Source organism: Rutidosis leptorrhynchoides, chromosome 7 (assembly GCF_046630445.1).
Source record: "Rutidosis leptorrhynchoides isolate AG116_Rl617_1_P2 chromosome 7, CSIRO_AGI_Rlap_v1, whole genome shotgun sequence".
Lineage (NCBI taxonomy): Eukaryota > Viridiplantae > Streptophyta > Magnoliopsida > Asterales > Asteraceae > Rutidosis > Rutidosis leptorrhynchoides.
The window spans coordinates 222898084-222970172 of NC_092339.1; positions in this window are offsets into that span (position 1 = coordinate 222898084).

Sequence of the window (72089 nt, forward strand, 5' to 3'; positions counted from 1 at the left end):
GAAATCAAGTGGCAAATTTGAAGAATTGTTTAGTTTCATATGTTATAGTCAATATTTTAATTCATTTTAATTGTCCAATGTTATTAGTCCACAGTTGATAGTCCACAGTTGATAGTCCAATAATTCATATATAGTTTAATATATAATATTCGAATTAATTAATACATATCGTGACCCGTGTACATGTCTCAGACTCGATCACAACTCAAAGTATATATATTATTGTAGAATCAACCTCAACCCTGTATAGAGAACTCTATCATTACTGCATATAGAGTGTCTATGGTTATTCCAAATAATATATATATATATATGCGTCGATATGATATGTCAAAACCTTGTATACGTGTCCCGATATTTAATGTGCGTAAAATAAATACAGAAATTAAATGACAATAAATAAAATGCGTAAAGTAAATAACAGAAATTAAATGACGATAAATAAAATTGGGAGAATGTAAATTGCGATAATTAAATTGCAATAAATAAAGTGTAATCAGTTAGCTAGGAACAATTAGCTAGGAACAGTTAGCGTGGATTCTTAACAAAATTCCTCATAGTTAATTTGTTTGTTTCTAACAAATTTTATTTTGTCAAATATTTTCTTCATTATGCCACTTGTTGGATTCTGATAAATCAAAATCCAAATATGAAATTGAATGAATATGGTTATTCTGTGGTGAACGGATTCGTATATCTTGTGGATGTAAGTAGGATGGTAATTGACCGTTGAATCAGATTCGAAGAATGTACAGTGTAACTTATTAATGTGAAATCTAAATATTTATCGGGTATTACCTACCCGTTAAAATATTTTCACCATTAACAGTTTGTACCAAAGAATTTTTGATTACAATCTTTATGAAAACATATATACATATATATTTTCTTCAGATATAATCGTGTATTTAATGAGTTAATATGATATTAATCTCATTTGATTTATGTTAGAACAAGAATATATAATCTCTAAAACATTAGAGATTACATAATCGCCATGTCGAACGAAGATAAAATAGATAGAACGATACGTAGAACGATGATTATGCTCGTGGTACAAAATGTGATATTGAGGCAAGGATTGTTGATGATACAGGTGCTGTTACTGATGGTACTGTTGGTGTCGGTGATATTGCTGAAGCTGGTAAGTTTTGCACCATGTTCTCCAAATTGATTACTCGAGCGCGAAGCTCGTTGACTTCTTCGATTACTCCGGGATGATTGTCGGTCGGAACGAGCGGATGAATAAGGTTTAGAATCTGAGTTATGATATAGTCGTGCTGAGATATTTGGGAAATGAGGGTGAAAATGGAGTTACGAATAAGTTCGCCTGTAAGTGCTTCAGGTTCTTCGCCAAAAGGTAAATTCGGTTAGTAGAAGAGATCGCCTTCTGCGCATCTCCATTGATTAAGTTGACTACAAACACATCCTCAATTTATCCAGAACAGATGATGGCTAATTGGTTGATCCATTCCGATCATACTGCTTTCGGAGTTCGAGTGAAAATCCATGTCGGAATAGCTGTCGGAATAACTATCGGAATAGCTATCAGAATCTGAGAGACTCGAACTAGGGGTGTTCATCGGTTCGGTTTTCGGTTTGTTCGGTTTATTCGGTTCGGTGTATTCGGTTTTGAAAATATTTTAGGCAAAACCGAAAACCGAACCGAAAACCGAATTCAAAGTTAAAACCGAACCAAACCGAAAACCGAATTCAAATTCGGATTCAGTTCGGTTTTCGGTTAAAACCGAATTCTATGAAAAAACTGAGAACGTTGGTAGTTTAATTGTGGCGTTACTGATGTCTTAGTTATTTATATCCTAAAACAATGACGTATTATTAAATTATCAAGAATTCGATGATTTATTAATATTTATAGCTTAATTATGACGTTTACTGCTTCTGTTATTGAGAAGAAGAACATAATAATTTAAGTAACATAATTATAATGTGAGCTACCAAAACTTCATATAGGTGAGAATATATTTTATTGATTAGATTAGGGGTGTTCATCGGTTCGGTTTTCGGTTTGTTCGGTTTATTCGGTTCGGTGTATTCGGTTTTGAAAATATTTTAGGCAAAACCGAAAACCGAACCGAAAACCGAATTCAAAGTTAAAACCGAACCAAACCGAAAACCGAATTCAAATTCAGATTCAGTTCGGTTTTCGGTTAAAACCGAATTCTATGAAAAAACTGAGAACGTTGGTAGTTTAATTGTGGCGTTACTGATGTCTTAGTTATTTATATCCTAAAACAATGACGTATTATTAAATTATCAAGAATTCGATGATTTATTAATATTTATAGCTTAATTATGACGTTTACTGCTTCTGTTATTGAGAAGAAGAACATAATAATTTAAGTAACATAATTATAATGTGAGCTACCAAAACTTCATATAGGTGAGAATATATTTTATTGATTAGATCCCAAATTATAATGACACTAAAACATAATTATACAAATTAAATATATAAAAATTTTGAATTCGGTTTTGAAATCGGTTTTCGGTTAAACCGAATTCAGAATTTTCAAAACCGAAAACCGAACCGAAAACCGAATTCAAATTCGGTTTCGGTTTGACATGATCCGAAAACCGATTATCAAATTCGGTTTGGTTTTTTCCCGGTTTGGTTTCGGTTTGGTTTTCGGGTTCCACGGTTTCAAACCAAATAGTGACCACCCCTAACTCGAACTGGTTGAGGGATTCATCTTGCATGGTTAGATAAAGGATTTTTGATGTGAAATGATTTTCGAATATCGGATGATATTCTAATTACATAGAATACCTAATACTTATATATAGTACAGAAGATTCCGTAGACTAAGGAGGAAATTAAGGAGATGTGTCAGACAAGGTTTAATGTGATGGGATATGAATTTGTCTGTACACCATCTATGCAATAATTGCAATAAGACGCGTCGAGACTGAAAATGATAGGTAGATATTTTTCTACATGGAATGATATGCAAAACCTTTGACATGTAGAACAGGTTCAAGTCCAGACTCATTAATATAACCTAACAACTACTAGGTCGAAGTCCAGACTTCACTAATGCATCCTAACAACTAACTATTAGACACACTAATGCAGACTCATTAATGCATCCTAACAACTACCTGTTAGACACACTAATGCAGACTCACTAATGTGTCCTAACAACTACCTGTTAGACACACTAATGCAGACCAGGTTCGCTAAGACCACCGCTCTGATACCACATGTCATACCTCGTCCAAAATCTTCCGAACGAATACAATAACATATGGTACCATCGCGATGAACGGACCTCTATATGCCTTGAACGAATCCATGTAATGTCTCTAAAATGAGTAAATGCACAGCGGAAGATTTCTTTCATACCTGAGAATAAACATGCTTTAAAGTGTCAACTAAAAGGTTGGTGAGTTCCTAAGTTTATCATAAAATAGTAAAATTCATCATTTTGATAGACCACAAGATTTAAATCCTGCATGGTACAAATGGGCCTGAATCCTACACACACCTGTAATGTACATGCGATATCTTTTAAATACAGTACACATTTCTCGTGTATGAGATCATCTTTCATAAATCTTAGTAACCGTACACATATCTCGTGCACAAAAATAACATACACATAACCTGTGTATAAAATCATTCTCTCGATACATAACATTCACTTTTCATTACTTTCATAGCTTGGCTTGGTAACCGACCTTAACAATATAATGCGCATAATAATATCCCCAAAACAGAACATCTCGTCTGTATAATAATCATATAAACTTCGAAGTACTAAACACCACGCCCACTAGCCCTTCCGTCTAGTGAACATTCTGGATGGGGGTGTTAAACCCGATAGCTACCTTTAGGATTCGCGTGAATTAGGGCCATACCCAAATTCTAATTCTTAGGTTACCAAGCATAATAATCAGGGGAAATATTCACAACAATTAGTGGCAATCATAACGTCTAACTAATTCAGTAGTGGCAATTCACATCCACATAATTCATTCGAGGAATGTTTTGTTTGTGTCTATCTCATAAAACATTTATAAAGGCATTTCATGCATTCGCAGTTCAAAATATATTTCAAAAGCATTTAATAAAGCAGTTATAAAAACAGTGCATGTATTCTCAGTCCCAAAAATATAAAGAGTAAAAGGGATTCAAATGAACTCACCTAATGTATTTTGTAGTCAAAATACATATGACTATATTGAACAACTGAACAATGCAGGGTTGGCCTCGGATTCACTATCCTATATCATGTATATATATATTAACACATATAATTGTAATCGAACAAATTTATATATTTATTAGTATTAATTGTTAATTTAATAACTTATATGTTTTATTAATGATTTAATTAACTATATTTATACTTTAGATAAATAATTAATATTTATTATACAAATATCAGTATAGTTATATTATATGTAATAAATATATTTTTCATATATATATATATATATAATATTCATTGAGTAAATTAATAATAGTAATCTTATTAGTGATAACGGAAATAATGATTTTTATAATAATAATAGCCAATTTATTTGTAATAATAATACTGTAAAAATGATAATATTAATGATAGTTTTAATAATAATGATAATGTTACTAATAATTAATAATATAAATAATAATAATAATAATAATAATAATAATAATAATAATAATAATAATAATAATAATAATAATATTACTAGCAATAATAATAATAATAATAAAATGGCTACCTTAATGTAGAAATCTTTAAAAAGATAAACGCCCCGGCCCGGGCTCGAACTCCCGACCTCTCATCCACCCAAAACACCTTTAAACCATCAAGCTGTGATTGTTTTTCTTGATTTATATTACGCCCAAATTATATGTAACCCATTTTCAATATCTTTATCACACCCTAACCCTAATCCTCATTATTATTCATCTATCTTACGATCATCTTAATACCATCATCACCTAATCACATGCTTGTTAACTTTATCATGATCATAATCATGATCATATATGCTTATCATCCTCAAATTCGATTCGTCATCGACCTCATTAGTATCACCACATCACAACATCATCACCATTAACACCATCGTATAATATGATGATAATAATCACACTTATCCCTAACAACCCTGTATTCATTCTGCAAAAAAAATATAAAGGTACCTCACTTTCTTTAAAGTCTACGGCCCAACTTGACACACCAATCCAACCACAATTCAAGGTTTACGTCCCTATTATCTTTACTGCATAAACCCGTCAGAATATTTAATCCAAGTCTTGGTCACATAAACAATATAATACCGATTGGAATTTGCAAGTGGGATAGAAGATTAATTGTATTTGGTTGACCTACTATAGTCCCACCGAAAATCTTAATCATCAAATAAAAAAATGCGTCACTTTAGGACCCATTATAGGTCGGCTATTATAAAGAAAAAAAATATCACGCAAGCTGTTTCTTTTGCTTTAATATTAAACAAGTGAATTATTTGATTTAGTGGTTGAAGTGGGTTCCTTGTTTTTGTAATTGTCGACCCAAAAAAAAAAGGAATAAAAATGCCAAGGTAGTTTCCAATCATCATCCATCATCAACCTTTATCTTTTAAATAATATCATTATCAATATTTCGCTATAATATTTCATTGTCCTCATCATTCACCACTTTGAATAATACTAGTAGCCATATAATAATGATGATGAGTATAACGTATAAACAGAAAGAAAAGCATACAGCGATTTAATTTGTTCAAGGGTTTTGGTTGGCTCTCGCTTGATTAAAACAGGCAGAAATAGCAGCAGCTATGTAGTAGTTGGTTTGATCTCGTTCGAAACAAAAATTCAGAAAGAGAATAGTATTAGTTAAATGGGTATGGGTGGTGATTCTGTAAACAGCAATAAAAACATTAGTATCCCCGATAGTTGTGGTGGTTTGAATTATTGAAATGGTGGCGTTTATGAGTTGACACAGAAATATATTTGCAGTAGTTTGTTTGCAGTTGGGTTCTAACAGAAAAGAAAAGATTATATACGCAGGTGGGGTGTTTGGTTGTTAACTTAATCGTGTGAGGGTGGTGGTGACTAGAGTGGAGTCCAACGAAGGATGATGAGGTTGAAGGTGGTGACAGGTGTGCTTGTTCGAAACAGAAACGGTTGTAAGGTTTTGTTTTGGTCTGTTCGAATAATTGTAGCAGTATAGTAAATAGATGGTTTGATTTAAAGACTTTCAATTTGCAGGAACGTGGAAGGGAAACAAGAAATTGGTGGCGTTTGTCATTGATCAAAGTGGTGAAGATGGTTGTCATTAAGAAGGAAAAGAATCAAGAAGGTGATATGAATTACTAGGGTGATGATTGATCAAGTGTGTTTTGTTTAGTGGTCATGATTTGTAGTTATAATTGTTAGTGATAATGAAAAGATTAGAATGACTTAACAGCCTGATTTGATCGTATTATATAATTGATATGGATATCGACAGATTTATTAATCAAAAACATAAAATGGGAAAAATTATAACAGACAAAGTTGGTTAGGTGAATTCATACGTTCAATTGATACAGATATTAGATAGAAGATAAAAGTTTGGAAAGTTGATGTGGATATCAAACTGCATCGTACGATTTGTTCTCTTGCTTTTTAAATTATGTAATAAATATTAATAACTACTAATATATTAGTAATAATAATAATTATATTGTAAATAATACATAATAATAATAATAGTAATCAGATTATTAATGTTAATAATAGTAAAATATATTATTTTCTAATAATAACCATAATAAATTATACTAATAATAATTTTTAATGATGATAATAATATTTATAAAAATAATACTAAAAATAATACTAATAATGATGATAATTAAAAATGATAATGGTTAATGATAACATTCATAATACTATATCAATTATACTAACTATTTATATTATTATTGATAATGATATTATTACAAATAATATATCAATTTATATATCAAGTTTCATGTTCGTATATTATATTTATAGTACTAACTTCGATGTTAATATTGAAAATAATAATATTACTATACCATTTATTTTAACTTATAATTTCAATTTAATATATTACAATTACATATTTTTAACTATGTGGTATATAATAACATATATTCAATATTTAATGTTTATTCATTTTATATACGTATTAATATTCATATAATATTAGTTATGTTTAAGAATCATATATATTTATATATGTATGTATATATTTATATATATATATGTATATATGTATGTACATATTTATTTACAACAATTGTTCGTGAATCGTCGGGAATAATCAAAGGTCAACTGAATCATGGAAATAGTTTAAAAAAAATTTGAGACTCGGTTTACAGACTTTGCTTATCTTGTTGAAATCATATAAAGATTAAGTTTAAATTTGGTTGGAAATTTCCGGGTTGTCACAACACTAAACCCTATACCTTATACTAGAAACCCTATACCCTAAACCCTAAACCCTAGACCCTAAATCAATTATTCGGTGGTAAATCAATTATTCGGTGATGGTTTGTTGGTCCATTATTGGTTTGATGGTAGTCCAGTGATCCGGTGGTGATCAGGTATTCCGAACTAACAGACATCCGATGCTGCATACTCTAGTATTAAGTGTTAAACCATTCAGAGTTAAAACACTATATTAATCATTAAACATCTTGTCATCACCTTGATAATCTGGAAGATTTAAAGTTGTTATTAGACTCATTAGTTCTGAATGATCATTCCGATCCATGGTTTAGGGTTTAGGGTATATGGTTTAGGGTTTAGGGTCTAGGGTTTAGGTTCTATGGTTTAGGGTTTAGGGCTTAAGGTCTAGGGTATAGGGTTTATGGTTTAGGGGTCTAGGGTCTATGGTTTAGGGTTTACGGCGTCGTAAAATTCTAAAGCACCTAAAACTTAATCTAAGGAATAAGCACTTAAGGGATTTTACGGCAAAGCCTAAAAATTCTAGAAGTAAAAATAACTATGGCAAAACTAAACTTAATACTAAAAATTGTAACTAGAGTCTAAAAAGGTCTGGACGACAACTTCATGACCTAAATCAAGAAGCGCGTGTCTTTTTCGGAAGACTTTACTTCCTTTTAATGATGGAATTGATTCATCGTGTAGATCCATCTTTCTTTCAAATGTATTACAGTAAATCGGGTAAAACTGATTAGTATCGTCCAAAGCAAAAGTACCTGCAATAATCTTGTACAAAAATATGTGATTTATGTTTTAAATTGAATAACTTGGTACATTCTTCCCACACTTAGTTTCTTTCTTTGCCTTTTTATTTTCTTTTATTTCATTTTAAATGAATTCAAGCGTTTTAGGGTGTTTCTCAATTTATGTCCTTTTCGAGGTAACGATAATTTCGGTATTATCACCTAGTTTTCACCGTTCATAAATATGTATAAACATGATTTTAAATTCATTTAGTTGAAAATTTTTCAAATTTTCACAAAATTTGGCAAATAAACTAAGTGCAAACCCGAGAGAATTTATAACCCTTCCCCACACTTGAGATCATGCAATGCCCTCATTTGCATGAAATCAGACTATAATTATAAATTCATGAGGGTGATTAGTGTAGAAAAGTGATTAAAAATACCCAGTTTGTAAGCATATTATTTTACATCACATTTGATATTTTGCTTCTTGTCGTCAAAATCAGTAGCTATTGCTGAACTTAATGTTAGTCTTTGAAAGTGCGTTGTTCTACCCTGTTTTGTACATAATATAAAATACAAACATATATATACATATTTTTGAAGTTGGGTATATTACCCCACGTTCAAAAATTTATAAAGTCTAATATCTTTTTGGCATACTTTAGATCAATAAAATTAAAAATAATGATAACAAAATTTGCCGTCCCACCCTCGGGTAAAGCAATTTCGGCTTAATGACCTAGTCTTCAACTCACGACGAATTTTAGAAATCATTTTTTCAACTTAATGAATTAAAGTAAATTTTGTTTTTAAATATCACACAAAACTTAAAAGCATATTAATTTCATATAAAACCTAAAAAAAACAAAAATTCAGAATGGGGGGAGAAAACTAGTTCTTTAGTGTCTGCTAGCGGAAAAGACCAATCGGATTCCATTCTCGGAACTACACAAGAACAGAACAACTAACTCTAGATAACATTTTCTTAGAACATTTGAATCTCCCCACACTTAGGTAGCTGTGGTGTCGAAATTGTGATTAACTTCATCGTCAATTTCTTTTGGTCCATAATCAACTTGCTTATCTGTGACTTTTTCTTTAAGCCAGTGCCCGGCTTCTTCCGTAATATCCCAAAATTCAACTAGTTTCGCCTTTTCTTTAGGCGACAGATTGGATACTAACCGGTTACATAACTTAAAGTTCCCCTTACTTCTAGCATCGATAGCCCGTTTAAAAAGTTTCTTCATTGAACTGTTAATAACGGGGTCATTTAATTTCGTATCAACAACGGGGTTCTTTATTATCAAGTCATCATTAGGTTTTACTTCATTTTCCCCACACTTAGGCATTTTATTATTATTAAGCACTACCGTTGGAGTTGGTAAAACAACATGGTTGTTACCAATCGTTTTTGCTGGTTCAATGGTTTTGGTTGGTGGAGATTTAGACTTTCGAATCATAAAGGTGATCGATTTGTTACCACTACTAAGTGTCATTCTTCCATTTCCTACATCAAATAACGCCCCGGTGGACGCAAAGAATGGTCGACCTAAAATTAGAGGAACGTTTGGGTCCTCTTCTATGTCAATGACAATAAATTCGACTAGAAAGGTTAAATTACCTACTTGAACGGGTAGGTTGTCAGCAATTCCAACTGGGTGCTTAATGGTTTGATCAAAGAGTCGAACACTCATATCCGTTGGACTTAACTCACCTACACCTAATCTCTTATATAATGAAAGAGGCATAACACTCACACTTGCACCTAAATCTGCTAGTGCATCATACATGACACAATCACTAAGTAGACAAGGAACAATAAATTCACCCGGATCACCTACCCTAGGTGGAGGTTTTGGTGGAACTGTATTCACCGGGTTTATCTTTACGGTTTTTGTTTCTTGTACTTTCTTATTCTTTTTCTTCTTCTTCTTTCCAGAGGTATCACAATCTTTATTACCTATTACTTGCTCATACTCAACTCCTTTTCTTGGAAACGGGATGGGTGGTTTATATGGTTCCACCACTGGCTTTACATACTCGGGTGGTGGTGGTGTAACTTCTTCATTGTTACTCACATCTAAAACCTTCCCATTTTCTGGAGCTGGTTTTTCAGAATTCGTTGAGACCATATTAACATTCTCATTCCGAGGATTTACTTCAGTATTACTCGGTAGCTTTCCTTGTTCCCTCTTACTCATCATGCTAGAAAGAGTACCAACGTGTTTTTCTAGATTCAAAATGGTAGCTTGTTGAGTTCTTAATGACTGATCAAACCTCTCATTCGTTTGGGTTTGAGATGTAATAAATTGTGTTTGAGATTCCACTAGCTTGAATACCACGTCTTCCATATTTGACTTTTTCTCTTCGGTTTGTTGTTCTGGTTTATATAAGCCAGGTCTTTGTTGATTGAAAGTGTTGTTTTGAGTTGGTTGGTTATTCGGACCTTGTTGGTTATACGAGTTATTGTCGGATCCATTTGGATTATAAAGAATGTTTTGATTTCGATTGAAGTTTAGCCTTGGCGGTTGATAATTATTTTTATAATTATTTCCCGACCTTTGGTTCATATAGGAAACATTCTCACGTTGTTCCATCGTTAGTTCAATGTGACAATCTTTCAATAAGTGTGGTCCACCGCATTGCTCACAACTGATTCGTATTGCGTGAATATCTTTATTCATCTTTTCCATTCGTCTTTCGAAAGCATCTATTTTTGCGGAAACGGAATCAAAGTCATGGCTAGAATCGGCTCTAGCCGCTTTAGATGATCGAAAGATATCTTTTTCTTGATGCCACTCATGAGAGTGGGAAGCAGTGTTATCAATAATTTTGTAAGCTTCAGTTGCGGTTTTCTTCATAATGGAACCACCAGCTGTTATGTCGATGTCTTTTCTTGTAGCAACGTTGACACCTTGGTAGAATATTTGTACTATTTTATAAGTGTCTAAACCGTGTTGAGGACATCCTCTCAACATCCTTCCGAATCTTGTCCACGCCTCATATAATGTTTCATTTGGCTTTTGCGTGAACGTAACAATTTCTCCTTGAAGTCTCACGGCTTTGGATGCCGGAAAGAATCGTTTAAGAAATTTTTCAACTAAAACATCCCATGTGTCAATCGCCCCTTCAGGTAACGATTCTAACCAATCTTTGGCTTCTCCCTTTAAAGTCCAAGGAAACAACATGAGATATATCTGTTCATCCTCCACTTCTCGGATTTTGAATAGTGTACATATCCTATTAAAGGTACGAAGATGTTCGTTGGGATCTTCTTTTGGCGTACCACTATATTGGCACTGATTAGTTACCATATGTAGAATTTGTCCTTTGATTTCATAATCTGGAGCATTAACTTCTGGCTTAATAATGGCGTGACCTTGGCCCGTGCGTTTAGCTCTCATTCGATCTTCCATACTTAGAGGTTCCGTTACTTCCATAATTGAATTTGTTGAATACGAATCACTAGAGGATTCTGATTTAACAGTTTGTGGCTCAGGAGGAATAATTAGTGGTTCAGGATCTTGAAATTGTCCTTGAATATGCTCCGGGTTCTTAATTGTGAAGTCGGGTTCAAAAGATGGATTATCGGAAATTTGAGTTGGAGTTCTTGTTCGACTAGATGACGATTCTAAAGAAAAATCAACGGCGACAATATTTGCTAGATGTCTTGATCGAGTTACAGGTGGTGAACGTATGACCGGCGGCGAACGTCTTGCTCGGTGCATTCACTGAATATCCTATTAGTTTTTAAAAATGAAAGAAAAATTATAATAAGTTATCCAATTAATAGACTTTTCTGATTTTGCCCACGTTTCGAATAGCCAAAAGATGCAGCAGAGGGGCAGGATTCGTTTGGTCTCAATATAATTGAGGACTGTTTGGCTCCAATAACCCGGTCCACGTACAAATCCAACTATTACTACGAACCAGAAAATTTTGATGTCTATCAATTTAACCACTTAAAATAAATTTTCGTAATTTTAAGAAATTTAGAGAAGAAGTAGAAAAAAAATCTAAGTCCTAAAAACTAGAATGGCGAGAAATAAGAAAGAAAAAGATTGCGCGTCGAAAAAGGTCGAAAAATAAAAAGGTCGAAAAATAGGCGTCGAAAAATAAAAATAAGAAAGTAGTGCGAAATACGGCGTCGTAAAATTCTAAAGCACCTAAAACTTAATCTAAGGAATAAGCACTTAAGGGATTTTACGGCAAAGCCTAAAAATTCTAGAAGTAAAAATAACTATGGCAAAACTAAACTTAATACTAAAAATTGTAACTAGAGTCTAAAAAGGTCTGGACGACAACTTCATGACCTAAATCAAGAAGCGCGTGTCTTTTTCGGAAGACTTTACTTCCTTTTAATGATGGAATTGATTCATCGTGTAGATCCATCTTTCTTTCAAATGTATTACAGTAAATCGGGTAAAACTGATTAGTATCGTCCAAAGCAAAAGTACCTGCAATAATCTTGTACAAAAATATGTGATTTATGTTTTAAATTGAATAACTTGGTACATTCTTCCCACACTTAGTTTCTTTCTTTGCCTTTTTATTTTCTTTTATTTCATTTTAAATGAATTCAAGCGTTTTAGGGTGTTTCTCAATTTATGTCCTTTTCGAGGTAACGATAATTTCGGTATTATCACCTAGTTTTCACCGTTCATAAATATGTATAAACATGATTTTAAATTCATTTAGTTGAAAATTTTTCAAATTTTCACAAAATTTGGCAAATAAACTAAGTGCAAACCCGAGAGAATTTATAACCCTTCCCCACACTTGAGATCATGCAATGCCCTCATTTGCATGAAATCAGACTATAATTATAAATTCATGAGGGTGATTAGTGTAGAAAAGTGATTAAAAATACCCAGTTTGTAAGCATATTATTTTACATCACATTTGATATTTTGCTTCTTGTCGTCAAAATCAGTAGCTATTGCTGAACTTAATGTTAGTCTTTGAAAGTGCGTTGTTCTACCCTGTTTTGTACATAATATAAAATACAAACATATATATACATATTTTTGAAGTTGGGTATATTACCCCACGTTCAAAAATTTATAAAGTCTAATATCTTTTTGGCATACTTTAGATCAATAAAATTAAAAATAATGATAACAAAATTTGCCGTCCCACCCTCGGGTAAAGCAATTTCGGCTTAATGACCTAGTCTTCAACTCACGACGAATTTTAGAAATCATTTTTTCAACTTAATGAATTAAAGTAAATTTTGTTTTTAAATATCACACAAAACTTAAAAGCATATTAATTTCATATAAAACCTAAAAAAAACAAAAATTCAGAATGGGGGGAGAAAACTAGTTCTTTAGTGTCTGCTAGCGGAAAAGACCAATCGGATTCCATTCTCGGAACTACACAAGAACAGAACAACTAACTCTAGATAACATTTTCTTAGAACATTTGAATCTCCCCACACTTAGGTAGCTGTGGTGTCGAAATTGTGATTAACTTCATCGTCAATTTCTTTTGGTCCATAATCAACTTGCTTATCTGTGACTTTTTCTTTAAGCCAGTGCCCGGCTTCTTCCGTAATATCCCAAAATTCAACTAGTTTCGCCTTTTCTTTAGGCGACAGATTGGATACTAACCGGTTACATAACTTAAAGTTCCCCTTACTTCTAGCATCGATAGCCCGTTTAAAAAGTTTCTTCATTGAACTGTTAATAACGGGGTCATTTAATTTCGTATCAACAACGGGGTTCTTTATTATCAAGTCATCATTAGGTTTTACTTCATTTTCCCCACACTTAGGCGTTTTATTATTATTAAGCACTACCGTTGGAGTTGGTAAAACAACATGGTTGTTACCAATCGTTTTTGCTGGTTCAATGGTTTTGGTTGGTGGAGATTTAGACTTTCGAATCATAAAGGTGATCGATTTGTTACCACTACTAAGTGTCATTCTTCCATTTCCTACATCAAATAACGCCCCGGTGGACGCAAAGAATGGTCGACCTAAAATTAGAGGAACGTTTGGGTCCTCTTCTATGTCAATGACAATAAATTCGACTAGAAAGGTTAAATTACCTACTTGAACGGGTAGGTTGTCAGCAATTCCAACTGGGTGCTTAATGGTTTGATCAAAGAGTCGAACACTCATATCCGTTGGACTTAACTCACCTACACCTAATCTCTTATATAATGAAAGAGGCATAACACTCACACTTGCACCTAAATCTGCTAGTGCATCATACATGACACAATCACTAAGTAGACAAGGAACAATAAATTCACCCGGATCACCTACCCTAGGTGGAGGTTTTGGTGGAACTGTATTCACCGGGTTTATCTTTACGGTTTTTGTTTCTTGTACTTTCTTATTCTTTTTCTTCTTCTTCTTTCCAGAGGTATCACAATCTTTATTACCTATTACTTGCTCATACTCAACTCCTTTTCTTGGAAACGGGATGGGTGGTTTATATGGTTCCACCACTGGCTTTACATACTCGGGTGGTGGTGGTGTAACTTCTTCATTGTTACTCACATCTAAAACCTTCCCATTTTCTGGAGCTGGTTTTTCAGAATTCGTTGAGACCATATTAACATTCTCATTCCGAGGATTTACTTCAGTATTACTCGGTAGCTTTCCTTGTTCCCTCTTACTCATCATGCTAGAAAGAGTACCAACGTGTTTTTCTAGATTCAAAATGGTAGCTTGTTGAGTTCTTAATGACTGATCAAACCTCTCATTCATTTGGGTTTGAGATGTAATAAATTGTGTTTGAGATTCCACTAGCTTGAATACCACGTCTTCCATATTTGACTTTTTCTCTTCGGTTTGTTGTTCTGGTTTATATAAGCCAGGTCTTTGTTGATTGAAAGTGTTGTTTTGAGTTGGTTGGTTATTCGGACCTTGTTGGTTATACGAGTTATTGTCGGGTCCATTTGGATTATAAAGAATGTTTTGATTTCGATTGAAGTTTAGCCTTGGCGGTTGATAATTATTTTGATAATTATTTCCCGGCCTTTGGTTCATATAGGAAACATTCTCACGTTGTTCCATCGTTAGTTCAATGTGACAATCTTTCAATAAGTGTGGTCCACCGCATTGCTCACAACTGATTCGTATTGCGTGAATATCTTTATTCATCTTTTCCATTCGTCTTTCGAAAGCATCTATTTTTGCGGAAACGGAATCAAAGTCATGGCTAGAATCGGCTCTAGCCGCTTTAGATGATCGAAAGATATCTTTTTCTTGATGCCACTCATGAGAGTGGGAAGCAGTGTTATCAATAATTTTGTAAGCTTCAGTTGCGGTTTTCTTCATAATGGAACCACCAGCTGTTATGTCGATGTCTTTTCTTGTAGCAACGTTGACACCTTGGTAGAATATTTGTACTATTTGATAAGTGTCTAAACCGTGTTGAGGACATCCTCTCAACATCCTTCCGAATCTTGTCCACGCCTCATATAATGTTTCATTTGGCTTTTGCGTGAACGTAACAATTTCTCCTTGAAGTCTCACGGCTTTGGATGCCGGAAAGAATCGTTTAAGAAATTTTTCAACTAAAACATCCCATGTGTCAATCGCCCCTTCAGGTAACGATTCTAACCAATCTTTGGCTTCTCCCTTTAAAGTCCAAGGAAACAACATGAGATATATCTGTTCATCCTCCACTTCTCGGATTTTGAATAGTGTACATATCCTATTAAAGGTACGAAGATGTTCGTTGGGATCTTCTTTTGGCGTACCACTATATTGGCACTGATTAGTTACCATATGTAGAATTTGTCCTTTGATTTCATAATCTGGAGCATTAACTTCTGGCTTAATAATGGCGTGACCTTGGCCCGTGCGTTTAGCTCTCATTCGATCTTCCATACTTAGAGGTTCCGTTACTTCCATAATTGAATTTGTTGAATACGAATCACTAGAGGATTCTGATTTAACAGTTTGTGGCTCAGGAGGAATAATTAGTGGTTCAGGATCTTGAAATTGTCCTTGAATATGCTCCGGGTTCTTAATTGTGAAGTCGGGTTCAAAAGATGGATTATCGGAAATTTGAGTTGGAGTTCTTGTTCGACTAGATGACGATTCTAAAGAAAAATCAACGGCGACAATATTTGCTAGATGTCTTGATCGAGTTACAGGTGGTGAACGTATGACCGGCGGCGAACGTCTTGCTCGGTGCATTCACTGAATATCCTATTAGTTTTTAAAAATGAAAGAAAAATTATAATAAGTTATCCAATTAATAGACTTTTCTGATTTTGCCCACGTTTCGAATAGCCAAAAGATGCAGCAGAGGGGCAGGATTCGTTTGGTCTCAATATAATTGAGGACTGTTTGGCTCCAATAACCCGGTCCACGTACAAATCCAACTATTACTACGAACCAGAAAATTTTGATGTCTATCAATTTAACCACTTAAAATAAATTTTCGTAATTTTAAGAAATTTAGAGAAGAAGTAGAAAAAAAATCTAAGTCCTAAAAACTAGAATGGCGAGAAATAAGAAAGAAAAAGATTGCGCGTCGAAAAAGGTCGAAAAATAAAAAGGTCGAAAAATAGGCGTCGAAAAATAAAAATAAGAAAGTAGTGCGAAATACGGCGTCGTAAAATTCTAAAGCACCTAAAACTTAATCTAAGGAATAAGCACTTAAGGGATTTTACGGCAAAGCCTAAAAATTTTAGAAGTAAAAATAACTATGGCAAAACTAAACTTAATACTAAAAATTGTAACTAGAGTCTAAAAATCTAAAGGTAATAAAAAAAAAAAAAACTTTTTTTTTTTAAATTTATTTTTTTTTATTTCGTTTTTTAAGGATTTTAAATTTTTTTTTTTTTAAAAATTTTTTTTTTTATATAAATTTTTTTTTTTAAAAAAATCGATTTTTTTTTTACAAATTTTTTTTTTAAAACGAATTTTTTTTTAGACAAATTTTTTTTTTTTTTTTTTTTTTAAAAAAGGAAATTTTTTTTTCTTAAAAAAAACGATTTTTTTTTACACAAATTTTTTTTTTTAATTAATTTTTTTTTTAAAACGATTTTTTTTTTTAAAAAACGTTTTTTTTTTTTTTGAAATTCTTTTTTTTTTTTTTTTTAAACGAATATTTTTTTTATTATAATATTATTTTTTTTTCAAAACTTTTTTTTTTTAATTCATTTACTATTCATGAATAGTAAATGAAAATAAATTAATTAATTTACTATTCACATGAAAGCGACATGATAGAAATTATTAATTATAAGTTACATAATATACCCCTGAAGTATTTAATAAATACGACTTTTTAAAACTTTTAAAACTTTTACGTATCAAATTTGATTCTAAAATATTATTATATTATTATATTTTATTTCAATATTATTATATTATTATATTCTATTTTAATATTATTATATTATTATATTTTATTTCAATATTATTATAATTAAAAATATAGCGTTTTAGCGCTCCCCGGCAGCGGCGCCAAAAACTTGGTGTTGTAGGGATGGGGTACGAAATAGTATTAATTTTTACTACAAAATGCGACGAAATATTACACAAGTTTTATTTATTTATTTATCGAGTGGATATACCTAAACCTTGCTACAACACTTATAGGCAGTGTACCTAATCGTAGAGTAGTGTAGTTTTTAGTAAGTCCGGTTCGTTCCACAGGGAGCTGGTGAAGTTAACGCTATATTATTAAGTTTATTTGTAAAAATATATATATAAATAAGTAGTAGTATTATTATAAAATGGGGGTTTTACCGTTTAATGACCGGTTTGTCGATTTTAAGCGTAAAAATAAATGACAAAAATTAAAGTGCGTAAAATAAATTGCGATAAATAAAATGACAGAAAATAAAATGACAGAAAATAAAAGTGCGATGAAAAATACAATAAAACAATTATGCTTATTTAAACTTCCGTAATCATGATGTTTAACGTTTTGATTTTAATTAATTGTTACTCGGGTTAATTGTCCTTTGTCATTGTTTATTTGATACCTATCTGGTTTTTATCCATAATAGTCCATCGGTCATAAATATAAAGTGCGAGTGTCATCGTCAAATTACCCTTATACCCGAAGTCAAATATTCCAACTAATTAAGGATTTAAACTGTGACGCAGTTATCACTTCTGTCAACAATTACACCAGTTATCACTGTATGTAATCTACCCCTGTTTTGATTAAATATGAATATTAATTACCCACTTGATCAGTTTGAATAATCAATTACCCAACCCGAATAATTAATTAAATGATTATAATAGATTCCATATGAACGTCACTAAATAGGACAACCATAATCATTATTAATTATTAGGATAATTAATTTGAAGATAGGTTCGACTGACTCCAATGAGTTGTCACTCAATTAGACAATACCCCCCCATCTATTAATAGTCAATAGTCCAATTTCCACAAGTGTCGGTCTTTTGCCCAAACCTTAATTATGGTACAAAATCCAATAACCCCGTCTTAATATTTAGTCAAACATCACGATTACTTCGGCTTAAATAAGCATAATAATAACTTAGTTACGAGACATTAATTTAAAAAGGAAGAACATAACTTACAGTGATTATTAATCGCGTAGCGTTACACGGACAGAATTTCGACTTACACACTCAAACGATCTCTATCATAAATCTTATTATTATCATAATTTAAAATTAAAATTAAGATTATTGTTATATCTTATTAAGTTAACATTATGATAGAGATATAGAATATAGATATTGATAATTGATATTGATAAATAAGAAAAAGATAGAAAAAGGTGTGTTTTTACATTACGATTACAAAGCCTTTTATAGGCGAATTTAGAAATTGAATTTTCACTTATGACCCCTGAACTATGCTCAATTAACAACTTTTTATTATTTAATATTATTCTTATTATGAATTATTTAAATATTATATTTTATTCTTGTGCATAGTTGACTCGTAATTTTTACACCGTTGCGTCGAGCGTTGAGAGTTGACTCTGGTCCCGGTTCCGGATTTTCGAACGTCCTTGCGTACAATTTTATATTTTGTACTTTGCGTTTTGTAACTTGTACTCTTGTCATTTTTAGACGTTCCTCATCAATAATTTGAACCTTTTTGATTGTATCTTGTACTTTTGAGCTTTTTGGACGTTTGTGTCTTCAAATCTTCTTTTTCGCCTTTTGTCTTCGCACTTATTTATTTAAACAATTACAATGAAAATATAATACAATTACATATGAAAACCTATTATTTAGAAGGGATATTGCTATGAAATATATGTTCCTTTTTAGCCTTATCAATACCCAAAGGATCGGAGAAGCATCTTAATATTCGGGAAGACGGAACCCGGTATAGGGCTGAAAGAATTTGGGTACCAAAATTTGGAGATATGAGAGAAATGGTACTTAGAGAAGTTCATAAAACCAGATACTCAATACATCCTGGAATGGGGAAGATGTACAAGGATCTTAAGAAACATTTTTGGTGGCCAGGTATGAAAGCCGATATTGCTAAATATGTAGGAGAATGTTTGACGTGTTCTAAGGTCAAAGCTGAACATCAGAAACCATCAGGTCTACTACAACAACCTGAAATCCCGGAATGGAAATGGGAAAACATTACCATGGATTTCATTACTAAATTGCCAAGGACTGCAAGTGGTTATGATACTATTTGGGTAATAGTTGATCGTCTCACCAAGTCAGCACACTTCCTACCAATAAGAGAAGATGACAAGATGGAGAAGTTAGCACGACTGTATTTGAAGGAAGTCGTCTCCAGACATGGAATACCAATCTCTATTATCTCTGATAGGGATGGCAGATTTATTTCAAGATTCTGGCAGACATTATAGCAAGCATTGGGAACTCGTCTAGACATGAGTACTGCCTATCATCCACAAACTGATGGGCAGAGTGAAAGGATGATACAAACGCTTGAAGACATGCTACGAGCTTGTGTTATTGATTTCGGAAACAGTTGGGATCGACATCTACCGTTAGCAGAATTTTCCTACAACAACAGCTACCATTCAAGCATTGAGATGGCGCCGTTTGAAGCACTTTATGGTAGAAAGTGTAGGTCTCCGATTTGTTGGAGTGAAGTGGGGGATAGACAGATTACGGGTCCTGAGATAATACAAGAAACTACTGAGAAAATCATCCAAATTCAACAAAGATTGAAAACCGCCCAGAGTCGACAAAGAGCTACGCGGACAGTAAAAGAAAAGATATAGAGTTTGAAATTGGAGAAATGGTCATGCTTAAGGTTTCACCTTGGAAAGGCGTTGTTCGATTTGGTAAACGGGGGAAACTAAATCCAAGGTACATTGGACCATACAAGATTATAGATCGTGTCGGACCAGTAGCTTACCAACTGGAGCTACCTCAACAACTCGCGGCTGTACATAACACTTTCCACGTCTCAAATTTGAAGAAATGTTTTGCTAAATAAGATCTCACTATTCCGTTGGACGAAATCCAAATCAATGAAAAACTTCAATTCATTGAAGAACCCGTCGAAATAATGGATCGTGAGGTTAAGAGACTTAAACAAAACAAGATACCGATTGTTAAGGTTCGATGGAATGCTCGTAGAGGACCTGATTTCACCTGGGAGCGTGAAGATCAGATGAAGAAGAAATACCCGCATTTATTTCCAGAAGATACGTCAACACCTCCAACTGCTTAAAATTTCGGGACGAAATTTATTTAACGGGTAGGTACTGTAGTGACCCGAACTTTTCCATGTTTATATATATATTAAATGAAATTGTTATTTACATGATTAAGTGCTTCCAACATGTTAAGCAATCAAACTTGTTAAGACTTGATTAATTGAAATAGGTTTTATATAGACAATTGACCACCCAACTTGACCGGTGATCCACGAACGTTAAAACTTGTAAAAACTATACGATGACATATATATGGTTATATATATATAGTTAACATGATTTTATTATAAGTATGCATCTCATTAGGTATTTTAATAATGAGTTATATACATAAAAATGAGACTATTAATTTAAGAAACTCGAAAACGATATATATAACGATTATCGTTATAACAACGTCTTACTAGGTACATATGAATCATATTAAGATATTGATACACTTGGTTAATTATGTTAAATGATAAGTAAATATATTATTAAGTGTATTAACAATGAAATACATATGTAAAAATAAGACTACTAACTTAATGATTTCGAAACGAGACATATATGTAACGATTATCGTTGTAACGACATTTAACTGTATATATATCATACTAAGATATATTATATATCATAATATCATGATAATATAACAATTTAACATCTCATTTGTTATAATAAACAATGGGTTAACAACATTCAACAAGATCGTTAACCTAAAGGTTTCAAAACAACATTTACATGTAACGACTAACGATTGACTTAACGACTCAGTAAAAATGTATATACATGTAGTGTTTTAATATGTATTCATACACTATTGAAAGACTTCAAGACACTTATCAAAATACTTCTACTTAACAAAAATGCTTACAATTACATCCTCGTTCAGTTTCATCAACAATTCTACTCGTATGCACCCGTATTCGTACTCGTACAATACACAGCTTTTAGATGTATGTACTATTGGTATATACACTCCAATGATCAGCTCTTAGCAGCCCATGTGAGTCACCTAACACATGTGGGAACCATCATTTGGCAACTAGCATGAAATATCTCATAAAATTACAAAAATATGAGTAATCATTCATTACTTATTTACATGAAAACAAAATTACATATCCTTTATATCTAATCCATACACCAATGACCAAAAACACCTACAAATACTTTCATTCTTCAATTTTCTTCATCTAATTGATCTCTCTCAAGTTCTATCTTCAAGTTCTAAGTGTTCTTCATAAATTTCAAAAGTTCTAGTTTCATAAAATCAAGAATACTTCCAAGATTGCAAGTTTACTTCCAAGTTTTCTAAATCCATTCCAAGTAATCATCCAAGATCAAGAAACCTTTGTTACTTACAGTAGGTTATCTTTCTAATACAAGGTAATAATCATATTCAAACTTTAATTCAATTTCTATAACTATAACAATCATATTTCGAGTGGAAATCTTAGTTGAAATTGTTTTCGTGTCATGATTCTGCTTCAAGAACTTTCAAGCCACCCAAGGATCCTTTGAAGCTAGATCTATTTTTTCTCATTTCCAGTAGGTTTATCCAAGGAACTTGAGGTAGTAATGATGTTCATAACATCATTCGATTCATACATATAAAGCTATCTTATTCGAAGGTTTAAACTTGTAATCACTAGAACATAGTTTAGTTAATTCTAAACTTGTTCGCAAATAAAAGTTAATCCTTCTAACTTGACTTTTAAAATCAACTAAACACATGTTCTATATCTATATGATATGCTAACTTAATGATTTAAAACCTGGAAACACGAAAAACACCGTAAAACCGGATTTACGCCGTCGTAGTAACACCGCGGGCTGTTTTGGGTTAGTTAATTAAAAACTATGATAAACTTTGATCTAAAAGTTGTTATTCTGGGAAAATGATTTTTATTATGAACATGAAACTATATCCAAAAATTATGGTTAAACTCAAAGTGGAAGTATGTTTTCTAAAATGGTCATCTAGACGTCGTCCTTTCGACTGAAATGACTACCTTTAAAAAAACGACTTGTAACTTATTTTTCTGACTATAAACCTATACTTTTTCTGTTTAGATTCATAAAATAGAGTTCAATATGAAACTATAGCAATTTGATTCACTCAAAACGGATTTAAAATGAAGAAGTTATGGGTAAAACAAGATTGGATAATTTTTCTCATTTTAGCTACGTGAAAATTGGTAAAAAAATCTATTCCAACCATAACTTAATCAACTTGTATTGTATGTTATGTAATCTTGAGATACCATAGACACGTATACAATGTTTCGACCTATCATGTCGACACATCTATATATATTTCGGAACAACCATAGACACTCTATATGTGAATGTTGGAGTTAGCTATACAGGGTTGAGGTTGATTCCAAAATATATATAGTTTGAGTTGTGATCAATACTGAGATACGTATACACTGGGTCGTGGATTGATTCAAGATAATATTTATCGATTTATTTCTGTACATCTAACTATGGACAACTAGTTGTAGGTTACTAACGAGGACAGCTGACTTAATAAACTTAAAACATCAAAATATATTAAAAGTGTTGTAAATATATTTTGAACATACTTTGATATATATGTATATATTGTTATATGTTCGTGAATCAACCAGTGGCCAAGTCTTACTTCCCGACGAAGTAAAAATCTGTGAAAGTGAGTTATAGTCCCACTTTTAAAATCTAATATTTTTGGGATGAGAATACATGCAGGTTTTATAAATGATTTACAAAATAGACACAAGTACGTGAAACTACATTCTATGGTTGAATTATCGAAATCGAATATGCCCCTTTTTATTAAGTCTGGTAATCTAAGAATTAGGGAACAGACACCCTAATTGACGCGAATCCTAAAGATAGATCTATTGGGCCTAACAAACTCCATCCAAAGTACCAGATGCTTTAGTACTTCAAAATTTATATCATATCCGAAGGGTGTCCCGGAATGATGGGGATATTTTTATATATGCATCTTGTTAATGTCGGTTACCAGGTGTTCACCATATGAATGATTTTTATCTCTATGTATGGGATGTGTATTGAAATATGAAATCTTGTGGTATATTGTTACGATTTGATATATATATAGGTTAAACCTATAACTCACCAATATTTTTGTTGACGTTTAAAGCATGTTTATTCTCAGGTGAATACTAAGAGCTTCCGCTATTTCATACCAAAATAAGGACAAGATTTGGAGTCCATGTTTGTATGATACTGTGTAAAAACTGCATTCAAGAAACTGATTTCGATGTAACATATTTGTATTGTAAACCATTATGTAATGGTCGTGTGTAAACAGGATATTTTAGATTATCATTATTTGATAATCTACGTAAAGCTTTTTAAACCTTTATTTATGAAATAAAGGTTATGGTTTGTTTTAAAAATGAATGCAGTCTTTGAAAAACGTCTCATATAGAGGTCAAAACCTCGCAACGAAATCAATTAATATGGAACGTTTTTAATCAATAAGAACGGGACATTTCAGATACCGATTGGATCGGGTGACCATTGACATCCCTAGTTTGGGGGCTAGGGTTTAAGGGTTAGGGTATATGGTTTATGGTTTAAGGTTTAGGGTGTAAGGTTTAGGGTTTATGATTTATGGTTTAGGGTGAAATTTTCCGCACCAAACTTTCATGTACCCACTATTGGATCAACTGAACACCACTAAATCATCAACGAATCATTACCGAACTAACAGGAATATCATGCTGCATACTATAGCATTAAGTGTTGAACCATTCAGATTTAAAACACTATATTAATCATTAAACATCTTGTCGTCACCTTGCTAATTTGGAAGATTTATATTAGTTGTTATTAGACTCGTGAGTTCTGAATGATCATCCAGATTCATGGTTTAGGGTTTACGGTTCAGGATCTAGGGTTTAGGGTTTACGGTCAGGGTCTAGGGTTTATGGTATAGGGTATAGGGTCTTGGGTTTAGGGTTTATGGTTCAGGGTTTAAGATAACATTTTAACAAGAATTTAAACTAGAATTTTATAGTTTTTGAGCAAAATGAATAATTTTAGACAATTATGTTAAAGTTTATTTTTATATTTATGATTTTTTTTTCTATATTTACACATATAATTTTTAAATTTTAAAATTTTAATGTATAAAATACAATTCGATTAATTCCCGAATTACCGATTAATCTTTCTAAAATCCCGACCGATTAATCCTCGAATAGCAAATTTTGCAACTTTGGCCGTCCGTGTATCAACAAAATCATACACAAGTTGCCTCTTTTCTTTTGGATTTTTAAAAGAAGCAAAATTACAAATAAATTTGAGATTTGAGATTTGGCGGGGCACTTGTCACATTTTCTCTCCAAAAATTTTAAATCCGAAAAAAAAATCCCTTTTTTGAGCGGTCACTACCTCTTCACCAAATGAAAAAAAAATCCCTTAATAAACATAATCCTTGAACCACACTTTGGAAACCTCCACCATCAACATCCGTTCACTTCTTTAACCCTAAATCCCTATCTCTACCTCTGTATTCCTGTCAAAAGCTATCAATTTGGTATTGTAATTTTTCTTTTTGTTAAAATTAATGTTAGGGTTTAAGTTTAATTGACGTCACCTGAATAGAAGAAACCTCTGGCTTTCACTTCCCCAACATAGACCACACATCCACCAGTTTTGGCCGCTGCTTACCACCACCATGTATTTCAAATAAACCGCATGTACCACCGCCGTTACCACCACCGATACCACCACCAAACAAGAGGTGGCCGACGGTTGTGGGTTTCTGCTACTTATTGCTACAACAGATTTGTAAATATTATGGAGTAGATTCTACGGTCACTGCAGCCGCCGGGATAGCCGACAAGGAACATAATCATTTTAATAACTACCCCGAGGTATAATCATTTTAATTTTAAGTTATTTGTAACTTCCACTTTTCTTATAGACTTTGTGTCGCATGCACATAATCAACGCTGGGTCTGGCTTTAGGATGTTGTGGAACATAGTGAAATCCTTCCTTGACCCAAAGACTACAGCTAAGATTCATGTAAGTTTCCGTCAGAGGTGACAATTTCAACCTGTTTGTAATGAATGAGTGGATCTGAGCTATGTTACATCTCTGTCTGGATAAACAGGTCAAATATTGATCTTGAAAGGAAAGATGTCAAATGCGTTGAAATTCCCCAAACTGTATTATCAACACATATCATTTAAAAGATGTGAATTTTGTAATCTTGAGTACCTTAATTCATAATATAACATATGTAAATTTGTGGAACAATCTTTGTATTAATGCATACAAGTAATATTTGTAGGATTAATGTGTAAGGTACAACATATAACTATATGTCCAACTTCATTTGAGCCTTTGGGGTCACACACATATACACCGACCGAGACGTCAAATAATATATATATATATATATATATATATATATATATATATATATATATATATATATATATATATATATATATGATGTATATATATTACTCAAGTAACAAAATAGTAAATCGAAATTAATTCATTTACTATTCATATGAATAGTAAATGAATCGAAATTAATTAATTTACTATTTACATGAAAGCGACATGATAGAAATTATTAATTATAAGTTACATAATATACCCCTGAAGTATTTGAGAAATACGACTTTATGATATATATTCGTTCTAATTTGAATTCACGGGTTAATTGAAAAAGGTTCACGAGTTGTTTTTACATGTACTCCTCAAATATATATATTGGTTCTTGTTTTTGGTACAGAGTAACAAAACAAACAAAATTAAAACATTTTCTTACATCTCAAAGATCAAGAAAGCTACATGCCATTTTGTTTATGAAATGAAATCAATACGAAGTAATATTTATCTATTGCTTATTAATATAATTTAATTATATTAATTTGTACTTTGGGTTTGGACTAACATCCATTGACGGTCGTTTGAAGTGTAGTGTGGACTATCCAAAGAGACGGTCATACTTTTGTTCGTAAGTTTCTCTCCGTCTCATCAATTTCTCCAAGAAAGGTATATCGTTAACTCCTCTTTTGTTTTAATATTCATGACAATTATTATGGTGTAACTGGATTATTGGGAAAGATTAATCGTATGCAGGTTTCATTAAATAAGTGGAAATTTAATCTTGTAAATTTTGTTCATAAAATAATAAAAGATTATTATTTTAACTATCCGCTACGTTAATCTGTTTTGGTAAAAGTACATACGATTTTCCATCAGTGGTATCCGAGCCGCTTTTACACCATCTTAATTGTCGCGTGATTTTTTTTTTTTAGATTTAGCTTTGTGGTGAATTGGTAACAGTTAAAACCTTTATGGTTTTGAAAATCAACTTTGTTGATTACCTCATGATGCACGAATAAGATCTGAAAAAAAAATCACTGTTATAAATTTTGAATTTATTTGTTATGGCTTGAATATTTATTATAATTGTTGATTGTTTTATTCCATGATTATACACATGCATTGTAACCATGGACAAGCCATATTTAAGTTTTAATAATGTAGTTATTAAAATTGTGATTGCACACATAGCTCATAATGCCCCGACCTATGTATGATTGTTGTGATTGTTGATTACAGCAATATTATGTCATGTTGATTATTTGTATTATTAGAAAGTCCATTTTGAAGCCAAAGTTGTATTATATTTATTTTTCATTTTCATAGTATTGTATTTAAGTTTATTTCAATTTGTAAAAGTACTAGTTTAGTTGTATTTTCAAATTTAAATAAATGTAACAAGATGAAGATTGAAGATAAATACAACATGCTTTTGGCTTAGAAGATGGCGAACAGGTCAAGTTGACAACTGTCACGTCCTCCAGATAGGGCCTGGAAGAATAACGTGACTTAATATATCAAATCACAGTTGTATAAACGAGAACGACTCTACATGAGATGTTTTGTTGAGTTTTGCAGCGGAAGATAAATATGTCTTTAATTGATATGATATGTAATGAAGACTCCAAGCATAGCAAGAAATCATCATCAAAGCAGTAGATATACAGCGGAAGCAATATTTAAGTACCTGAGAATAAACATGCTTAAAAAGTCAACACAAAGTTGAGTGAGTTCATATGTTTGTCATAAATAATGATTTCAGTAATACTGTTAGACCACAAGATTTAGTTTGTAAAGTATATCTCGCAAGATCCAAAAGTTGATCTCCCGCAGGATCAAAAAGTTATGCCAGTGTATGATATTTAGACTAAACGTTGTTTGCCCCGTGACAAGTTGTTTTGTCCTTGTCATTTAATTTCATTATCAAGTAATACAAAGACTTAGTCAAATGTATCGGGGACGTTACTCCCGAAAGGCCTATCCCCAATAATTAAGAATGCCACAACAATTAAAAATATCACTGTAGGGACTTAGTCGGACATAGCCGGGTATAGCATAGTTTAACAGTTGGTACTGATATTTAGACTAGACTTTCAAGTTTATCCCGTACAAGTTATCGTTTATACTTGTCGGTTGGGGACTTGCTGGTCATAGCCCAACATATCATAGTTTAATAGTTGGTACTGATATTTAGACTAGACTTTCAAGTTTGCCCCGTACAAGTTATCGTTTATACTTATCGGTTGGGGACTTGCTGGTCATAGCCCAACATATCACAGTTTAATATTTGATACGTGTAAAACAGTTATAAAAGTTGCGCATGTATTCTCATCCCAAAAATATATAAAAAGGGAGCAGATGAACTCACATTAAATAGCAGTTGAAGTATTCCACGCAAGAAGGAAAGTAAAGTAAGTAAGTGATTAGTAGTAATTCTTCAAAGAGAGAATGAGAGAAATTTTGGTGTGAGTTTGAATGAGAAATGAGGGGTATTTATACTTGAAAAAATTATGTAAAAAGAATAAAATAATTAAAAGAAAAAGAAATATTTTAGTTTTTAATGGGATTTTAAAATTCAAAAGTATTAAATGTTAGGTCATGGGATAATGCACAAAATAAAATAATAAAAGTAGTTTTCCATTATAATTTTTAATTAAAAAGTAATTTATATATTAATTTATTTATTTTATTAAAAAATCATTTATTTTAAGGATTTTTTTTATATATTTTTTTTAAAATAAAAAAATTGATTTACTACTTTTCCAAGAATATTTGTCAATATTTTTTTTATTCATAATAACAATACTGATAATAAAGATATTAATTATTGATATCTTGTTTAAAAAGGATATTAATAATTATAATATTAATATATCAAATTAATGCCTAATTATTTACAAATAATTGTTCGTGAATCGTCGGAATTAGTCGAGGTTAAATGAAATCATATAAAGATTTTTGTTTAAATTTTGCCAGAAATTTACGGGTTGTCACAACAACGATGGCGTTTGTCAAGTTTTCACTTGATTCTTGAATCAAGTAGGAGCTACGATATTACCCTTAGTTTGACCTCTTGATCCCATGTCGGGTCATGAGATCAATCATAGGATTTTTGGGCTAGGCTATGTGTGTGTGATGCATGATTATGTTTTTATTTTACGCATTTATATTTAATTGTTGATTATAATATATGCTAAATGTTTTTGATGAAAACATTAAATAAAACCGGTAACGAGTTTCAAATATTAAAATTGATGATTTTAAAAGGTTAAACTCTAACAAGTTTAAAGTTAAATAATTTTGAGACTCAAGTTATATATGTTTTTGATGAAAACATCAAATAAAACTCTAAACGAGTTTCAAAGATTAAAATTGATGATTTTAAAATAAGTTAAACTCTAACGAGTTTAATGTTAAATGATTTTGAAAGTCAAATAATATATATGGACGACATCTTTTAAAACTGTTTTAAAACGATACACGTTTGTGTATTTGTTATTTTTATATCCTATAAATTAAATAACAAATTAGATCACAAACATAATCGTCATATAAATTGGTTAAAATTTTTTTTTAACTAATAGTGTAGCGAATCTTGTGTGCATACATTATTCGTTGACACAAACTTTTTCTAAAGTACCCGTCAAATTTAAGTTATGCCATCCAATGAGCTTGCAAACACTCCTCGTTATTTTTCTGATCTAGTGAGACTAGGCTGAATTATAGCCACGAGGTGGATTTTTCGATCTAGTGAGACTAGCGTGAATTTTCACTGTTTCCAAATTGGACGACTTAATCGCATTCACGGTGAGACCTAAGTTGGAGGCAATGATGGGACAAACATGACATTAGATAATAGTGGTTTGTTAGACTACATATATCTCTAGGTCCCATAAAGATCTAAGAGTTGTACTTGTAATGCAATTGGTACCCGCTACCTACCAATAGACTCCATAACTGCTAGCTGATCAATAGATGTGGCTATGGAACCTCTATGTGGATCTTAGGCTTTCGTAAATTAATTGTTTTTTAAAAATATTATAAAAACTTGGGTAGTTAATTTATTAAGGCTCAATATCGAAAATACTAAATTGAATCTTATATCTGTTGTAGATGTCAAATAATCAAAACGTAAACCAAAACACACTTTCTTCTTTGTTGGATAAGGATAAACTCAATGTTCAAACTTCCTAGACTGGCATTGCAACCTGAGAATTGTTCTCAAGCATAATTGGAAGTTGAATAAAGTTTAGAACCCATATCCTTTCTTCCTGTTGTGGCAGTTGCTGCTGCTCAGCAAAATGATTATCGAATGTTGTTCGATGATCAGGAAGAAATAGGATTGAAGGGTGAAAAAGAATAAGCCGAATACTTTGTGGTAAGAAAATGACAAATCATTTTCTAGGAAAAATATTCCACCTTCCAAGAAGGAAAGCCCAATAAAAGATGCCGAATGTTTCCATTGCGGAAAGGTTGGCAATTGGAGAAGGAAGTTGTCCTATCTTCCAATTTGAGCTGAGAAAAGGCAACACTGGTGAGACTAGCAAATCAGGTATATTCCATATATAGTTATATACGTCTTCTAGTGATTCCTAGATCTTTGTTAACTGGTTGTGGCCTTCACACCTGTAACAATATGAAGGGAATGAGAAGAAGTAATTGACTGAAGAAAGACACACTGGATTTGCAAGTAGGCAAGGGGGATCAAGCTTTTGTTAAAGCTATTGGTACCTCTGAACTTACTTCTCTAAGTGGTATTATTGTTTTGTTGGAACAATAGCATTATGCTCTCAATACTGCGAGCGACATAGTTTGAAAGATGCTAGTTTTGAACTTGCATTTACACACTTAGGTATTTCAGTTTCTAAGGATAATATATTTATCTTAATACCAATCCACGTGATGGTATTTTTGAAATAGATATAAATAGTGTAATTTCAAATGAGAATTCTGTGTATACCTACATCGCCAAAGTCTTCAAGTAAGACTTGAATATGACCTATCTATGACATCGTCATATTGGTCATATAAACAAACAATGCATTTCAAAACTCCAATCTAATGGACTTTTGGAATCAATTGACTCTGAGTCATTTGATGTATGCGAGTCATGTTTATGTGAAAAGATGACAAATGCTTCTTTCTCCGATTTAGGTAAAAGAGCTAAAGATCTTTTAGGACTAATACATACTGTTGTATGTAGCCCTTTAAGAACAATGTATAGATTTAGTTAATTTTACTTCATTACATTTACTGATGAGTACAGTAGCTATGATTATGTTCACTTGCTGAAACATAAACATAAAGCTATTTTTACATTCAAAAGTATTCTAAAATGAAGTAGATAATCAGCTTGGAAAGACCATTAAAGCACTTTGCTCCAATGGAGTAAGTAAGTTTATGAGTCAAGAGTTTTTTGGACCACCTAAAGAATTGTGGGATTGTCTCATAGTTCAGTCTACCTTACACACCACAACATGATGGTGTGTATGAGTAAAAGGAATCGAACTTTACTTGATATAGTTTGATTTATGATGAGTCTGATTTCTCTACTACCGTCTTTTAGAGATATGCATGAGAGTCTGCTGCAGGCATACTCAATGTGATTCCAACTATGAAGGTAGAAAAGACACCATATGAGTTATGTCATGGGAAGAATCCCAAGTTGTCTTATCTGAAAGTCTGGGGTTGTAAAATGTACGTGAAGCATGACACTTCAAACAAATTAGAACCCAGAACTATCTAATGTTACTTTGTACGATACATAAAGAAAACAATGAGTTACTATTTTTACTACCACGCTGAAGACAATGTGTTTTCTGCTCGGGCTGCTGAATTCCTGGAAAGAGATCTTCTCTTACAAGAATTCACTGGGAGTAAAGTAGATCTTGAAGAAATTCAAGTACTTTAAAGTAACATACCTTCAGTAAGCACTAGCAATCCACACGTTGAAACTGAGCGCACTTTTGGTGAGCCAGAACGTGTTACACCTGCACTTTATAGATCTAGTAGAACTCATCGGCTTATGAGGTTTAATTATCTGATTAATTCAGATAAACCTCAACTAAGGGATTATGATGAACCCTCTAGCTGGTGATGCCATATCGGATACTGAATCTGAAAATGACTAGATTCTATGAATACAGATATGCAGTCCATGAAGGATAATCAAGTATGAGACTTGATTAATCTTCTACCCAATTGTAAGACAATGAGGTAAAAATGGGTCTTCAAAGAAAGACTGATATGGACGATAATGTAAACACTTTTAAAGCTCAATTGGTGACAAAAGGTTATGATGAAAGTTTTTCACCAGTTGTGAGCCTTAAAACAATTAGGATACTTATTGCCATGGTTACTTTTCATGATAATAAAATATGGCTAAAGGATGTCAAGACCACTTTCCTAAATGGTGACCTAAGCAAGGACCTATATATGGTTCAGTCCGAAGGGTTTATGAATCCTAAGCATCCTAATAAAGTATGCAAGCTTTTAAAATCTATTTATGGATAAAAGCAAGCATCCAGGAGCTAGAATCTTAAGTTTAATGAGAAAATCAAAGTGTTTAATTTTTCTCAAAACCAAGATAAGCCCTGAGTTTACATTAGAGCTAGTGGGAGCAGAGTAGTCTTCTTGATCTTATATGTTGATGACATATTACTTATTAGAAATAACATTCCAACTTACAAGATGTCAAGTCTTGGCTTGGAGAATGTATTTTCATAAAGGATCTTGATGAAGCTACTTATATTATTGGAATGAGGATCTATACAATAGATTCAATTGATTTATTGGTTTTAATCAAAGTACATACATTATCTTGCAGAGATTTAGCATGCAAAACTCCAAGCATGGAGCTGTGCCAATGCAAAAGGGCATAACCGTGAGAAAGTCTCAAAAGTCCTATCACAGCAGATGAGATGAGACAAATGAAATGTATCGCATATGCTTCGACTATATGATCCATTATGTATGCCATGATATGTACTATACTCGATGTTTCATTAGTTTTGAGTTTGACGAGTCACTGTCAACATAATCCAGGTGAAGTACATTGGATTATTGTTAAGAATATTCTTTAGTATTTGCAGAGTACTAATGATATGTTCTTGGTTTACGGTGGTTTGAAAGAAGAGTTAAGTATTAAGTTTTATACTGATTCTAGTTTCCAAACTGATCAAGATGATTCGCGATCCAGTCACGTTATTTCTTTGTCATGATGGGCAAGACAGTTGATTGAAAGAGCTATAGGCAGAGCACTATTGAACAATCTACAACAAAAATAGAATACATTGTTGACTGAGAAGCTGCTCAGAAATCTGTCTGGATAAGGAAGTTTGTTGTTATACTCAGAGTAGTACACAACATTTAATCTTCTATAATATGTACTGTGATAGTTCGAGTGTTAATATACTTTTGAAATAATCACATGTACATAAAAGTATCTGGCACATTCTTCAAAAGTTTGACTACATTCATTAAGTCATTAAGAGGAATGATATTAGTATTCTTAAAGGTTCATACAAATGATAATGTGGCTGACCCGTTCACGAAGCCCATGATGCACAACAAGCATGATGATCATGCTAGTAGTATTGGACTTCGTTATGCTGCTGATCTTTTTCATTTGTAATTTAATATTTGAATATTTTTGGAACATTAAGCAGTTTTATATTAATTAATTGACATACTTGATATGGTCGTTTTTATTTATATCACTGTGTTCTATATTAGCATGTTTAATCTATGAATAATTGTTGATTATTCAAAATCTCCATAATCGGTCATATTATGGGAATAACATGAATTAAGATTAATGTGAAATTTTGGTTATATTAATTGATGATGAATTGTTAACTTGTTGAGACCAAAAATGCATATGTATTCATTGATGATGAATATTGGAATGACCCAACCATGAGATGTCACTACATGGATCGTAGTCAGTAGTGAATTTTTTAGTGATTATGTCTTTGTGTCCTTAGACTTGAGATGCACGCCCGTCTTGATGAGTGTAGCATTATATTTTGATATGGTTAAACGCTGTCCTGAATAAGGCTGTTATAAAGGCCATTATTGGGTATAATGTAAAGCTCGTGATGGACATGTGTATGCAATATATGATTTGTTCCTCTAAAATGTTTGGAGTTAGATACTTTTTGAGCTCCTCGATGAATGAATAAGATATTTGTGTGGCCGCACCCAGATGTAATTAAGATGATACTTAATTAATTTGGTGATCTAATTCAGTTCTAAGATCGAGAAACAAAATTGTTAAACAAATGAGAATGACCGATGATCCATATCTCAAGTTTAACTAAAGCATCTGAAACAAAAGGACGAATGACATTTAACACTTACCATAAACAGTTTCGAGAAACTACCTTCACGTGAATTTGGGGACAATGACGTGTTGCTAGACGCTTACCATTGTTTGTATAGTTATTTGTTGTTGTGCCATGCACAAGTGGGAGTCTGTAGGATTAATGTGCAAGGTACAACATATAACTATATGGCCAACTTCATTTGAGCCTTCGGGGTCACACACATATACACCGAGACGTCAAATAATATATATATATATATATATATATATATATATATATATATATATATATATATATATATATATATATATATATATATATATATATATAATGTATATATATTACTCAAGTAACAAAATAGTAAATCGAAATTAATTCATTTACTATTCATATGAATAGTAAATGAATCGAAATTAATTAATTTACTATTTACATAAAAGCGACATGATAGAAATTATTAATTATAAATTACATAATATACCCCTGAAGTATTTGAGAAATATGACTTTATGATATATATTCGTTCTAATTTGAATTCACGGGTTAATTGAAAAAGGTTCACGAGTTGTTTTTACATGTACTCCTCAAATATATATATTGGTTCTTGTTTTTGGTACAGAGTAATAAAACAAACAAAATTAAAACCTTTTCTTACATCTCAAAGATCAAGAAAGCTACATGCCATTTTGTTTATGAAACGAAATCAATACGAAGTAATATTTATCTATTGCTTATTAATATAATTTGATTATATTAATTTGTTACTTTGGGTTTGGACTAGCATCCATTGACGGTCGTTTGAAGTGTAGTGTGGACTATCCAAAGAGACGGTCATACTTTTGATCGTAAGTTTCTCTCCGTCTCATCAATTTCTCCAAGAAAGGTATATCGTTAACTCCTCTTTTGTTTTAATATTCATGACAATTATTATGGTGTAACTGGATCATTGGGAAAGATTAATCGTATGCATGTTTCATTAAATAAGTGAAAATTTAATCTTGTTAAATTTTGTTCATAAAATAATAAAAGATTATTATTTTAACTATCCGCTGCGTTAATCTGTTTTGGTAAAAGTACATACGATTTTCCATCAATATTTTCATCACGATTGATTGTTAAATCTCACATATGTACTTGTGGGGTTTGTTCATTTTTATGTTTCTCTTATATGCTAACTAAGATGTTTTGATATCTTGCACCAGGCTATATCAACATAGGTTCAATTTGGCCTTCAGATATCTTGCACCAGTCTATATCTGTAGGATTAATGTGCAATGTACAACATATAATTATATGACTAAATTTATTTGAGTCTTTGGGGTCACACATTTACACACCTAGATGTCAAATAAAATATATATATGATGTATATATATTATCCGAGTAACGAAATAAATTTAATTACTTAATTATAAATTAATTAGTTAGATGATTAATTAACATTAATTAATAATTAAATATAATTCAAGAAAGGTGGACTTTGAATGTTGGTTGAGGAATATGTTAGATAAGATATTTTGATGTTGAAGTTGCTCAAGAAATTCTATTCTATACTATAATTTCCAATATATAACCACTACTACAACGAATTCTGTCTGACCATGTGTGGTTTCATATTCATTAGATAAAATATTATTATAGTCTTCTTTGATTACTTTAATCTCATGAAACATATCTTGATGATCAACCATTGGTTCTGTTCGAAATAAAACACAGAAACATATACGAAGTATTATCATTTTAAATTGTTTCACACAATTAATTAATCAAGGGTTGATTAATGTGTTACTTGGATTTGGACTAGCATCCATTGGCGTTGCTAAAAGTGTAGTGGACTATCCAAAGAGACGATCATAACCTTTGATCGTCGGTTTCTCTCCGTTCATCAGTTTCTTCAAGAAAGGTATACCGTTTAACTATCTTTTGATTAATATTTATGACAATTATTGTGGTGTAACTGGATCATTGGGATAAATTAATCGTGTGCATGTTTCATTAAATATATGAATATTTAATCTTGTAAATGTTTTATGAAATAATAAAAGATTATTATTTTAACTATCCGCTGCGTTAATCTGACTAAAAGTACACACGATTTTCCAACAGTGGTATCCGAGCTGCTCTTACACCATCTTAATTGTCGCGTGATTTTCTTTAGATTTAGGTTTGTGGTGAATTGGTAAGAGTCAAAACCTTTATGGTTTTGAAAGTCAACTTTGTTGATTACCTCATGACGCACGAATAAGATCTGAAAAAAATCACTGTTATAAATTTTGAATTTATTTTTTATGGCTTGAATAATTGTTGTTTATATCATTCCATGGTTGTACACATGCATTGTAACCATGGAAAAGCCATATGTAGGTTTTAATAATGTAGTTATTAAAATTGTGATTGCACACATAGCCCATAATGCCCCGACCTATGTATGATTGTTGATTACGGCAATATTAAGTCATATTGATTATTTATTTTTTATAAGAAAGGCCATTTTGAAGTCAAAGTTGTATTATATTTATTTTTCATTTTCATAGTATTGTATTTAAGTTTATTCTAAATTGTAAAAGTATTAGATTAGTTATATTTTTCAATTTTAAATAAATGTAATAAGATGAAGATTAAAGATAAAGATGCAACGTGGAGTTGACTTAGAAGATGGCGAACAGGTCAAGTTGACAACGATGACATTTTTCAAGTTTTCACTTGATTCTTGAATTAAGTGGGAGCTACGATATTACCCTTAGTTTGACCTCTTGATCCCATGTCAGCTCATGAGATCAAGCATAGGATTTTTAAGCTAGGCTATGTGTGTGTAATGCATGGTTGTGTTTTAATTTTGCATTTATATATAATTGTTGATTAGAATATATATGCTAAATGTTTTTGATAAAAACATTAAATAAAACCGGTAACGAATTTCAAATATTAAAATTGATGATTTTAAAAGGTTAAACTCTAACGAGAGTTAAATAATTTTGAGACTCAAGATATATATGTTTTTGATGAAAACATTAAATAAAACTCTATACGAGTTTCAAAGATTAAAATTGATGATTTTAAAATAAGTTAAACTCTAACGAGTTTAATGTTAAATGATTTTGAAAGTCAAATAATATATATGGATGACATCTTTTAAAACTATTTTAAAACGATACACGTTTGTGTATTTGTTATTTTTATATCCTATAAATTAAATAACAAATTAGATCACAAATATAATCGACATATATAATTGGTTAAAATGTTTTTTAACTAATAGTGTAGCGAATCTTGTGCGCATGCATTATTCGTTGTCACAAACTTTTTCCAAAATACCCGTCAAATTTAAGTCATGCCATCCAATGAGCTTGCAAACACTCCTCATTATTTTTTGGTTACGGTGAGACCTAATCGAATTATAGCCACGAGGTAAATTTTCAGTTACGAGTGAGACTAGGCTGAATTTCCACAGTTTTCAAATTAGACGACTTAATCGTATTCACGGTGAGACCTGAGTTCGAGGCAAGGATGGGACAAACATGCTAGTAGATAATAGTGGTTTGTTGAACTACACATATTTCTAAGTCCCATAAAAATCTAAGAGTTGCACTTTTGATGCAATTGGTAACCGCTACCTACCAATAGACTCCATAACTGCTAGCTGATCAACAGATGTGGCTATGGAACCTCTATGTGGATCTTAGGCTTTCGTAAATTAATTGTTTTTAAAAAATTATAAAAACTTGGGTAGTTAATTTATTAAAGCTCAATATCGAAAATACTAAATTGAATCATATATCTGTTGTAGATGTCAAACAATCAAAACGCAAACCAAAACACTTTCTTCTTTGTTGGAGAAGGATAAACTCAATGTTCAAACTTCTCAAACTGACACCGCAATCTGAGAATTGTTCTCAAGCATAATTGGAAGTTGAATAAAGTTTAGAACCCATATCCTTTTCTTCCTGTTGTGGCAGTTGCTGCTGCTCAGCAAAATGATTATCGAATGTTGTTCGATGATTATGAAGAAATAGGATTGAAGGGTGAAAAAGAATAAGCCGAATACTTTGTGGAAGGAAAATGACAAATCATTTGCTAGGAAAAATATTCCACCTTCCAAGAAGGAAAGCCCAACAAAAGACGCTGAATGTTTCCATTGTGGAAAGGTTGGCAATTGGAGAAGGAAGTTGTCCTATCTTCCAATCTGAGCTGAGAAAAGGCAACGCTGGTGAGACTAGCAAATCAGGTATATTCCATATATAGTTATACACTTCTTCTAGTGATTCCTAGATCTTTGTTAACTGGTTGTGGCCTTCACACCTGTAACAATATGAAGTGAATGAGAAGAAGTAATAGACTGAAGAAAGACACACTGGATTTGCAAGTAGGCAAGGGGGATCAATCTTTTGTTAAAGCTATTGGTACCTCTGAACTTACTTCTCTAAGTGGTCTTATTGTTTTGTTGAAACAATAGCATTATGCTCTCAATACTGCGAGCGACATAGTTTGAAAGATGCTAGTTTTGAACTTGCATTTACACACTTAGGTATTTCAGTTTCTAAGGATAATATATTTATCTTAATACCAATCCACGTGATGGTATTTTTGAAATTGATATAAATAGTGTAATTTCAAATGAGAATTCTGTGTATACCTACATCGCCAAAGTCTTCAAGCAAGACTTGAATAAGACCTATCTATGACATTGTCATATTGGTCATATAAACAAACAATGCATTTCAAAACTCCAATCTAATGGACTTTTGGAATCAATTGACTCTGAGTCATTTGATGTATGTGAGTCATGTTTATGTGAAAAGATGACAAATGCTTCTTTCTCCGATTTAGGTAAAAGAGCTAATGATCTTTTAGGACTAATACATACTGTTGTATGTAGCCCTTTAAGAACAATGTATAGATTTAGTTAATTTTACTTCATTACATTTACTGATGAGTACAGTAGCTATGATTATGTTCACTTGCTGAAACATAAACATAAAGCTATTTTTACATTCAAAAGTGTTCCAAAATGAAGTAGATAATCAGCTTGAAAAGACCATTAAAGCACTTCGCTCCGATGGAGTAAGTAAGTTTATGAGTCAAGAGTTTTTTGGACCACCTAAAGAATTGTGGGATTGTCTCATAGTTCACTCTACATTACACACCACAACACGATGGTGTGTTTGAGTAAGAGGAATCGAACTTTACTTGATATAGTTTGATTTATGATGAGACTGATTTCTCTGCTACCGTCTTTTTGGGATATGCATGTGAGTCTGCTGCGGGCATACTCAATGTGATTCCAACTATGAAGGTAGAAAAGACACCATATGATTTATGGCATGGGAAGTGTAACATCCCGCGTTTTTCCGTTTAATTTAATTTTAACACCGTCTTTTTTTTTTTTTTTTAAAACATAATCTTTCGTATTTAAATTAATAGTTTCCGTGAGTAACGTTCATTATATTCCCGCTATTTAATTTTGACATCACCCGTTTACTCGAGCGTTTTAAAAAATATTCGATCGGTTAAATCCCGCACCCGCTTCTAAACTCGAGGGACTAAAATTGACACGGGGCAAACTAGTTGACTAGGTCAACTAGTCCACCCCAATCACCACCATTCAATCACCTCCATCTCTCTCTCTTTCTCTCTAGCAAGAACACACACACAAACACCCAATTCAATCATTCATCATCTAAATTCGATCTAGGAGGCTTACAACAAAACAAATTACATATTTGGAATCCTCTCTTCATCCTCTACAATTTGATACCAACTTCATCTCTTTTGGGTAACAATTCTAAAACTCTAGATTTCTCTAAATTCGTGTTTTTGACTTGAAATGGTGTTAGTTAGTGTCTATGGCTCGTGTATAACATGAATATATGTTTTGTTTGCTCGATTCGTTGTTTTGAGTAACTAGTTTGAACATTTGAAATGGGTGTGCTAAATCTTTGATTTTGGATGAGTTAATGTTGTTAAATTGTTAAAGTTCATGTTTTAATTGTGTTACTAGTATCACTAGCTTCGTTTTGATGCGTAGGTTGATTAAGGAAACTTCAAAAACATGAATATTGATTTTTACGGATTTTGGTTAGGGTTTGATAGACTTAAAACGAGCTTTTGATGTTTCGAATGCCATGGAATGTTAATTGTTAGTGTTTAGTTGTAATGTATGCTTAATTACCTTTGAAACGGCATATCGTATGTGTAAATTGGATTCCCGAATCATAAAATACGTTTTACGAACTTGAAACTTTGAAAATAAACCTTTCTTGATCAATTGACGAGTTTTCGGTTATTGTAAATGATGTTGTGATTGATGAATTGTGTTTAGTTGTATTCCTTGTAAAAATACCTTTCCGATGATATAAGATACATGTTCTAATTGTTTGCGGATCATAAAATGTGATTGTTTGTATTTTGGTTCGTGACTTGGACCATTTTTCTGCAAACTGCATGATTCCCAGGTATTGCGCGCCGCGCATTTACCCGCGCGCCGCGCAGAATCAGAGATCCCAGATGTTTGCCTTCTTGGTTGAGTTCTGACCAGAAATTGCACTTTGGTGCGCGCCGCGCAACCCAGTGCGCGCCGCGCAAAAGCCCCAGGCCACTCTCTTTTGTTTTTAAATATCACAAAAATGTTTCCGCTTAACTAAAACTCCGTTTAACATGAAACTTGAATATTAGGCTCTTATATGACTTCTCGTCTTGGGAAAATTGTCGGATACCCGACCCGACCCCGTTGACTTTGACTTTGACCAAGTTTGACTTTTAGTCAAACTTAACCAAACTTTTATGCAATCTTCTAACATGCTTTTATACGTGATTCTTGTATGAAACTTGACAAATTGATTCACATGCTATATTTAATCGAGTCGTAACGAGCCATAGGACTAATTGAACACATTTCACCCGACCTTGTATCGTAACCGGTTAATTGACACAACTTACTTGTTTAGGTCAAGGCTAAGCAACTTTCATGCATACGTTACTTTGTGAAGTACTTTTATACTCGTGCACTCGAGGTGAGATCATAGTCCCACCTTTTCAACAACTTTTATTCTTTTAAATCGTGGGCTGAGAAACATATACATTACATACTTATATACATTTCACATGTATATATACTTTTCATACTTTTATACTTTGAACACAAATACGAATACAAAGATACAGACGAGTTAGAACAAAAGTCCTCAATCCAATTATCATTAGTTCCACTTGCAGGGTGTAAGTGTAAGCGAGTGATTATGTTGTGTGGCCATACGGGTTTAACGAACCCTCATTCAGACGGTTCGCTACCGTTAGTGGATGAAATATAATTTCAACGTGCATAGTGTATGTTCTAACACTATATTCAAAATTCAGAGGGAAGATTCAGTTAAGCTTTGGTAATTGGGTGCTCGCAATACAAACTACATTCTTCGGAATAAATACGATTTGGATAATCATCTATACAAACTATTGTGGTTCAAAATATACTTTTACAAATACATTTATGATCTCACCAACGTTTTTCGTTGACAGTTTTCTACATGTTTTCTCAGGTTCATACTTGGCTACTTGATACATGCTTCCGCACTCTTTGATTACTTGATTGGAGTCAACCATGCATGCATACGCTAGGGATAGCACTTTTGGATTCAAACTTTTGTTTACATACTTACGCTATTTATAGCAACTGTGTTTTTAAACTAATTATGTCGCAAGTTATTTCATTTATACTTTATGACTTTTGTAAACTTAGACTTGTTGTCGAACGGTTTTGTAAACTAAACTTGCAAGTCTTGTACCTTTCAAATGAATGCGACATAATTTTGGTCAAACGAGTCTCATATAGGGACTACGACCACGCAACGGGACCTAAGTTAACGGCGCCGTCAATAACGGTTTTGGTCGGGTCGTTACAAGTGGTATCAGAGCGTTGGTTGTAGGGAACTAGGACGTGCATTAGTGTGTCTAACAGAGTCGTTAGGACGCATTAGTGAGTCTAGACTACAACCGGATAGTTAGCATTTGCATTCTGACATACATTTGCTATAGATAGCACTTACTTGACTACTTGTGCATTATACTTGAATCATTTTTAGGCAAACTTTTTAATGGTACCCAACCTTCATCATACGAACTCGTATTCCGCCACTTTTTGGTAACACACGTAAATTCATGATTCATACACGTATGGATGACGACGACTTCATTAGTCACACTTGTTCGGGAACTCTGTCTCCCGGATTGTTATTTGCCACCGTTTCAACTTACTATCGGTTTCCCACTGGTGTTTCTTACTATCTACTTTTTGGTGTTACTACCATCACTACTCTAGGTGAGTATCGTCATCAACATTTATCACTACGGTTGCGTGCTACTCGTTATCATGACTCGTTACTCTTTTCATACCTGAATACCTTATTGTCTGACTCGAACCACATTGACGTGAACAATCATTTATACACTTCCCTCGGGGAACGCTTCTTTATAGTTGCACTAATTATTTCGATTCAATACGAGTCACGTTAGAGACGTTGTTACACTTTGTTTATTTTAAACTTCACGATTACACGAACTTGAATCTATAGAGTGATGTGGGAATGGAGGTATGAGTTAGCGTAATATAACGACACTCGATCAACGTGGTTATATTACGGTAAGACATACCAAAGTTCTAGTGACACGTGATGGTGGTTAGACTCGATCAACCTAAACACCACCATGTGCCATGTACATGACTTCATCCTTTCACGTTTGGACATCTGAAAACTCCGAGAATATTGATAACAACCATACCGGGGACACACCTTCGACTTTTGTCGAACTGTATTTATGCTTCCGAATGAATTACCGATTCCTCTCGGCTTCAACCGTATGTTACACGTGTATACTAACTCGTCCTCGCACAGTCTTATTGACTAACTACAATTTACTCGTTATGCTCACATCGGGGCGGAAACTTCTCTTGCATCACCCTCGTACTTCCGGTTCAGGAGGTCCTTATTCTAAATTCTCAATGGAGAGCGACTCTTCACGTCATACAAGTATTCGCCGCGAGGGTGGATAGTCCTAACAATCGTTTTCAAAACCCGATAAGAACTTGCCCCGACGAACGTTTTTGGAAACCGATGAATCTTCCGCGACGCGAATGTCTTGAGAAACTTTTCCTAGCTAACTTTTTCCATTCCTAGCAAACTTTTTTGATATGCCTTAAGGAAATGTACCTCGTTTCGGATCGAGATCCTCGTTTCATTTCTAGACTTACAAAAAGCCTCGGGACCCCGTTTAGACATGAGTACCGCGTACCATCCACAACCCGACGGACCGAACAAACATACGATTTAAGTCTTGAAAACCATAATACGAATTTGTATTACCAACTTCAAATTTTCTTGAGAAACGTCTTTGCCTTTAATCAAACTCTCTTACTACAAAATTTTCGTTCGAGTATTGACGCCACGCCTTCGAAACCTTATATGACCGGAAACGTCATTCTCCTTTTGTCGAACCAAGTAAACGATGACCAATTCACCGGGGCCGAGTTTATTCATGAGCAACCGAGAAAATTTATTCATATTCAAGAAAGACCCAACACGACTCGTAGTCGCCCAGAGAGCTTGCCAATGTTAGACGTAAACCTTTCGAGTTCCATGTGGGAAACCGCGTCACGTTAGAAGTCGCACCTTGAGGAGGTGTAAACCGTTTCGGGAAACATAGGAATGCTAAATCCGCGATATACTAATCCTTTTTGAAACCATGGAGCGTATTGTACCCGTTGCTTGTCATCTAGATTTTCCGACTCATTTGAGTCTCCGTTCATCCTACATAGAACCTGAAGACGTAACTTGCTATTCCCTTTGATGAGCTTGCTATCGATGGTACACTCCACTTCCTAGGAGAACCGGTTGAAATTATGAATCGTGAAGCCAAACCTTAAAACAACATATGATCCCGACCGTCAAAATTCGTTGAAATACCCTAGGACGTACTTCTCCCTCACTCGTAGAATTGGCAACGCAAGATCTCGAGGAAGATTCAACAACTACTACTTCCAACTAAATTTCGGGACGAAATTTCTTTTGAGGCGTGGATAATGTAACATCCCGCGTTTTTCCGTTTAATTTAATTTTAACACCGTCTTTTTTTTTTTTAAAACATAATCTTTCGTATTTAAATTAATAGTTTCCGTGAGTAACGTTCATTATATTCCCGCTATTTAATTTTGACATCACCCGTTTACTCGAGCGTTTTAAAAAATATTCGATCGGTTAAATCCCGCACCCGCTTCTAAACTCGAGGGACTAAAATTGATACGGGGCAAACTAGTTGACTAGGTCAACTAGTCCACCCCAATCACTACCATTCAATCACCTCCATCTCTCTCTCTTTCTCTCTAGCAAGAACACACACACAAACACCCAATTCAATCATTCATCATCTAAATTCGATCTAGGAGGCTTACAACAAAACAAATTACATATTTGGAATCCTCTCTTCATCCTCTACAATTTGATACCAACTTCATCTCTTTTGGGTAACAATTCTAAAACTCTAGATTTCTCTAAATTCGTGTTTTTGACTTGAAATGGTGTTAGTTAGTGTCTATGGCTCGTGTATAACATGAATATATGTTTTGTTTGCTCGATTCGTTGTTTTGAGTAACTAGTTTGAACATTTGAAATGGATGTGCTAAATCTTTGATTTTGGATGAGTTAATGTTGTTAAATTGTTAAAGTTCATGTTTTAATTGTGTTACTAGTATCACTAGCTTCGTTTTGATGCGTATGTTGATTAAGGAAACTTCAAAAACATGAATATTGATTTTTGCGGATTTTGGTTAGGGTTTGATAGACTTAAAACGAGCTTTTGATGTTTCGAATGCCATGGAATGTTAATTGTTAGTGTTTAGTTGTAATGTATGCTTAATTACCTTCGAAACGGCATATCGTATGTGTAAATTGGATTCCCGAATCATAAAATACGTTTTACGAACTTGAAACTTTGAAAATAAACCTTTCTTGATCAATTGACGAGTTTTCGGTTATTGTAAATGATGTTGTGATTGATGAATTGTGTTTAGTTGTATTCCTTGTAAAAATACCTTTCCGATGATATAAGATACATGTTCTAATTGTTTGCGGATCATAAAATGTGATTGTTTGTATTTTGGTTCGTGACTTGGACCATTTTTCTGCAAACTGCATGATTCCCAGGTATTGCGCGCCGCGCATTTACCCGCGCGCCACGCAGAATCAGAGATCCCAGATGTTTGCCTTCTTGGTTGAGTTCTGACCAGAAATTGCACTTGGGTGCGCGCCGCGCAAAAGCCCCAGGCCACTCTCTTTTGTTTTTAAATATCACAAAAATGTTTCCGCTTAACTAAAACTCCGTTTAACATGAAACTTGACTATTAGGCTCTTATATGACTTCTCGTCTTGGGAAAATTGTCGGATACCCGACCCGACCCCGTTGACTTTGACTTTGACCAAGTTTGACTTTTAGTCAAACTTAACCAAACTTTTATGCAATCTTCTAACATGCTTTTATACGTGATTCTTGTATGAAACTTGACAAATTGATTCACATGCTATATTTAATCGAGTCGTAACGAGCCATAGGACTAATTGAACACATTTCACCCGACCTTGTATCGTAACCGGTTAATTGACACAACTTACTTGTTTAGGTTAAGGCTAAGCAACTTTCATGCATACGTTACTTTGTGAAGTACTTTTATACTCGTGCACTCGAGGTGAGATCATAGTCCCACCTTTTCAACAACTTTTATTCTTTTAAATCGTGGGCTGAGAAACATATACATTACATACTTATATACATTTCACATGTATATATACTTTTCATACTTTTATACTTTGAACACAAATACGAATACAAAGATACAGACGAGTTAGAACAAAAGTCCTCAATCCAATTATCATTAGTTCCACTTGCAGGGTGTAAGTGTAAGCGAGTGATTATGTTGTGTGGCCATACGGGTTTAACGAACCCTCATTCAGACGGTTCGCTACCGTTAGTGGATGAAATATAATTTCAACGTGCATAGTGTATGTTCTAACACTATATTCAAAATTCAGAGGGAAGATTCAGTTAAGCTTTGGTAATTGGGTGCTCGCAATACAAACTACATTCTTTGGAATAAATACGATTTGGATAATCATCTATACAAACTATTGTGGTTCAAAATATACTTTTACAAATACATTTATGATCTCACCAACGTTTTTCGTTGACAGTTTTCTACATGTTTTCTCAGGTTCATACTTGGCTACTTGATACATGCTTCCGCACTCTTTGATTACTTGATTGGAGTCAACCATGCATGCATACGCTAGGGATAGCACTTTTGGATTCAAACTTTTGTTTACATACTTACGCTATTTATAGCAACTGTGTTTTTAAACTAATTATGTCGCAAGTTATTTCATTTATACTTTATGACTTTTGTAAACTTAGACTTGTTGTCGAACGGTTTTGTAAACTAAACTTGCAAGTCTTGTACCTTTCAAATGAATGCGACATAATTTTGGTCAAACGAGTCTCATATAGGGACTACGACCACGCAACGGGACCTAAGTTAACGGCGCCGTCAATAACGGTTTTGGTCGGGTCGTTACAGGAAGAATCCCAAGTTGTCTTATCTGAAAGTCTGGAGTTGTAAAGCATATGTGAAGCATGACACTTCAAACAAATTAGAAACCAGAACTATCTAATGTTACTTTGTACGATACATAAAGGAAACAATGGGTTACTACTTTTACTACCAAGCTGAAGACAACGTGTTTTCTGCTCGGTCTGCTGAATTCCTGGAAAGAGATCTTCTCTTACAAGAAGTCAGTGGGAGTAAAGTAGATCTTGAAGAAATTCAAGTACTTTAAAATAACATACCTTCAGTAAGCACTAGCAATCCACGCGTTGAAACTGAGCGCACTGTTGGTGAATCAGAACGTGTTACACCTGCACTTTATAGATCTAGTAGAACTCATCGGCTTATGAGGTTTAACTATCTGATTAATTCAGATAAACCTCAACTAAGGGATTATGATGAACCCTCTAGCTGCGTGAGGCCATATCAGATCCTGAATCTGAAAATGACTAGATTCTATGAATACAAATATGCAGTCCATGAAGGATAATCAAGTATGAGACTTGATTAATCTTCTACCCAATTGTAAGACAATGAGGTAAAAATGGGTCTTCAAAGGAAGACTGATATGGACGGTAATGTAAACACTTTTAAAGTTCGATTGGTGACAAAAGGTTATGATGAAAGTTTTTCACCAGTCGCGAGCCTTAAAACAATTAGGATACTTATTGCCATGTTTACTTTTCATGATAATAAAATATGGCTAATGGATATCAAAACCGCTTTCCTAAATGGAGACCTAAGCGAGGACGTATATATAGTTCAGCCGGAAGGGTTTATGAATCCTAAGCATCCTAATAAAATATGCAAGCTTTTAAAATCCATTTATGGATTAAAGCAAGCATCCAGAAGCTAGAATCTTAAGTTTAATGAGAAAATCAAAGTGTTTAATTTTTCTCAAAACCAAGATAAGCCCTGAGTTTACATTAGAGCTAGTGGGAGCAGAGTAGTCTTCTTGATCTTATATGTTGATGACATATTACTTATTAGAAATAACATTTCAACTTGCAAGATGTCAAGTCTTGGCTTGGAGAATGTATTTTCATAAAGAATCTTGATGAAGCTACTTATATCATTAGAATGAGGATCTATACAATAGATTCAATTGACTTATTGGTTTGAATCAAAGTACATACATTAACTTGCAGAGATTTAGCATGCAAAACTCCAAGCATGGAACTTTGCCAATGCAAAAGGGCATAACCGTGAGAAAGTCTCAAAAGTCCTGTCACAGCAGATGAGATGAGACAAATGAAATGTATCACATATGCTTCGGCTATATGATCCATTATGTATGCCATGATATGTACTATACTCAATGTTTCGTTAGTTTTGAGTTTGACAAGTCATTGTCAACATAATCCAGGTGAAGTACATTGGATTGTTGTTAAGAATATTCTTTAGTATTTGCAGAGTACTAATGATATGTTCTTGGTTTACGGTGGTTTGGAAGAAGAGTTAAGTATTAAGTTTTATACTGATTCTAGTTTCCAAACTGATCAAGATGATTCTCGATCCAGTCACGTTGTTTCTTTGTCATGATGGGCAAGACAGTTGATTGGAAGAGCTATAGGCAGAGCACTATTGAACAATCTACAACAAAAACAGAATACATTGTTGACTGAGAAGCTGCTCAGAAAGCTGTCTGGATAAGGAAGTTTGTTGTTATACTCAGAGTAGTACACAACATTTAATCTTCTATAATATGTACTGTGATAGTTCGAGTGTTAATATACTTTTGAAAGAATCACATGTACATAAAAGTATCTGGCACATTCTTCAAAAGTTTGACTACATTCATTAAGTCATTAAGAGGAATGATATTAGTATTCTTAAAGGTTCATACAAATGATAATGTGACTGACCCGTTCACGAAGCCCATGATGCACAACAAGCATGATGATCATGCTAGTAGTATTGGATTTCGTTATGCTGCTGATCTTTTTCATTTGTAATTTAATATTTGGATATTTTTGAAACATTAAGCAGTTTAATATTAATGAATTGACATACTTGATATGGTCGTTTTTATTTATATCACCGTGTTCTATATTAGCATGTTTAATCCATGAATAATTGTTGATTATTTAAAATCTCCATAATCGGTCATGTTATGGGAATAACATGAATTAAGATTAATGTGAAATTTTGGTTATATTCATTGATGATGAATAGTTAACTTGTTGAGACCAAAATGCATATGTATTCATTGAAGATGAATATTGGAATGACCCAACCATGAGATGTCACTACATGGATCGTAGTCAGTATTGAATCTTTTAGTGATTATGTCTTTGTGTCCTTAGACTTGAGATGCACGCCCGTCTTGATGAGTGTAGCATTATATTTTGATATGGTTAAACGCTGTCCTGAATAAGGCTGTTATAAAGGCCATTATTGGGTATAATGTAAAGCTCGTGATAGACACGTGTATGCAATATAGGATTTGTTCCTCTAAAATGTTTGGAGTTAGATACTTTTTGAGCTCCTCGATGAATGAATAAGATATTTGTGTGGCCGCAACCAGATGTAATTAAGATGATACTTAATTAATTTGGTGATCTAATTCAGTTATAAGATCGAGAAACAAAATTGTTAAACAAATGAGAATGACTGATGATCCATATCTCAAGTTTAACTAAAGTATCTGAAACAAAAGGACGAATGACATTTAACACTTACTATATGCAGTTCTGATAAACTACCCTCACGTGAATTTAGGGACAATGGCCTGTTGATAGACGGTATCCATTGTTTGTATAGTTACTTGTTGTTGTACCATGCACAAGTGAGAGTCTGTAGGATTAATGTGCAAGGTACAACATATAATTATATGGCTAAATTTATTTGAGCCTTTGGGGTCACACATATACACACCTAGATGTCAAATAAAATATATATATAATGTATATATATTATCCGAGTAACGAAATAAATTGAAATACTTAATTATAAGTTAATTAGTTAGATGATTAATTAACATTAATTAATAATTAAATATAATTCAAGAAAGGTGGACTTTGAATGTTGGTTGAGGAATATGTTAGATGAGAGATTTTGATGTTGGAGTTGCTTAAGAAATTCTATTCTATAAAAATACTATAATTTCCAATATATAACCACTACTACAACGAATTCTGTCTGACCATGTGTGGTTTCATATTCATTAGATAAAATATTATTATAGTCTTCTTTGAATACTTTAATCTCATGAAACATATCTTGATGATCAACCATTGGTTCTGTTCGAAATTAAACACAGAAACATATACGAAGTATTATCATTTTAAATTGTTTCACACAATTTATTAATCAAGGGTTGATTAATGTGTTACTTGGATTTGGACTAGCATCCATTGACGTTGCTAAAAGTGTAGTGGACTATTCAAAGAGACGGTCATAACCCTTGATCGTCGGTTTCTCCCCGTTCATCAGTTTCTTCAAGAAAGGTATACCGTTTAACTATCTTTTGATTAATATTCATGATAATTATTGTGGTGTAACTGGATCATTGAGATAAATTAATCGTGTGCATGTTTCATTAAATATATGAATATTTAATCTTGTAATAAATGTTTTATGAAATAATAAAAGATTATTATTTTAATTATCCGCTGCGTTACACACGATTTTTCAACAATATCACCATAGGTTCAATCCGACCTTTAGATTGAGTTTGTCTTCCTTCTACACAATATGCACTCTATTCACAACATTTTCATAATTGCCTTCTTGCTAATATGTTAGATAAAACAGCGCATCGTCATCGTCATTCATATTTAAATGTAAAAGTATATTGTTACCAGAATTAGTTCCCCTATCAAATTAGTGACTTATATTAGGTGGCAATATGAGTAACAAAAACACATGTATCAACATATATCCCCGGCTAAATATTAAAATGGCAATATTATGGGTAACAAATAAAATATAGATCAGCATATATACTCCTTACCTAATTAGTCAGCTATAGAAGGTCGCAGTATGAGTACCAAAAATACAGTAATGGGTATGTATGTGAACACCCAAAGTAATCTTAAGTATGCTTTATTACCTGGGAAGCAATGTTAATTTGAATAATCATTTGTAAACTTTAAAAATACAAAGAGGGATTTTGATGTTTGAAAGTTGTTAACTTGCATAATATATTGATTAGTTGCTGTTTCATTGATTTGTTTGGCTATTACAGAGTATATAACTGGTGTCATATATGAGCATTTGGTTCTTTAATATGATTCACATAAAAAGAGAAAAAGACAAGTAATCCCAACTATGTAACTTACTGTGCACAGTATTTTGTTAAAAAAACGTCACAGACGTTGATGACATGTATAGTCATGTGTTAATTAGTAGATCAAATTATGTGTGATTAGTTATGATAATTAGTAGATCTAATACTTATGTAATGTATTTCAGGCATCCATTTTCAATTACCGAATCACCACGAGAGGACTGTTAGAGACTGGCCACAAGAGTAGAAGCTCCTACTAACCGATGATGTTGGTTCTTTGTGTACGATTGGTATAGCCTAATTGAAAGCTACATCGGCACATTTCATTAATATGAACGTTTTTTTTCCATGTTTTGTGAAGTAAAATTTAGCCCGATTTAGAGTTTAGGGTTTAGGGTTTAGGGTTTGGTGTTTTGGGTTTATTCCATAAACCCAGAACACCAAACCCTAAACCCTAAACCCTAAACTCTAAACCGTTCGTGTTAAAAACTCAATCTAAATCCTAAATCTAAACCCTAAATCTAAACCCAAAACCCTAAATTTCTAAACCCTAATATCTAAACCCTATAAACCCTAATATCTAAACCCTAATATCTAAACCCCAATAGCTAAAACCTCAAAATACGCTCGAAAAACACGATAATTGTTATATATTACTTCTTCGAGCGTTTTCCCGCCAAAATAAAAACATTTATCACAAAGTGTCTCTACTAAATGTTCATATTTTCATCTCATCTATAATGTTCGTGAACAAAGTTTTTTCAAAAAACGAAAAAAAAAAAAAAAAATTTGCTTCCCCCGCTTCCCCCCGATTGGTTACTTCCCTCTTGATCCTGCCACTATATATATATATATATATATATATATATATATATATATATATATATAGTTACGACGTTTGTATCGTAAACATGTTTCACTTTTTGGCCCTCCCGATCACAAATTTCAAGTTCCGTCTAATATGCTTCGTAATTATGCACTAAAATGTTTTTGATCGTGGTGTGAATATTGATACTTAGTATTGTAAAATAGAGAAACTTCGCTCTCAAAGTCAGTAAATGACGATGTGGGTAGTTTACTTATTATTTAAAATTTGTGCTAAATGCAACTGCTATACATTTATCTTCTCTAGTTTCTTAATTTCCATAGCTCTTAAGGTCACATGGTTTTGACATCGGGATGGCAAACCAATTGGTAGAAATTGGTGTGGTGTTTGTGTTCATGTGGCAATCAAAAGATATGAAGATTTGGTAAGACCATATAGATTATTTGACAGTGTCGAAGATGCTATTGGTTTTTCTATTGCATAGCCATATGCCCATATCCTTTCATCGAGATATGTTCTTTTTAAAATGTTGATATTATTAATTTTAATTATATGAACGTTTATACTTATACATGACTAATCTGTTTGTAGGTAGTACTTTGGGATTGAGAAGATCCCATGATGAGTTGGGGACTTATGCCTCATGATTTCGTTTTATTTATTTATTTATTTATTTATTTATTAATTCTCAGTTGTTACCTACTTATGTTTATTGCTATTTGAAAGAGAATTATGTATTGTTTCAATTTGATGTAAAATAAAATTATTTTTTAGGTGCCAAAATTGTTTCTTTTAATTGTAATTTTAATATCATGGCCATGACATTTAATAGTTATTAGGACCTTAAAAAGGATATCATCATCTTGGTTAGGATATTAGGAACTTCATTAACAGTCATAACATGTACTTTTTAGGACCTTTTTGTTTGTTTTAGGACCCTATTAAAAAGTCGCAATATAGTATTTAGGACTCTATTCGTGTGGTTCTTAATTATTTTATAGGACTTTATTCATGGGTTTCAAAAACTTATTTTAGGACCCTATTTGTGTGGTCCTTAATGATATTATAGGACCCTTATTCATGAGTTTCATAAACTTATTAGAACCCTTTTTAAGAATCCTGATATGTTTTTTAGGACCCTTAAATAAAGTTCTTAAATGTTTTAAAATATTAGAAGTTACATTATATGACCCTATAATAAGGTCCTAATATGTTCATGAGACCTTTCTTAAGGGTCCTTAATGATATTATAGAACCCTTATTCATGGGTTTCATAAACTTTATTCAGCCATTATGACCCCTTTTAAAGATCCTTGATATGTTTTTAGAACCCTTAAATAAAGTCCTTATATGTTTCAAAATATTAGAAGTCACATCATATGACCCTATAATAAGGTCCTAACATGTTCATGGGACCCTTCTTAACGGTCCTTAATGATATTATAGAACCCTTATTCATGGGTTTCATAAACTTTTTTCAGCTATTAGGACCCTTTTTAAAGATCCTCATATGTTTTTTAGGACCCTTAAATAAAGTACTTATATGTTTTAACATATTAGATGTCACATAATATGACCTTAGAATAATGTCCTAATATGTTCATGAGACCTTTCGTAAGGGTTCTTATACATTTTTTAAAACCCTTTTCTAATAAGGTCCTAATTTGTTGTTAGGACCCTTATTAGTCTATTGGGATGCCACTGTGGGAGGACCATTTCGTTAGTGGTCCTATCAGCTCAAAGGTCCTATTAGAGTACATAATAGGACATTTGTGGTGGTCCTATAAGGCCGTTTTTCTTGTAGTGTTATTAAAGCAAAGTTGTTAAGATTATGAGGCAATCCTAAGTGCTTAAAGTCTAAGGCAGGAAAGGTTATAGTTTCCTAGATTGCTAAGGCACCCTAGCTAGCAAGTAAGGCACACATAAAGATGCAATCCTGGTTCTCTATAACAGTCTGGTTACGCTCTGATACCAATTTATCGCACCCCTAGTTAGGGCCTGGGTGAATGTGACATTAATATCAAAAATACCAACATATTATTTAATGAGAATGACACTATATGATAAAAACAAACTTTATTGAGTACGCAGCGGAAAGAAATGAAATGTCGTTACAAGAATTGAAATTACAAGAATGTAAATAAATGCATAAATAATAAATGTGACTCTTTCTTCAAGTCCTAGAGTCCAAGTAGCATCACACAGATAAGAGTAAGCTGATCAATCGTAACCTGAGACAAAACATGCTAAAGTGTCAACCAAAAAGGTTGAGTGAAGTTCATAGGTTTAACAAAATAGTTGACCGTTGTTTAGACCAAAAGATTTTTATTTATAAAAGTAGATCTCGCAGGGATCTAAAAGTAGTGCCAAGTTCGTGATATTTAGACTAAACAGTTTCAAAGTTTGCCCCATGACAAGTTGTACTGTCCTTGTCGGTTTGAATCATTATTAAGTAATACAATGACTTGGTCAAATGTATCGGGAATGTTACTCCCGATAGGCCTAACCCCAATAATTAAGAATGCATTATGTAAAAGCAATTAAAAATATCACAGTGAGAACTTGCAGGACATAGCCAGGTATAGCACAGTTTAATAGTTGGTACTTGTGTCTAAATTGTAAATATTGAAAGAAGCATGTGTTTCACCCCAATAAGTTTAAATAAATTGCGCAATAGTAAGTGGGGCTATGAAGTTCACCTTAGAAAGTAGGAGAAGAGTTTGTTATTCCTCGGATAAGAAGAGTTGGATGAATGTGAGCAGAAAGTCAACCTAATGACATTTAAGAGTAGTTAAATGTTTAAGTTAAGTATGCAAGTGTATAAGTGTAGTTCATTTTACTAAGTTCTCATTCTTAGTAAGTTTCCATTTTTAGTAAGTTTCCATTTTTAGTAAGTTAGTGTTGAACACTAGTGAGTTGTTCTTAATAAGTCCACCACTTATTAAGTGTGCAAGTGACTAAGTGTTGTTCACTTAGTGAGTGTATGATCACTATAGTCGGGTTTGATATTGTGCACCATACCCAAACATCCATAACACCGACGAGTCACTGTGAAAGTCTGTTGTTATCGGGACCCAGGTTACTTGACCATTTTGGCATTCGTGAACCACAAGCTATTCCCTTCAGATAACAAGGACCAACCTAGGCCGTAGGTAGCGTAGACGTTCAAGTAATCTCACGTTATCGTGAATGACTATTGTAATCGTATGTTATAGTCTTATAATATAAGTATGATAGTATAAGTAGTATATTTTAAGTGTTAATAGTTGTATAAGTGTATAAGTGTTGGGTAATAGTATGTAGTATAAGTAGTAGTATTAGGGTTTAGTAGTATTAAATGTTTTAAATAGTATTTAAGTAGTATTAGGTTTAGAGTTTGGTTAATTAGGGTTTAAGTATTTAATATGTATATATGTATAGTATATGTATCGTGTATATGTATATTGTATATATATATATATATATATATATATTTTTTTATATATGTTCCGATATATATATATATATATATATATATATATATATATATATATATATATATATATATATATATATATATATATATATGCGTGTACCTATATATAGTATGTATATATCTTTTTTTTTTAAAATCCATAACATGTGACAACCAAATAAATTTAAGTTTGATAAATCAAATAATTTTTTTTTATATATATACACGTGATATGTATATGGTATATGTATATATTTTGTTACCATTTTAAACATTAACATAATCTTGGTTAATCATTAGGGTTATATATATATATATATATATATATATATATATATATATATATATATATATATATATATATATATATATATATATATAACTATATATGTATATGTTGTATATGTATGTATATGTATATGTTTATTATATTTTTTTAACATGAACATGTATGTATATGTATATGTTTATTATATTTTTTTAACATGAACATGTATGTATATGATCAAGAATGAATATGATTATGAATATAAACATGAATCGAAAGATAGAATTTAAAAGATTTGGATCTAGGGTTATACCTTGATTATGGATGATGAAGATTAACAAAGAAAAGAAGAAAAGTCTTGAAGATGAAGATCAAAGCACTCTAAAAATCAAGAACACCTTGAAGATCTTGATGAACACGAAGAACACGCTTGAAGATTAACCCGAAAACTAAAAGCAATCAACCAAAACTTCAAAGTGGTGTGTGTGTGGTGTGTTTCTTGGCCGAAAACCACAAAGGAGAGGGAGAGGGTTTTAGAGATGATTGTAGATGTGATGAATGATGAAAAATGAGCTAGCCTTCACCCCCTTTTATAGTTGTAATTGGAAGGATCTAGACCTAGGGACAAAATGGGAAACTTGGTGCTAAAGTCAAGCTTTAGGGTTAGGTTTATGATGGTTGTCTTGGCCGATTTTTACCAAGGGCAAAAGGGTCTTTTTGCCCTTCCTAGGTCACGGCTAAGGTTAGGAGGAAGGAGATGGAACTTTTTCGTTTTAGACCTTGTAGTTTGGTTAGTTAAAAATGGCTCATTAAATGTTCTAGTTTAATTGTTTGAATGCAACAAGTTTTTGAGTATTACATTTTGTTCACGAAAGTTAATTAGCTTATTATTTTCATCTTTTATTAACTTGTTAATTATTGTACTAAGTTAATCGTGACCCAAGACAGGCATAAAGTCGACCTTTTTCCTGCTATTTTTCCCGTTGTAAGTCGACACTTAAATAGCCCCCAAGGTGCTCCTGTTGCTGCTATACTTCGTGATTTAAAACAGCCCAAAGGTCAACTTGTTGTTGCGTTTCTTTCTTGCTGTTTTTCTGCATGTTTGCGTGACCAAGGAGACCCAAAACCCATCTGTTTTGGGTCACTCTTGCTGCTGGTTTTCAGTTTCTGTTCGGGTCAAAATCACCACCTTGTTCTTGATCTTAAACCTCTAAAGGTATACCTAAGACCCTAGTCTAATCTTGCTTTTAATCTATTACTAATAAGTGGTTATGTTATAAGAATTGTTATAAGTATTATGATGTTAATAAAGATGATAAAGATTATGAATAATAAATATAATTATTAAGAATAAGATGTAATAATAATTATTATGATATGAACTAGTTAATAAGGTTAAAAGATTATAGATAATGCTTGTGATCAATAAGTTTAAGTAAGATGAATAATGGTTAAAGTTGCATGATTATAAATATTGTGCATGAAAAATTATGATTATTGCATAATAAACTAGTTAATATAGTTAAGTATTATGAATTAAGTATGATCATGATGTTAGATGATTAATGAATAAGTTAAAAGTATGATAAAATATGTATGATTATGATTAGATTAATAAGTTACTAGATTATGAATAATTATTAAGATTATGATTATTAGTAATAAGATTATGTTTGTCAAATTAAAAGTATTAGATTAAGTTATGAACTAGTAATAAAATTAAGTATGAATATAAGTTGATCATGATTGTTGTTATAAAGTTAATTAAAATAGATAAAGGTTTATAAATATGATGAACATGATTATAATAAAAGGTTATGATTTTATGTGCATGAGTTTGATTAATAAGTAATAATGATAATGATATACATGCATGCATGCATGCTTACGTACGTATGTACATGTATACATTTTAGATATATGTGTGTGTGTATATGCAAATATATACATACGTGTATATATGTATGTATATGTACTTGTGTATGAATGTATGAGTGTGTATATGTATCATGTATATATATTATAAGAAATTACAAAGATGATAAGTAGTATTATGTGTATATATATATATATATATATATATATATATATATATATATATATATATATTAACGTAAAGGTGGTATATATACCACCTTTACGTTAATATATATATATATATATATATATATATATATATATATATATATATATAACACTTACATATATTATACCTATATATCACATAACTATAAACATATATATGTATGAAAATAAATAAAGAATATATATGTATGTATCACATAAGGTGTATATTTATATATGTAACATATATAATGATAAGATTACTTAACAATTGATTAGTTAACGAATAATACTATTATTATAACTTATACACTTATCTATATGGTAACACTTAAAGTACACTAAGTATATTATCACCTATACATATAATTAATAAGTACATTAATAATTTGTTATGTGTATATATCTATAACGTGAAGGTTATAATTAAAGATAACGTACAAAGTCTACAAACATCACCGCTACTTGTAGCCTAGGGTGGTCCTTGTTGCCTTATGAGAACCGCTTGTGGATTTCGAATGCCATGACTTAGATTCTGGTCAAGAATCTTGGGCGCCCGGTAACAACAGATCATTCAAGTGACTTTCATGATAGCAACTAAGTTTGGGCAAGATTGTACAATATGTTTATGAAGATTATAACCCAAACTTCTTAAACTAGGAGCTTACTATAAGTGGAAGCTTTTCATAAATAGCAGGTTTCCAAAAATAGAAACTTTTGAGAAATAGGAACTTTTCTCAAAAATCGTCACTGTTAATATAGTTTGCTATATTAATAAACAAACTTTATGTCTGTTAGACATTAACTAATCGAACGTTATATCTCTATGTTGAGATCTCCGATTACATACTCCGTTCATACTTCCTGCGTGAAATATCTTACTTGCTACTAAGGTGAACTTCATAGCCTCTCTTTTTACTATTTATTAACTGTTTTACAACTTTTGGGGTAAGACACATGCTTGCTTTTAAATGATTTACAATTTAGACACAAGTGCCTAAACTATTTGATATGCAACTTCGTGAGACTTTTATTAAACATGTATTTATTGTTACATGCAAATCCCCGCCATAATATCGTTAATTGCTGGAATTGAAATACTGCAAGCTTAATTATTGTGAGTAGGCCTATTTAGAGTGACGTCTCTACCCATTGGCGTGATCGTCAAGGGGGTACATAATAATGATTGCCGACACCCGTACAGTGTCAGGGGTTAATGTTTAGTTCGATATTATAACTCATGGCATATTAAATACTCTGATATTTTGAACTTAATCTTGTGGTCTAAAACTTATTATGATTGTTAAACCTATGTTGTTCACTCAACCATTTTTGGTTGACACTTTAAGCATGTTTTGTCTCAGGTGAAGATTAGCTTGTGTACTGCCCTATGATGCTTAGATAGCTGTTGCATTGGAGTCCACATATTAGACTTATCATTTTTTATTTACATATGAATTTCATTGTGTAAAACATTGTTATGTTTCCGCTGCGAAATCAAATTTTGAAAGAAAAAAAATGTCTCATTTAGAGTCGTTCTCGTTTATACATACTTGTGTTGTGATATTGTGAAGCCATATTTCCTCGGCCCTATTTGGGGGTATGACATAGATTCGGTCACCTTATTGAGGTAATGGTCACGTGTGGTTCGGATTCACTAGGGCTCGTATATGTTCGGCCAACCTCGATGTGGTAATGGTATTGAAGATAGTAGTCGCGTGTGGTACGAATTTACTAAGGCTCGTGTAGTTTCGGCCAATCTTCATTTGGTATTGGGTTAAGGGGTTAACCTTGGGCGGTTTACGCATTGTTATTGATAGTGCTCCAAATGAACATATATTTAGTAGCAATATCCTTCCAATATGTAAAGTTTTCAGTTGCAATTGTTCTAGTTTCAAGTAATATTCGTTTATATTAAATAAGTGCGAAGACAAAAGGCGAAAATGAAGATTCGAAGACAAAAACGTCCAAAACGCTCAAACGTACAAGATACAATCCAAGTGGTTCCATTTATTGATAAGAAACGTCTAAAAATTACAAGAGTACAAGTTGCGGAACGCAAAGTACAAGATATTAAATTGTACAAAAAAGCGTTCAAAAATCCGGAACTGGTACCTGAGCCAACTATCAACGGCCGACGCAACGGACCAAAAATTACAAGTCTACTATGCACAAGAATATAATAATATTTAAATAATTATATAAATTATTTATATATTATATATTATATTAAATAACGTCGACAAGCAAATGGCCAAAAGTTGGTGAGCTGGAGTGCGTTACTTCGCGATCTCGGAGCTGGAAGGCACATTTGCTTCGCGATCTCGGAGCAGCAATTTCAGGATCTGCCTATAAAAGGCCACGAAATCCGACGAGTTTATACACACAAATTTTAATCTATCTCTCTGTAATATATATATATATATATATATATATATATATATATATATATATATATATATATATAGTATAAGGTAGTTTTATATTAGTTAGTTTGGGTAATGTAAAGGTTATTTTACGGGTTTTGAAGTCGAAGCTCTGTCCGTGTAACACTACGCGATAAATAATCAATGTAAGCTATGTTCTCCTTTTTAAATTAATGTCTCGTACTTAAGTTATTATTATGCTTATTTGAGCCGAAGTAATCGTGATGTTGGGCTAAATATTAAGACGGGGTTATTGGGCTTTGGACCATAATTGGGGTTTGGACAAAAGAACGACACTTGTGGAAATGGGACTATGGGTTATTAATGGACTTTATATTTGATTAATATAGAGATTTACAATTTGACGTAGTTATATATAACCACATACGCTTGATCGGGTACGGTAGGCGGGATATTTATAAATACGAATTATTGTTCATTTGACCGGACACGGGGATGAATTAATAGTCACTGGACTCATTAAAATAGGGGTGGATTACATTCAAGGACAATTGGTGTAATTGTTAACAAAGTATTAAAACCTTGAATTACACGCAGTCGATAACCTGGTGTATTCATTAAACAAAGTATTAAGACCTTGTTACAGTTCAAATCCCCAATTAGTTGGAATATTTGACTTTGGATATAAGGTTAATTTGGCGAAGACCCTCGCACTTTATAATTATGACCGATGGACTATTATGGACAAAACTAGATGGACTTATCGAATAATCCAGGACAAAGGACAATTAACCCAGGGTAATAAATTAAAATTAAAACGTCAAACATCATGGTTACAGAAGTTTAAATAAGCATAATTATTTTATTTTATATTTCATCGTACCTTTAATTATCATCATTTATATTTTGCATTAGGTTTTAATTGTGACTTAAAATATAAAATCAACAAACCGGTCATTAAACGGTAAACCCCCTTTTATATATTATTACTATATATAATATATTTTGTACAAACATAATTGTTTAAAAATATAGTGTAAAATAAGTCGTCTCCCTGTGGAACGAACCAGACTTACTAAAAACTATACTACTCTACGATTAGGTACACTGCCTATAGTGTTGTAGCAAGGTTTAGGTATATCCCATCTGTAAATAAATAATTAAAACTTATGTAATTTGTAATAGTATTTCACAATAAAAAATATAACTATTTCATATACACCTCTACGCACATCAAGTTTTTGGCGCCGCTGCCGGAGAATCGGCGAAACGCTATATTTTTTTTTATATATTTGTATAAATATATTTTTAGAAAAACAATATAAAATAAAAAATAAATTAAAAGTAAAAAAGTAAAAAAAAAAAACTGCCGAACTGTTTTGAGCTTGTACACAAAAACTGAATCTACACACCTCCGCGATCGCGGAGCTACACAGAGAAAAACCTACGCGATCGTGGGACAAGGTCTGACAGTCAAACCCTTGTAATTAATACGAATTTAGGGTTTATTTTTATACATTATTTATTATTTAGGGTTTAATTTATATATTAATGTATTTAGTATTTAGTTTTATTTTATAATTTGTAATATCAAGTTTTATTTATTTGTATTATTATTGTTATTAATTATATAGATTAATATTTTTATATAATAATAATAATATAAAAATAATATTTTTATAAAATTTGTATTTTTATTATAATTTGTATTTGAATCGTTTATTTTATATTTGTCGTTCGTAATTAGTTTTAAAATTTGTTTTTGCCGTAGTTATTTTATATTTCTAGATTTTTAGGCTTTGCCGTAAAATCCCTTAAGTGCTTTTTCTTTAGACTAAGATTTAGGTGCTTTAGAATTTTGCGACGCTATTTATAAATTTTAGTATCTTTTAAGATACGACGCGCTACTTTCTTATTTTTATTTTTCAACGTTTTTCGACGCGTAATCTTTTTCTTTCTTATTTCTCGACACGCTAGTTTTTATGACATAGATTTTCTATTTCTTCTCTAAAATTTCAAGCGAAAAAAAAAATTATTTTAAGCGGTTAAATTGATAGACATCCAAAATTTTCTGGTACGTAGTAATAGTTGGATTTGTTAGTGGCGAGTTGTGGGCTTCCTATTTAAAGGGTCCTGGCTACCTGCTGTATCTATTGGCTATTCAAAACGTGGGCAAAATCAGAAAAGTCTATTAATTTGATAACTTATATAATTTTTATATTTATAACTAATAGGATAATTAATAAATGCACCACATTGTAGCTAAAATTTGATAATAAGTGTAGTATGGAAAACCTCGAAAATATCTTGGAAACTCTTTATGACATCCGAAATCAATTAAATCAATACCCTCAAACGGGTGTTGATGACAATTCATTCGGTCAATCTTGGATCACGAATAACGAAACAATAACTGGTTGTGAAATCTGTGGAGATTATCATTCAACATGGGAATGTTATTATTACGTTCCTATGGAAAATTATGCACCCACGGAACCTGAATGGAATGATTATGAAGAATATAAGCCAAATTGGGATTATTCCCAAGAATATATCCAAACTCAACAACCAGAGGACGAGGAAAATTATGTGTCTGAAAATTCTTTAGATTATATGAAAATCAAACTCGAAGAACTTGATGCTCAAAATGAACAAATGAGAGAGTTTGTAAATAGACAAGCTGAAACTCTATCAGATTACACACCTGTTGATCTGAGGAATATTGTGCAAGAAAATCTCATATCATCGAATTTTGATGAATTCGAGAGCTCGGAAATCACCAATTATCCCGATGATACTTCTTATTCAGCTTTACCAATTTTACAACATATCGACACATTAGCCTCAACCGACGAAATCATTGATCCATGGATGAAGAAGAAGTAAGGGTGACAAATTGGTACTCTTGGGAAAACGATAACGTTGAAAATTTTACCCCCGAGACCAAAGTGGTGGAACCAATAAGGACCGTTAATGAAGAAGAAATTACTTCGATCCAGCCACAACCTTCCAACCCAATATTCTCAAAAGACGAGTCATCTACCGAAGATGAACCACGAGCTGTAATAGATAATGACACCTCGAATTTCACCCAATTAGGTAATTGAGGTGAAAAATTTAATCCCGAGAATAAACGGAAGGAAATGTTAGGAATTGTCCACCCTATAGTATGTATGTCGGTGTATATCGATCCATTTGACCAAGAACCAGAAAAGAGACATATCCATTTACTAAAATATACACTTAAAAAAGAATTAAGTAGTGACGATCGGGTGGGTTTAAACTTTAAACCCATTGATATATTTTATACCACCCGAGATGTAAATAACTGGCTCACTATTTTAATTCTTGGAACTTATTCTACCGACTTCACATGTCGCCAACTAAGTGTGGGGAAGTCTAACCCCACTTAATGTTAAATTAGGGGTTCGGGTTAGTGCATAACTCGTTAATAAAAATGCACGATTAGGGTAAAAGACGCATTTTCAAATATTAGTAAACAGTTCAGAAAAGCAGCCGTTTTTGAAGAAAAACATGTGTGATAAAACAAGAAGGAATGAACGATGAGGTGCAACATCTATCATTCGACGAGCTTTATAATTACAAACTGGATATTATTAATCACTTTTCTACACTAATCACCCTCATGAATTTATAATTAGAGTCTGATTTCATGCAAATGAGGGCATTGCATGATCTCAAGTGTGGGGAAGAGTTATAAATTCTCTCGGGTTTATACTTGGCTTATTTTCTAAATATTGTGAAAATTTTAAAATTTTTCAACTAAATGAATTCAAAATCATGTTTATACATATTTATGAACGATAAAACTAGGTGTTAATGCCGAAATTATTGTTACCTCGAAAAGAACATAAATTGAGAAACAACTAAAACGCTTGAATTTATTTATTAGGATATAAAAAGACGCATGAAAAAAGCCAAGTGTGGGGAGAATGTACCAAGTTATTCAATTAAGAACTATCTATCACATGTTTCTGTAAAGTTATTGCAGGTGCTTTTGTTTTGGACTAAATTAACTGTTTTACCCGATGAAAGAAAAGAAAAGATGGATCTACACGATGAATCAATTCTATCATTAAAAGAAAGTAAAGTCTTTCAAAAAAGACACGCGCTTCTTGATTTAGGTCAAGAAGTTGTCACCCAGACCAGCTGTAGGTTGACGAAAAATCTAGAAAAGTCATCTCTAAAATCAGCAGGAAATCCACGGACCTCAGCATCAAACAGGGTCGCCATGTGGTCAGACTTATCCTATCCATTAGAGGATCTGTCTCGTAAAATGGGGAGAGCGCCATGCAAATTAGCTTGATAAGACTAATGAATCACACCTCCAGAAAGGATAATCTCGTTAAAGATTAAAAATCAGCTTTTAAGCCTGATATTACTCAATCCTTGAGATTGACCTTAAAGATTGAGAATTACAAACTCATGGAATTCGATGATATCTAAACTCGAGCTTGAACGAGAAAATATTTTGATCAAAAATAAAAATGATTTGTTTTCTGAAAACCCATTTTCAATGCGTTCATTACCATTGAACGTAAAATCCTGAGAATTCACCTGGAATTCATTAGGTCACCTGAACCAAATCGGGTGTCAACCGTAAGAACGGTGGTTGCATAGCATGGTCGAAGACAGGACCTTTTGCCAGACCGAAAAATTATAGGATGATCTTTACTATTGCTCCTACAAAGGATAGTAATAGCATCTGACATGTTTTAGACCATGAACAAATGCATGTCATTAGACATTGCCTTAACAGTTTCTTGTTCATCGCTTTCCTTTACAACCGGACGGTAGTTTTCCGAAAGGTAATATACGGGACAAGTAAACTAGACGTGTTGTTTTCCTAATACAAGGTTAGCAAGTGGGTAACACAAAACCGCAAGTGTTGAGCTAAAATTTTCAAATCTGAAACCCACAAAACCCTCAAAAATATTTTGCAACACCGGTGAAGGGTTATTTCGGAAAACTTATCTAGGGAAAAAGCTAGAATGAAATTTTCAAAAGATCAAATGTTTTCATAAAGATCCAATTTCCTTAAAGGATCTAAATTTTCATAGTCATATGGGACTGTAAACCACATCGTTACTATCATTGTCTATACTGTCGTATCAAAATCACTGATGTATAAAGTGTGAAGAATAAAGAAGTGATTCGTGTGATTTAATTTCAAGTTATGTATTGCTTGAGGACAAGCAACGTTCAAGTGTGGGGATATTTGATAGTGCTCCAAATGAACATATATTTAGTAGCAATATCCTTCCAATATGTAAAGTTTTCAGTTGCAATTGTTCTATTTTCAAGTAATATTCGTTTATATTAAATAAGTGCGAAGACAAAAGGCGAAAACGAAGATTCGAAGACAAAAACGTCCAAAATGCTCAAACGTACAAGATACAATCCAAGTGGTTCCATTTATTGATGAGAAACATCTAAAAATTACAAGAGTACAAGTTGCGGAACGCAAAGTACAAGATATTAAATTATACGAAAAAGCGTTCGAAAATCCGGAACCGGCACCTGAGCCAACTATCAACGCCCGACGCAACGGACCAAAAATTACAAGTCTACTATGCACAAGAATATAATATAATATTTAAATAATTATATAAATTATTTATATATTATATATTATATTAAATAACGTCGACAAGCAAATGGCCAAAAGTTAGTGAGCTGGAGTGCGTTACTTCGCGATCTCGGAGCTGGAAGGCATATTTGCTTCGCGATCTCGGAGCAGCAATTTCAGGATCTGCCTATAAAAGGCCACGAAATCCGATGAGTTTATACACACAAATTTTAATCTATCTCTCTGTAATATATAATAAATATATATAATATATAATATATATATATATATATATATATATATATATATATATATATATATATATATATATATATATATATATATATATATATATATATATATATATATATATATATATATATATATATATATATATATATATAGTATAGGGTAGTTTTATATTAGTTAGTTTGGGTAATGTAAAGGTTATTTTACGGGTTTTGAAGTCGAAGCTCTGTCCGTGTAACACTACGCGATAAATAATCAATGTAAGCTATGTTCTCCTTTTTAAATTAATGTCTCGTACTTAAGTTATTATTATGCTTATTTGAGCCGAAGTAATCGTGATGTTGGGCTAAATATTAAGACGGGGTTATTGGGCTTTGGACCATAATTGGGGTTTGGACAAAAGAACGACACTTGTGGAAATGGGACTATGGGTTATTAATGGACTTTATATTTGATTAATATAGAGATTTACAATTTGACGTAGTTATATATAACCACATACGCTTGATCGGGTACGGTAGGAGGGATATTTATAAATATGAATTATTATTCATTTGACCGGACACGGGGATGAATTAATAGTCACTGGACTCATTAAAACAGGGGTGGATTACATTCAAGGATAATTGGTGTAATTGTTAACAAAGTATTAAAACCTTAAATTACACGCAGTCGATAACCTGGTGTATTCATTAAACAAAGTATTAAGACCTTGTTACAGTTCGAATCCCCAGTTAGTTGGAATATTTGACTTCGGATATAAGGTTAATTTGGCGAAGACCCTCGCACTTTATAATTATGACCGATGGACTATTATGGACAAAACTAGATGGACTTATCGAATAATCCAAGACAAAGGACAATTAACCCAGGGTAATAAATTAAAATCAAAACATCAAACATCATGGTTACGGAAGTTTAAATAAGCATAATTATTTTATTTTATATTTCATCGTACCTTTAATTATCGTCATTTATATTTTGTATTAGGTTTTAATTGTGACTTAAAATATAAAATCAACAAACCGGTCATTAAACGGTAAACCCCCTTTTATATATTATTACTATATATAATATATTTTGTACAAACATAATTGTTTAAAAATATAGTGTAAAATAAGTCGTCTCCCTGTGGAACGAACCGGACTTACTAAAAACTATACTACTCTACGATTAGGTACACTGCCTATAGTGTTGTAGCAAGGTTTAGATATATCCCATCTGTAAATAAATAATTAAAACTTGTGTAATTTGTAATAGTATTTCGCAATAAAAAATATAACTATTTCATATACACCTCTACGCACATCAAGTTTTTGGCGCCGCTGCCGGGGAATCGGAGAAATGCTATATTTTTTTATATATTTGTATAAATATATTTTTAGAAATACTATTTAATTACACGCAGCTAATATACTTTTTTTGCTTCCCCCCGCTTGGTTACTTCCCCATTGAACATATATATTGTCGTATTATAGTGAAGTATCTAACCCTCAGGGCATAGCTTGATGGCGTTATTCATATCCTTGTTGGTGTACTTACTATGTTAATACATTAGCTTGTTGTATAGCAATCGTACGATATGCTTAGATTAGCTTGCCTTTATGCTTGGACTCCGGTATGTGCTATTTAATTTTATGATGTGGTGTGTCCATTTTATGCATATATATGTATGTAGTATATTCTCACTCACTAAGTTTTCGCTTACCCTCTCGTTGACTTTATATTTATAGGTTCGCATGACGGTGGCAAGGGTAAGTACGGGGAACTAGTGAGCTAGCTTGTGATGTTTAGAAGACTAGGCTTTTTGGATTACATAGGCTTGGGTAGACGTTCCCAGTCACCATGCTCAATCTTTGTCGGAAAACTTATTAGTGTCCTTTGGCTATGTAATCGGGTTTGATAAATATGTTGTAAATTATGTAGCGTGTGTTATTAAGTCATTTGTACTAGTAGGTGTTTTTAAAGATAATTGAAAAACATAATCATGGCGTCATTTTAATAGTATAAAGTGTTATAAAAGAAGAAAAAATTTTATGGGTCGGTTTAATGGCGGGTTAGGTCATTTCAAGTGGTATCAGAGCTTGGTCTAAGGGATTAGGCGACTTGAGATAGGTGCCTAGACTTATACTTTTGTGTGTGCTTATTTGTTGTGGGACTTGTAGGAGAACGGGTCGAATAGGGATTTGGTTAGTGCCTTAGCGTATAGGTGAACTAACTAGGATTGTGGCTTGTATCGTGATATTATTCTTGCGTGTGTTTATATCGCGTAGAATTTTTTTGTGTTGGGTTATATCATCGAGCGAGGTGGTCATTATACTAACGAGTTGATATGACGTGTGCGCGTAATAATGACTAGCTACCATTGTTACGGGTGCAAATCGTGTTTATCAAGTGAAGTACAACGAGTGTTGAGTAAGATGGGGAGATGTTGTGTGTGTGGTGTAGTGACCCGACAAAATCGTCATTGACGGCGCCATCTACTTAGGTCCCGTTACGTGGTCATAAGTCTTTAAAACAACGTTTGACCAAAATATGTCGCATTCATTTCAAATGTAAAGATGTTTCAAAGTTTACAAAGTAGTTCAATGACTAATACATTACAACGTTTTAAAGTACAAATGAAATCTATACGACACAATTTAAAGTAAAATCAAAAGACGCTCCATGTCTGCATGTATACTCGACATCCAAGCAAGTGTCAAAATAGCGTACGGAAGCATGTAACACTTAACGTTCAAGGACCTGAGAAAAACATAGAAAATCTGTCAACGAAAACGATGGTGAAATCATAGGTTTAAGTAAGTAAGTGAGTACGTAAAATGTACCATAAGCTTTTATAACGTTGAAATAATAGTAAACCATTCTAAAAATTGTTATCACGAGCACCCAATTATCAAGGCTTAACTATCACGAAACCCCGTTAATATAGTGTCAGAACATACACTTATCCCCAAAAATACATTTCATCCGATTAAAGGTAGCGAACCGTCAGAATGAGGGTTTGTCAAACCCGTATGGCCACACAACATAAGTTCTCGCTTACACCCTGCAAGTGTAACTAATGATAATTTAATTGAGGCTTTTTGTTCTAACTCGTACATAGAATGTTTGTTTTCATACTTGTGTTCACTTTGTAAAACGAAACGTTTATGTTTTCTCATCCCATATATAAGTATAAAAGAGTAAAACTGGGACTATGATCTCACTTTGAGTGTACGAGTATAAAGGTACTTCAAAAAGTAACGTGTGCAAAAACGAATGCTAGTCTTTACCTAAACAAGTAGGTCGTATCAATAACGGTAAACACGGTTGGTCAAAGTTGTTCAATTAGTCATATGGCTCGTTACGACTCAATTATATGGCATGTAAATCAAATTGTCAAGTTTCATGCAAGGTACAAGTATAAAAGTAGGTTAGAAAGATTGCATAAGTATTTGGTTGAGTTTGATTAAAAGTCAACTTTGGTCGGGTCAAAGTCAATGAAAAAGTCAACACGTTCGGGTCAGGTCCCGGACAATTTTTCTAAGTTTCATAATCATATATGAGTATGTTAGAACAAGTTTCATGTTAATCAGAGGTGCGTAGCATAGTTAGAATTAAATGAAAATGTGACATTTTGGACAGCTGGGGCCCGGAGCGCCATATAAGGCCCCTGGAGCGCCGCACAAGGTGTCTGTTCAGCAAATCTGGGCAGTTTTGAACACTTAATGCACGAATCCAACTTCAAACAACCATAACTAATGAACTGTAAACATTCAAAACACGTATCTTATATCGTTAGAAAGGTATTTTGAAGAGGAATACAACTAAATACATATCATCAATCAAATTCATCATTTATAATAATCAAAATCCAAGTTGAATGCTCATTAAATGTTCATTATAAATGCTTCAAGTTCATAAATGCGTATTGATTATTCGGGAATTAAATGCACACATATAATACACCATTTTGTAGGTAATTATGCATACAATACTACTAAACACTTACAAACAACATTTCAAAGCATTCAATGCATCAAAAGTTCATTTTACTTCTATCAAACCCTAACTAAAAATCATAAATTTATCAATTATGTTTATGAAATTTTTCCACGTCAACCTACATACCAAATTGAAGCTAGTGATGCTAGTAACGCATTTAATACATGCACTTTTAACATCTAACAACATTTAAGCAACCAAATCTCAAGATCAAACACACCCATTTTAAGTTCATGCTAGTTACTCAAAATAACAAGATCGAACATATAATTCATATATTCATGTTAGACTTGAACCATAGACACTAATTAACACTTTTATAAGTCAAAAATATCAAGAACAAAGAATCTAGTGTTTTTAGAAAGTTACCCAAAAGAGATGAAATCGGTATGGAATTGAAGAGGAAGATGCAAGGATTCCAAATATGTAATTTGTTTTGAAGAACGCTTGCTAGATAGAATTTAGATGATGATTCTTTGTTGAGTGAGTTGAGAGAAAAAGAGAAGTATCAAAGAAGAAGGAGGTGAGTGAATGAGTGGAGGAGGAGGAGGAGGTTTGACTAGTTGATCTAGTCAAATCTTTGGTCTTTTGGCAAGTTTAGTCCCTCTAGTTTCAAAGCGGGTGCGTGAATTAACCAAACGAATTACCTTAAATACGTAGAGTAAACGAGAGATGTTATAATTAAATAACGGACTTTAAATTAATTAAACGGAAAGTAAACAAAAAAAGACGGGATGTAACATTACCTACTCCTTAAAAGAAATTTCTTCCTGAAATTTAAGTTCGAGATCTTGCGTTTCCAATTCCACGAATAAATGAGGGTACTTCATTTTCATTTGATCTTGTCTTTCCCAAGTAAACTCGGGTCCCCTTTTGGCATTCCAACGAATTTTAACGATCGGGATTTTACTTTGTTTTAGCATCTTGACGGATTTGTCCACAATTTCAACCGGTTCTTCTACGAAATGGAGTTTGTCATCAATAGTAATCTCTTCGAGAGGGATGACGAGTTCGGGTTCGGCGAGGCACTTCTTCAAGTTTGACACATGGAAGGTAGGATGAATGGAGCTCAATTGAGTCGGGAGATCCAAACGGTAAGCAACGGGTCCAATACGCTCTAAGATTTCAAAAGGACCAATATATCGCGGATTTAGCTTTCCGCATTTCCCAAAATGGATTACACCTTTCCAAGATGCGACTTCTAACATTACGCGATCACCGAATTGAAATTCAAGATCGTTGCGTCTAATGTTGGCATAATTCCTTTGACGACTACGGGCCGTCCTGAGCCTGTCTCGGATTTGAACGATCTTCTCGGTTGTTTCGTGGATGAGTTCGGGTCCGGTGATTTGCTTGTCATCTACTTCGGCCCAACAAATAAGAGAACGACATTTGTGGCCATATAAAGTTTCGAGAAGGTGCGGCGTTAATACCCGAATAATAGCTATCGTTGTAAGAGGAAACAACTAAAGGCAACAATACAAGTTTGTAACATGTCTTTCCAAGAATTGAATCGTACGTTTGCCTGGTCCGTCGGTTTGTGGATGATACGTGGTACCCATGGCTAAACGTGTTCCCAAGGCTTCTTGTAAATCTAGAAGTGAAACGAGCATTTCGATCTGAGATAACTGACAATGGTACACCGTGTTCGAATAGAATTCCCTTCAATGAATAGTTGTGCAAGTTTTTCCCGCCTCGTCAGTTTCTGAATACGTTTAATAAGATTATTCCCCTTCGTAGTGAAAGCTGGTAGTGTGTGGAGTCCCTCTCCATTGAGAGATCGGATGATAGGATTCCCTTATACGGAAGTGTGAGTGTAATGATAGGAGGAGTTTTCATTTTTGATATAATCGCATCGCGCGTCTTGTGGTCAAATGTTAAGGCTTGGTGGAAACAAGGTAGTACACGTAGTCATATATATATATA